Source organism: Amblyomma mixtum, chromosome 4 (assembly GCF_055824585.1).
Source record: "Amblyomma mixtum isolate Tamu chromosome 4, ASM5582458v1, whole genome shotgun sequence".
Taxonomy (NCBI): domain Eukaryota; kingdom Metazoa; phylum Arthropoda; class Arachnida; order Ixodida; family Ixodidae; genus Amblyomma; species Amblyomma mixtum.
In genome coordinates this window covers 102,733,724-102,805,564 of record NC_143015.1, presented here as the reverse complement: position 1 = coordinate 102,805,564, position 71,841 = coordinate 102,733,724, and the positions used below count along the sequence as shown (strand labels likewise).

At 47.6% G+C, this 71,841-nt stretch overlaps 1 protein-coding gene and 1 long non-coding RNA gene across 5 annotated transcripts; both read left to right on the top strand.

Annotated features, from left to right (window-relative positions):
- Window positions 1–21,674: 21,674 nt before the first annotated feature.
- Window positions 21,675–48,777, top strand: LOC149347650 (uncharacterized). Of its 4 annotated transcripts, XM_089587246.1 has the most exons (8): window positions 21,675–21,780; window positions 25,839–26,014; window positions 29,572–29,767; window positions 34,337–34,444; window positions 37,092–37,136; window positions 38,258–38,364; window positions 47,540–47,584; window positions 48,639–48,777. In XM_089587246.1, the coding sequence occupies exons 2-8, from the start codon at window positions 25,878–25,880 to the stop codon at window positions 48,760–48,762; spliced, it is 762 nt and encodes a 253-aa protein (XP_089443372.1). In that variant the 5' UTR covers window positions 21,675–21,780; window positions 25,839–25,877; the 3' UTR covers window positions 48,763–48,777. The 4 variants fall into 4 exon arrangements, with proteins under 4 accessions (XP_089443372.1, XP_089443368.1, XP_089443369.1 ...); XM_089587242.1 differs by lacking the exon at window positions 21,675–21,780 and having other exon boundaries at window positions 25,763–26,014; XM_089587243.1 differs by lacking the exon at window positions 21,675–21,780 and having other exon boundaries at window positions 25,763–26,014; window positions 38,254–38,364; window positions 48,639–48,764.
- A 7,398-nt stretch (window positions 48,778–56,175) lies between these two features.
- LOC149347649 (uncharacterized) lies at window positions 56,176–60,199 on the top strand. Its single transcript, XR_016292552.1, has 3 exons — window positions 56,176–57,382; window positions 59,063–59,366; window positions 60,050–60,199. It is a non-coding gene; the product is annotated as an uncharacterized LOC149347649 (long non-coding RNA).
- The last annotated feature ends 11,642 nt before the right edge of the window (window positions 60,200–71,841 follow it).

Sequence of the window (71,841 nt, the reverse complement as noted above, 5' to 3'; positions counted from 1 at the left end):
ACCTCTTGTTCTTTAGTCAGGCTTTTGTCCGGAGGGGGGAAAATTCTCCTCTCTAGTTTCAAATGATTGGTGAGATCATGATATGTGATCATGGAGTCCTTCGTGAAATTCAGGGAGCCAGACTCATCCACTGCCCGGTCGATGATACCTTGGGCTTTATTGTGGGCTGCCTCGTTCCCCGGATTCCCCGAATGGGCTGGGACCTATGTCAATTCGGAATAATTTGGTGAGAAGTGTCTCAGAGGGCAGTTATGCGCCTTTGCCTTCGAAGCTCCCGCTGTTCGTCTGTTTTGGCGCAGATCCGGAGCAGTCTCGCTTTCCGGGCTGGAGTTGGACCCCTCCGCCAACCCGGGAGCGTCTGCTTGCCTTCAGAGATATCATTATCCACTACTGAGATACCCGGCGCGTTTATGCACCACCGGCTCCCTCTATAACCCTAACCTAGGCCTCCCACTGGAGCCGACTCCAAACCCGTACTGCTCCCTACCCTATTCTTCTTCATGCCCGCTACCCCGATCAGTTCATAACCTCCTGTAAGCTCTGCGGGAAACCGGGAGACTTTATTCATATCCTTCTCACATGCCCTACCTTCCCACACCCTCCATCCCCAACCACGGCGGAGTCATACTGGGAGAGACTTCTGGCCAGCCCCGCTGCTGCTGACCAGCGCCGGATAATTACCGGCGCCTTGAAGCGGATAGCCCTCCAAGGACTGCCCTTTGCCCTTTATGGGCAACCTCCTTACGGTTGCCTCGTGCCACGTAAGGGGAGGCCATGTTTCCACCACCACAGGAGCGGCTGAAGGTCGCTCAAGGTAAAAGCGGCGTGGTCGGCGAAACTCGCGGAAGATGCCGTAGTTGAGCTTTCCCTTTGAAACGCTAACCCTGCTCGCTGCGCATGTGCACATAGTCGAACACCTCAGTGGCTGAGTGGTTATGGAGCTCGGCTGCTGACCCGAAAGACGCGGGTTCGAACCCGGGCCGCGGTGGTCGAACATCGATAGAGGCGAAATTCTAGAGGCCCGTCTACTGTGCGTTGTCAGTGCACGTTAAAGAACCCCAGGGGGTCGAAATTTCCGGAGTCCTGCACTACGGCGTCCCTCATAGCATGAGTTGCTTAGGGACGTTAAACGCCATAAACCATAAACAAGCACATAGCCACTCTAACCAGGCGCTAACGCTCGCGCCAAGCTTCAAAAAACACAAAAGGAGAAAAAATGCGCCGAGAAGGAGCAAGAACATTGTAGAATGTTCTCGAAAGTGTGACCACGTGGTACCTTGCGGACGCGGCATGAAGCGAAGTAAAAGAACGCCGCAACCTCCAAACCCGCTGCGCAGGCACCGAGCCGAGGCGGTAAGTAGCCGGGGACCACCACCAAGCAAAAAACACGCTTGTGCTTCTGTTTGCGCAAACAACTCGAACCATTCGACATAGCCGATGCATAGACGACAGCGCAGGACGATTGGCAATGTCGCCGACACCGCAATAGCTTGTTCAGGCTTACGAAAAGAACGTTACTAGTAATGTGTGAATGAATGCCGCCGCGGTGGCTTAGTGGTTATGGTGCTCGGCTGCTGACCCGAAAGACGCTTGTTCGATCCCGGCAGCGGCGGTTGAATTTCTTTGGAGGAGAAATTCTAGAGGCCCGTGTGCTGTGCGATGTCAGTGCACGTTAAAGAACCCCAGGTGGTCGAAATTTCCGGAGCCCTCCACTACGGCGTCTCTCATAGCCTTAGTCGCTTTGGGACGTTAAACCCCGTAAACCAACCAAACCAACCAAAATTTGTCCATTTTCTAGTCTGGGTCTATTTTTAGGGCTCCTTGGGAATTTTCGGGGGGAGGGGAAGGGAGCAGCTTCCAAATTTTGGGGGTCTTAAGATTTTCTACTCGGTAGACTCGTCAGGTTTTCTACCAGGTTGCCACCTGCAACCATGGGCATGTTTTGACGTCACATGGTCGCGTGACCTCTCAATCCAATCAGCCAGTTATGAACTGCCACAGTGGGTAGGTTGTGAGGACGTCACAGGGTCACGTGACTTCACTCGGCCAGTGAGAAAATACTGTGCCAGAGAAGCCGGAAATTTTTTGTGGAACAATCTAAATGCGTTCGCATTAAAAAACCAAATAACTTTGAAGATTTCCTACCTAGCTGTACATGCGAAGCAAAGATAGCTGTAACATATTCAGTCGGCTACGAGCCGCATGCAGTTGCGCATTTAGCCCACGATGCTCAATGTTCTGTACAACAATACTACTTCGTTACTGAAATATTTTTGCGAGAGTTAATTTTGGCCTGAGTCTGGAAACCCTGACACAGCTCCCCGAAGCTATAAGTGCTGCGTGTTACCGGTCGTGTTTCCAGCGGCAGGTTAATGTTGCCAGATTATTTTCCCAAACGCTGTAATACCATAATTTAAAAAAACCTCAGATCCAAGAAATCTTCGAGCTAGTTTTTGTAAGTTAAGCTTCCTCAAAGTTGTGAGATTTAAGAGCCTAAAACTGGCCATTTTCTGGTGTGTACTTCGAGAGATGAACTACTTGCGCGTCAGACTTGTGTGTTACATTTCGCTTTGCATCTGTTGATACCTGTGTGCCTGTTAGTGGGCTGTAGCTGTTCCTCCTAGGGAAGCTGGAGTTTCGATCTACAAAACCGTCGCAATCGAAACCTGTATTGAGAGGCTTCTACTATGCAGCACTCACTGCACAATATGGCTCGAATTTTTTCCCGTATGCATGTGCACTCAGGCAAGCTTTTCTTCTGACAGCAATACTTTTTCTATGTATGTGTTTGAAACCCTCTAGTTATATTGGACTAAGTGAATGTTCGGTGGTAAAGATAAATATATGCAAACCAAAAGCGTGAACGCCACTTATCAGAACTTTAGTGCATTTTCTAAGTGAAAATGTTGTGTTACTCGCGAAATACAGCTTGTAGCCCACTGAGAGTTTTCGATGTCGGCGGTAGCAATGATACAACGCTTTTATCCAAAATTTATTTCTTTTAATTTTTCACCCTGCTTAAATTGGTTCAGGCAAACCTCAAGTCTAGCCGACCAGGAGTGGCGGAGGGCAAAAATAGGAGAGAACAAATTCTTGTATCTTCCCTGGACTGCATTGCACGCCATCGTCCATTCTAGCACATTCACAAATAATAAGCGAAGTGCACTGTGGGTATAAAATATGCAGAACAGTAGAGGCTTGTTCCTCTCGGTACTCACCTACGCCGACGATTGGAGACGTCCAATTCTTGTTACGGATCAGTTTGGTTTATGACATTTAGGCCGGCGGCTAAGCACAGCAGGGGATCAAGAAACTTAAAATTCTATCGTTGGGTTTATAATACATCCTGCGCAATGTTGTCACTTGCTAGATTCTCCAGAGGACATCTTTATCGATATTTCAGGAGGATGATGAAACAGGGAAAGGAGCACGAGGCAGCAGTGATTCAGATACGGGTCTTTTACTTCCACACACCATGGTAAGTCCGCCTCAGTGCTGTTTTAAGACAATTCACCAAATTTTTTAAGCGCAGGTAAAGCCAAAAATGACAAAAACGGAACAGACCAATGCTTTGTGGGTTTCGGCTAAACAAAAAATTCAATTCAACTGCTGTACCTTCGACGTCAGACCTTCCTGATCTTGTCTTGAAATGCCGCTTTTTTCCAGAAGCGCCAAAGCTGTCCTGTCCACCTTGAAGTTTTCCTTCTCAGCGAAGAGTTCCTTCGGAACGGTGGCGAGCCCAACGTGCTTTTCAAGATTTGCTTTCTAGAAACTTTTTTGAATGAGTATGTTACAAAGTTGTGTTTGTTTATTCATGCTGAAAGCAGCCGGCATGCATGTCCCCCTCTAATGCGGAGCTTTTCGTTGAGCTGCTTTTCTTGACCGCTCCGAAATAAATTTTTGGCACTTTGAATAACCTTTAGACCAGCTCTTCGAAACTCTCCGAGACCTTTCGAAACACGGACCAGGCTTTTTGATTATTTGATTAGTTTTTGCAGAGAATCCGCAGGATCCAAGACACATCGTTTTTTTCTGTTGCCTTGGCCTGTGTGCCACTTCAGACGTACTTTGTCTGACGTATCTGCGTATATATGATTCGGTACGCTATACCGCTAGTCTCAATGAAATGTTTATGCAAATTAAACCTTCTCGCTCGGCCGTTTACTGAGTCCATTTATAGGCAAGCAATGATATTTTATAACTGATGTATCCTACGGCCCTCTTGGAAAAAGTAGTGGCACTTACAGGAGTGGTAGATGAAGGACGAGGCACGACAGCTGCAGTGCTGGCCATGTATATCGGACGTTGAGTGCTTCTATGGCATACAGGGTCTCCTAAGTTGCACAGGTGCCCTTTGTACATGTGCACCAGCGCAGAACAGGAGCACGTTCGTATTCAGTACTTCCCTCGTTCACGTGATCAGCCGCGCTTTGTATAATATCCGCAGTTCAGCAGATCGATGCTCCCCGGTCGCTATCACGGTGGCCTTTATTTGATATCACTCCCCACAGTGCCAGATATGTTAGTTGGTGGTTATACCGACGGTGTGCCTCACAAATTAACTCTCGTATCCGGTTCCGCCAAACGCAAAGTGACTCCGGACTCTAAATCCGAAAAGGGCTTCAAGGCTGCAGCACACGGTTCACCGTGTCTCCTAGATTAGCATCAGGTGCTACCCAGATTATGCACTGTGGCGTTGTCATACCTCTCTGTGTCACTATACGCGGTTCCGGACCAGCTGATCAGCGTGATTGTGGACGTGATTTAACTATGTCTTCTAGCATGTGCTAGGATGATTCAACACACTGGAGTGGTCTAGGAATGCGCTTTCATGGAGGTGGTGTGTACTGAAATGTTAGTGCAAGTAAAAGAATCCCGGGAGGTAGAGATTATTCAGTTACGTGGTAACCAACGCTTTTCCATTCAAGAATCAGTGGCGCACAATTTCGGCGTTGTGTCGCATGTTTTGGCGAATGAGTTTTATAACCTTTTTTTTCGCTCAGCAACGGGTCGCAGTCCAAACTATGAGCTCGACAAAAATGACAAATAGTGTATCGCCATCGGCTTTCCTTCCTGTTGTGAGAGAATCTGACCTTTTTAGCATTTTGTCTAGTCTGAAGCGTAACAAATCTGCCGGACTTCACAACATTTTCATAGGTGATCTGATAAGAAACATCACAGCTGTGAAAAATGTTTTGCTGCTTATCTTAAACGGCAGTTGCACATGGCCAGAATCACTTAAGAGCACTCGCGTTGTTCCTCTGTACAAAAGTGGGAATGAGAATGATATTGCAAACTACCGCCCTATATCTATTCTTCCCTGCGTATCCCAGTTATTGGAGAACATGTACTTTCTGTGCAGAATGCATTTATTACTAAACATGACGTAGTGAATGGGAATCAGTACGATTTTGTCAGTAGGTCACGAACACAGGTGCTACTGGAAAATCTCTCCAATTTACTGCCCCAAAGCCTGGAGAACAATGAGGTGGAATTTGCACTTTTATTTGTACGTAAAAAATGCTTTCAACACAGTTAACGATCAAATTTTGTAGTCTAAACTGTACTCGTATGGATTTAGGGGTCCTTTTTTGTCTTTAATTAAAAACTACCTTAATAATTGTTCTCAAGCAGTCATGTTTGAGCCTATCTGCGGTGACCCTGTAAGTCTCTTGTGTGGTGTCCCGCAAGGGTCATTTTGTCTCCTTTGTTATTTAACTTATATGTGAATGATATATGCGACCATGTGAAAGCATCCACCATATTCCTTTACGCCGATCACACTTTTCTAGTTTCAAGCAACCCTGATTTTTCATATTCACTGGCTAACATTCTGGAGGACGCTATTAATGTTAGTGATTGGTTTGCCTCAAATTTAATACAAATAAATAGCACCAAATCCAGACTTGTCTGTTTTCGAAACCCGAATAACGATGTACCAAGTGTACGTTCCATATATTTACACACCTCATATTGCTCTTTGTGTTCTTATCAACCTCTAATTGGCATCCCGTCGGTTAAGTCTCTCGGTATATACATAGAGAGTGATTTGCCATGGAATACTCATATGACTCCTATTTGCAAGAAACTCAAAAGTGTTGCATGCTTGTTGTTTAATTTGCGAACTATGATGCCATTTTCCATTAGAAAGTTAGTCGCCCAGGCTCTGGGGTGTAGTGTCTTAAAATACGGTATGTGATGTTTCTTTAACTGCTCTTTCACATGGAAATGTCGGGTTAATAGGATTTTGAAAAACATGGCTACAAGCGTTCTCTACTTGCCGGAGGAAAATTTGCCAAACAGCGTCTTTGCCGCAGCCGGTTTGCCTTCTTTTGACAATATCTTTAAACAAACTGTAGTACTGAAAAATGTTTAGAACAGCGCATACAGGCACATAAATACGAAACCGGTACCGTTGAGGCATATTCCTCGTTATCATAAACCCAGAGTGCGCAGCCACTACGCCAAAGCAACTAGACAATATTACGTGCCAGCCATCTTTAACGAATTATCGGACGATTTCTTTTCTTTCAACACCCGCAAAAAAGCTGCGTATTGCTGTTCAAGCCTTACAGAACCTTTAACATGTACTAAAATCTTATCAGTGCTTTTTGGTACTGTTCTGGCTGTGCTAAAGCATTTTAAGATCTGTTGTACAGATCTGTTGTACATGTACTAAAATCTTATCAGTGCTTTTTGGTACTGTTCTGCGCCAAATTTTTCGTTCTTCATTTTTACGTCTGTTAATTTCTTTTGCCTCTGAGCTCCGATATAGCGCGAAGATTGTCGCGGCTGCCGGTTCTCGCCGCACAAGCCCACTAGTAGCTTCGGCGTTTCCGTTATGTGGGTTCGGATTATACTGAATGAAGATTATTATTATTATTATTATCGACCAGTCAAATGAATCGCCCGCAAGATTCCGTAATGTTCTAACGCTCTTGATTGGCATTCACAGAAGTCTTTATCATGCTGATTACTGCGCAGCTTCGTTGGAGTTTATTTGACGAAATAAACGAGTGCCACTTGTCTCCGGCCCCTTAGGCTTAGTTCGCGCAATTGGTTTTGCTGCATTTCTTTATATGCCTTGTAGGCCTAAAAAGCAATAATATCTTATTTTGTTTTTAATGCAGTTGTGCCACCAACAAATGAAGGCCATACCGTCACCACTACCGGAGGTAAATACATGTTGTGTCCGAGAATATGAATTATCGGAGTGAAGAAGCATTACTAGAATAAAGAGCGTTTTCTCTCCCATGTGGCGAGAAAAATTATATAACCGCACAAGATAAGTAATGGTGTTCAGGAAAGTAAAAACAGCGCTAAATTGTGCACAAACCACACAGAAAGACGGACAGGACGTGGTTTGTGTACAATTTAGCGCTGTTTTTACTTTCCTGAACACAATGTCACACCAACTAGCCCAGCAAAAGGTACTGTTTGGTTCAGGTTAATGTTGTAAAAGCTCTTTTTCTTGTAATGCGGGATTTAAGACGCACGTATCAGTGTACATACCAGTGTATTATTCCACATGGTGATGTCGTCCGCATACGAGGGGGTACCCAAAAGAAACCGGACTTATTTTTGTTTGAACTTACTTGTTCACATTTTAGGCACAGACCTTCAATCTCCTTCAAAGTATTCCCCACTTGCAATGATACGCTTGTCGAATCTTTCATTACATTTTTCAAAACATTGTTTTTATTATTATTCCCCACGTTTGATGTTCTTACATTGAACAAAATCTTCTTACGATTGATGTAGTCGTTTAGCGGTTTTCAGTTGAATTTTCTAATGGGCCAGACAAGTTCTTTTCTGCCATTGAATTTCATCGATATGAGCGTCGTAAACCCTTTCGCGTAAATAGAAACATAACGTCGCTCACTGGTTGTACGCTTACTCTGATTGTTGGGTGTGACATTTCTTTGTTATTAAGTTTGGCTGCAAAAGATCCAGTGTTTTGATTACCATTTCAAAACGATGCCCAGGCTTAGCTTAGTTAAGCCAAGAATGCGTTTCATATTGCGCGGTCTTTTTGCGCGAGGTATTGCTTGGCGGCACTCGATTTTCTCAGCAGCTTTTCCTCCGTGACGTATGGATGGATGGATGGATTGGATTGGATTGGATGGGATGGAATGGATGGGATTGGATTGGATGGGATGGGATGGGATTAGATTGGATGGGATTGGATTGGATGGGATTGGATGGGATTGGATTGGATTGGATTGGATTGGATTGTATGGATGGGTGGATGGATTTGGATTTGGATTGGATTGGATTGGATGGGATTGGATGGGATTGGATGGGATTGGATGGGATGGGATTGGATGGGATTGGATTGGATGGATGGATGGATGGATGGATTGGATTGGATTGGGATGGATGGATGGATTGGATTGGATGGATGGATGGATGGATGGATGGATTGGATTGGATTGGATTGGATTGGATGGATGGATGGATGTTGGGATTGGGTTGGGTTGGGATTGGATTTGATTGGGATTGGATTGGGATTGGATAGATTGGATTGGGATTGGATGGATTAGATTGGTGGCAACCGGCACCATCCTCAGCCGTTCTTCTTTTCTTTTGTCTCTTTTTATGTATTTTTATTTCTTATTTTTTCCTTGTTTACTGTGCTTGCAATTCTCACCACGAATCGCCACAATCTTTACCTACGGTTTTTCCTCCGGCTGTCGTGGCGTCACGTCACGTGGTTTGGTGGCTGCCCGGCCGCGCCCAAGGGCTGAACTGAGTGATTGCAATATGCTACGCATAAAAGCTCCCCTCTTTCAAAGCCACCAAGGAGCCCAGCGTGTACTCCACATCAGAATCGGTAGAGTAGAAGCTTGGGCGAGTTGGTGATGATTCACTTGTCACATAACACTTAAAAGACACGGACACAAGGGAGACACAGGACGCGCGCTAACTTACACTTTACATTACCACCTCTCTCGTCTCACTTTGCCCCGTGCGCACAAATCCCTTTCCCAGCAGCACCAACGCTTGTGGCGCCACCTTCAGGCCCACCCTTTCTCACCCCCGCACGTCAGGAGAGTACTCGCCGGCCTGCCTCTTATGTGAGAGCCCAAGAGCCCACTACGCTCATATCTTATTCTCCTGCCCACCACACTTGCCCCCTGCCTCTTGGCACCTAAACAGTCCGCAGCAGTGGGAGGCTGCTTTGTCCAGCACCGAGCCGTATATCCAACTTCGGCTGGTGACCTGGGCAGAGGACGTCGCGACTAGGCATGGCCTGGACGCCACAACCGGCAGCCTGAAGGCCGCCCGCAATGCTGCTGCATAATTATTTGTTTTGTTTTAGGTCTTTTAATAAAATGTTTTTCACCACCAGAACCTAACTTACAACCGAAGTTTACTGCATGAAACCAGGCAATATAACAGAGAAGATTAGATAAAGCATTTGAAATAAGGAAGCACTCAAACAGCGTTATCCTCGAACAAGATTTACAGATTAGGAGACTAGAAAATCGTTTCCTTGTCGGAAAGAAACACTGAGGCAGCACTGACGCACGTATCATCGTTTTGCGAATGTATATTGAACGCCTCTATAATTTCCCTAGTAAGCTGATATTTGTGGCAATCAATGACAAGAGAGCTTTTGAAATCCGGATCACAGCCAGGACACTTATTTTTTTCCTTCTTTTTTTTTAGCGTTGATGTGGCCAGCAAGATGCCCCTTGACACCACTCCTGACATTATTGTTGTGTTCTGGCAGCCTATCGTTGAGGCATCTGCTTATCTTGCCTATGTACTTCCGGCCGCTTTTCAGCGGAATAGAATAGATTGCATTTTTTTCGCATTTGCATACTGGTTGTTATGGTTCTTTTTCCATTTTGTGGTTTTTTTTAGGACGAGGGTTAACGCGATTAGACAGGTTTGACAAATTGTGGGGAGCGGAGAACACCAACTATACTTTTGCACGGCTCGTTATCCTCTTGAGGTTGTGGGAAAGGGTGTGGCAGTATGGAATAACCGTCACTTGTTTGTTTCTGTTTTCATTGTTTGGAATAGGCTCGCTAGGTTCAGCCTATCCAAACTGAGAAATTGTATGCTTCAGCAACTTCTGAGCGACAGAAACCAAAAGATGAGGAGGATAACTTGCTTCCCTTAGCCTGTGGCACTGATTAAGAAAACTAGACTCTGTACAATGTGTACAGGACTTTTTGAGCGCGTTGGAGAGGTATAAGTTAGCAATGGCCCGCTTTACTATCTTAGAATGAGCCGAATGGAACGGAAGGACAAGTTTTTTGCACCATGGTTGATAGGACCAGCAGGTGTGACGTGCCCGGTAGGTGGAGTTTTTTGCCCAGAAATTGAATAGACCGGTCTTCTGGCACCTCATGCGGGATGGTTAAGGGATATAAGGCAGTGCTAAAGCATTTTAAGATCTGTTGTACAGTGGCCAGAAAATTCTGTCCGTTTACACTTGACAGAACGAAATAGTCATATACATATCGAAAAATTTTGACCGCAGAAAAACGTCCAAGAATCTGAGCTAACTCTTTGTGCACTGGTGCCAAAAAGATGTCGCTTAGAATTTGAGCGAGGCAAGAGCCTATGCGAACTCCTGTTTTTTGAAGGTAAGCGTACCCATCCCAAAATTAAAACGTCGAGGAGAGGTACATCGTTAATAGTTCAAGGAACCCTTCCACAGACACCTCTGAGGCATTTTGGAAAGCTACGGAGCCGTGATTGTCTATGCATTGTTCTACGTACAAAAGTAACTTGTTTTGGGGGTTAAAATAATATAAATCTTTTACGTCAATAGAAAAGGCCACTAACCCACCACTCCGAGTTTTCAGAAATTTAACTACGTCAAGGGAACTTTTTGTCTGATACGGGTCTTCTACTTCTAGCATCATCAATTGGTTCTTGAGAAAGTTCGATAGCGATTTTTGCCATGATCCCTTTTCGAATATAATTACACGAAAGGGACAATCTACCTTATGAGTTTTTGCGGCGAAGAATATATTGAGGGTATCAATGTAAATTTTTTCGATATTATTTTGAAAAACACTAAGGTTCGACTTGGAGCATAACTGCATCGATTTCTTTTTGACAGACGCTATAGAGACAGTTGTTCTGTCAAAGACACAAAGATCAGCTTACTGTGCCATCTACCTCCTCCCCCCGTATGCTAATGCTGAGTGGGAGGGGGGAAAGGGGAAGGTCGGAACCTAGTAGGTGCAGAGAAGGAAATCCCTTTAAACACTTCCTGGCAAGATTGGCAGTCGGAGGCATCAGCCAGATGCCACTGCCCGAAAGGTTCTGCCTTGACATTCCGAGTGGTATCGCATTAAAGTTGGCTTTAGGGGGGTTGGACGTGCCAAAGCGACTTTGGCTATGGGGGACGTCGTAGTAAAGGGCTTCGAAAATATCGCCCCCATGGAGTTCTTTAACGTTCCCACCACGAGGCCGCATGCCGGCGAAGAGCGGAGAGTTGAGCGTGAACGTCAGCGCGTGCCCAACTTCCCGAGCCGATGAGGGCCGTCTCCCCTGCGCGCAGCAAACACGCCATCCGTGTCGCTCGTGTCGCTGCGACGCTGGCGCCCTCCCTTGTTATTTAAAATAACTAACACGGCTAAGGAGGGTGCATTGCGAGGAAGCGAGCAACAGGGAACGAACTGAGGGTGCATTGCGGGGAAGCTAACAACAGGGGATAAGTAAAGGGCATCCCCACAAGAGAGAAATCCCTCTAAACAGTGCTTGCCAGAGTTAGCAGGTGGAGGCTCCACGCAGACACCACTTTTCCCCTCAATGGCCCTCCGAGTGCTATACATCAAAATATTGAAGCCCCACACGTAGCGTCACATGTTTAGTTCTTTTACCTGAATAACATTTTCTTTACATAATATCAGCATATCCTTTCTTAAAGGGCGTCACTAAAAATTGAAAAACATAGAAAACAAGACGAGATGCATTTTCATATCTAGAACCTAAGTATTCACTTTCCTTTGTCATCTCGGTGACCGCTAATCTCCATGCCATTGTCCACTGCAGGAAGCTGCCATTGTCTCCGTCAGCCTCATTACGCTCCAGAAGGGGTAAGTGGATGAGAGTCCAAAATCGTTCACCACAATCCACTTCCAGATACCACAGTGTATATAATGCCTTTTTCAAAAAAGTTACCAGCACTTTCTTTGGTCTCGAAAGGGTGTCGTTCTGGCCTAATGATCCGCTCATTGGTAGCATGTTCACTGTCAGCGTATTATCTATTTTTTGCACTTGTAATGAGTACTACGCTATACGGGGTGTTTTACGTATCTTGAACTAAGGATTTACAAAAAATGGCGCACCAGATCTAGTTAAAACCAAGTACACACTGTTTCCTGCAGTGTGGCACTCCTGAGAGTCTTTCTTAAATTCTGCTGTTCATTACTTTATATTGGTTATGCAAAAATTTAATTCTCACTTAAGGGTCAGTTGCGTTTTGTTAAATGGCAGAGGGGATTACGAAACAAGCGATATAGTTTTTTCTAACAAGATATTTTTGGATATTCTATTTTTCAAGCAATTAAACATATGAAAAACACACATTGTAGCGTTGCCCAGCGGGTCCTGAGTGAACGAAGCTTCTGTGCTTGCCCTGTTCCAGTTAGTGGCCGACGCCGCTGTCAGCATTGTCCTGAGAGTGCGTCTTCACATTCTTCCTGATCATAAAAAACCGCCGTGATGTGCGGTAAGTGATCAGCAGGCCATCATCAACCAATTCAAATGAAGCTCCTATTGAACATTCGCATACGCAAAGCAGAAAATGAAGGGAAAGCAGTGAAGTCACGCATTTCAAGGTAGCCTCTATTTTTTTATCATTTTGCAGCCCATCGAAACTTAGCTGCGGCCGTTCATTCGCACGCGCTGACGCACTTTCAGAGCGCACGTTTCGTTCGTTAAATATACAGTTGGGAGTCCTGTAATATGGTAGCGCATGAGCGTCGTCACATGGTTTTTTTTTCCACTTTTCGCGGGCTTTATTTAAACGCCGGAAAAAGGAACCACGTAGGAGACACGCTGCTGTAAAAAAACTAGATCTGTTCTTTGTCCACCTCTTCAAATTAAGGGCCCCGCCGCGGTGGCTCAGTGGTTACGGTGCTCGGCTGGTGACCCGAAAGACGCGGGTTCGATCCCGGCCGCGGCGTCCGAATTTCGATGGAGGCGAAATTCTAGAGGCCCATGTAATGTGCGATGTCAGTGCACGTTAAAGAACCCCAAGTGGTCGAAATTTCCGGAGCCGTTCACTACGGCGTCCCTCATAGCCTGAGTTCCTTCGGGACGTTCAACTCCAATAAAGCAATCTACAATTTAATGAAACGCACGTGACATTAAAGTGAATAATCGAAAATTTAAACAATTGAAAAAAGACTGAGGCGCACCACACAATGTCAAGTAATATGTAGGTTTCGTCCAGCTCCGGTGAGCCACTTTGTTTAAACCCTTGGTTCATGTTAGTCGAAACGACCTGTATATGCAATATTCGACAGATTCGTGGTATTGAAACACTGTTGCATTTTTTCGGATGCGGGTTATCTTCTCAGTGTAGAGTAGGCTTTGTGCTGGCAGGTCACACTCATTCAGCCTTCGTTCTCGAAACGCAGATGCTTCCGGCCACCGCTGTGCACTCGTCACGTGGGTGCACCTGCCCTTCCGAGAGCCAGACCACCACGGATGCCAGAGGGAGCAGTTGGAGGTGAGACGGAGAGCCAGTTGCGCTATCCTCTCACCCTGTGAACCACGCTTCCAGGGTAGTTAAGTGCAGTGAGGAAAGTGTCCCCCCGCTGCGGTGCCTCAGTGGTTACGGCGCTCGGCTGCTGACGCGAAATACACGGGTTCGATCCCGGCTGCGGCGGCTGAATTTCGATGAAGGCGAAATTCTAAAGGCCCGTGTGCTGTGCCATGTCAGTGCACGTTAAAGAACCCCAGGTGGTCGAAATTTCCGGAGCCTTTCACTACGGCGTCTCTCATAGCCTGAGTTCCTTCGGGAAGTTAAACCCCAACAAACCAAACCAAACCGAAACTGTCCAGATTTTTTGAGATGCATCACTTTACACTCTAAACACGAATATGGAGGCGAAATTCTAGAGGCCCATGGACTGTGCGATGTCAGCGCACGTTAAAGAACCCCTGGTGGTCGAAATTTCCGGAGCCCTCCCCTACGGCGTCCCTCATAACCTGAGTCGCTATGGGACGTTATACCCTAAGAAAGCAAGTTTTCTCCTAATCAGATGTTATTAAATCCGGGGTAATTTTTGATGCATAATCATAAAGTGTGTGGAAGGGCTGCAGTAAAGAGCGGCCCGTGGGCAACATCATGTACAAACTAGCGCCCAACCCACACAATAAATAAAAATTTTAAATGGGGAAAAGTGCAAATTATTAATTTTTTCATGAGTATGTTCCGCACAAATTTCGAAACTCGCAGCGGGCTCCCTTTAGGCGTCCATGAATGACAGCGCCTGTTCCAAATAAATTCAGTGAAAACTAGTCTTGTCTCTTAACAGTGTTGCTATCGCCCAGAATTATCTTGTCGTGGGTGCTTTTAACTTCTGTACTAAAATGAAAATGCTAACTGAGAGAGCAGCGTGCGCCCTCCAGTCATTCCTGAAAGACGAATTCTTTTGCATGAGAAAAGTCGATTGTCAAGGCCGTTTATTAATCGGCCCCAAAAGATTTAATTTATTCCAAAGAAAAACCTCAACTTCATATGAAGCTTTTTTCCCGAACCTTGATAAAAAATTGGCAGTGGCTTAGCTCTGGTTACACCTGGAGGATTGGCAAAGCAGCCAGGAGAAAGAGAGGTGATGGAGAGCGCGCGGCAGCGGCGGCGGCCCTGGCATGCTAGCTATGCGGCGCTACTGCGCATGCGCAACTGGCGAGTGCAGCGGTGGCACTTCTGACTCACCCGTGCAGCGACGGTGGCGGCACGCTAGCTGCGCGCCGTGTGACTTCACTGCTCCTCGCGCATGCGCAGTATGGCCTTTCTTGAGCTCCGAGAAATGGCTCGGCGACTAGCATAGTGTTTCTTACGCAACAAAAACAAAACCAGAAAGAATTCTGCGACCACCTGTCCGATGTGTATGACTATATAAGCTAAACTAAGGGATCTGCACAAAAAACCATCATTGGGTCTGCGCAGTTTCCTACAGAAGGCGCATAACATTTATCCTCCATTTTTTAGCTTATAAAAGGTGTTTCCAGTAAAGCTGGCTCTTAATGCTTGCTTTACGAGATCTTACTTTCTTCGCTTTTGTGTTTTGCTGTTTTCAGTTTCTGCGAGCGCGGAAAGTGCTGATTACCTCAAAACACGTGTATTTTCTGAGACCATAGCATAAAGTAAATGAGAAATCCGTGTCTGAATATTTTGCCACTACACAATTCTGGAACGATGCTCTGCATTTACGTATGCAGAGGAAGCGCGAAAAAGTTGCTCATTCCCCAGTTTATTTGCTGTGGATGTTGAACAGAAGTGCAATTCTTTAGAAACCAGAATGGATATCTTTAGTTCATGTCGTTTTTGGCTCCTGACATCGCTCAGCGCATGAGCCCCTAGAATTTCGCCTCCATTGAATTTTAATGGAGGCGAAATGTGAGGCCCGTGTACTGTGCAATGGATATCAACGTTAGAGAGTCCCAGGTGGTCGAAGCTTCTGGAGCCCTCCACTACGGCGTCCCTCATAGCCTGATGCGATTTTGGACGTTAAAAACGCGTAAACCAAATCATCCATACCATAACCATGGTGTTTTTGTTGACGAGGAGTCTCTCTATTCTTGGTGAACCACTGTCTCCTTTTTTTTCAGCCTAAGAAGGTAAAAATGCCTCATGTGGATTGGCTTTCGTTTAGCAAAGAATACATCTTTTTATCAAAAGGCAAAAGGGAAATTTTCCTTAACCTATCTTTTCACGGAGTTTTATAGTGGGATTATGGGGTCCATAAGATTAGGAAATCATATGGAGATCCTTATCTTGTCTGTATGGTGTTCATAACATTGCACGTGATGACTAAATGAGAGTGTATGTGCCTTCATAAAAAGAACGTAAGATTACATACGAGCCTCCGTATAGTCTATACCTGCTGCATATGCTCCATACTGCCTCGATAAGATTTTTTATGGAGACGTATGGAATTATGGAACTCGTCATATAGGACCTTTCAGTAGGGCGGTGATGTTTTCGATAATTTCTGAATAAGGCAGTGTTTTTGTCTTTTCGTAGTTATTGAGCAACGGAAGGCAAAGCAGAGGAATTTTCAAATTCCTCTGCTGAAGCGGAACAGTGAAGAAGTGAATATTGGAACGAAAAATTAAACTACAGCCCGTTTTATCGCACTGGAATGCGGCGAATCAATTAGAACGAAATACTTAACCTCTGGCAGCTTAGCGCATGCGTGATTACGAAAGCTCTACCCTAAAATCAAGACACCGTTGGACACCCGTGTTCTAGAAAATGTGAGGCTGCCCTGAAAGTAGGGAATGGTAAGCGAGTAGCATTTTGGAAGAAGAATTTAATAGAACAGTTAGTCTATAAACCGAATCGAATATAGAAGAGTGCAGTGAATGAAATCCAAATCGATCGTCTACTAGGTTGTTCGCTATAATTATACGAACATTCGCAAAAAGTGAATATCGATGCCAGACAACGAACAGCTAGCGCTTGCACTCTAACTGTAGAGAGATGGACGATAGATTTGACAATCTGAGGTGCGCAGCACCTAACGAGTATGTTGGCTGTGTGGTGGTTGTTTTATGCGCCCCAAAAAATTGCCAATAGAGCCAAATCTCATTTGGTGAGAGGGATGAGAAGAGTTATGACCATAGGCTTGTGATATCTGGCATTAATCAAGAGTTTACTGAACCTGGCTGAACCCTGCCGCATCTCTCGTGTCTCGGAGGCCGCATGTTTCTGCGTTGTGAGCGCTGCAATAATGGTCCGCGTAGCAGCACACAAAACCAAGATTATTCGCAGCAGCGTAGTATACGATGTCGATGTGGGGCCTGTTTTTGAAGCAGGCGTCAAAGAAAAGTCACTCGAAAACTATTCAAACACTTGGAGTCGTATTAGATTCGTTTCGAACAACATTGAGCATGAACTATTATCTTAGTTCAGCTAAACGAAAAGGAGCGTATGGAATTCTAAATTTGAAAATATCAGATAGTCGCACACCCCTACTAGAAACTGGGTACTTACTCTGTTTTACTCTCCTTTACATTGGCCACACCGCAATCACGTTTTCCAAAAATTGTTTTTAGATTTGTTTCGTTTAGTGAGACTTTACGTCCCGAAGCGACTCAATGTGTGAAACCTACCTAAGTGACTCGCACACCACACGGGCCTCTAGCCTTTCGCCTCCATCAAAACGCAAGTCCCTCGTCCGGGATCGAACAACCGCGTCTTCCATGTCAGCAGCCAAGCACCATAACCAGCAAGCTACCGTGGCAGACATTGTTCGTAGGCTTTCTAGGTTATGGTGCAATTGACGTCACCTATAAGCGAGAAGCACCGTCGCTAATCTCTGCATCCTTTGTACGACATTAGCATCAATATGAAGCGTTCTTCGCAGGTGGCACTCGGCGTTTTGGATGTGGACTGGGGCTAGAATCCCGGGATCAGGGATTCAGCAGCCGGCTCGTACGTTCTGACTTCAGGAGCTGTCCCGTTTCTTCGGGTTGCCGGCGAGTCGGTAAGTGAATGGGGCGACTTTCTGACTGCAACTGAACTGCCCCGCTGCAACACAGGGGGTGAAACGTGAAGCTACCATACCTACACCATGAGGTTTGTCTCCATCATTCAAACGAGTGCCTAACAAGGCGGCTATTTTCGATAGCAGCGTTGCCCGTTATAGGAAGATTCAAAGCAACAATGTTTCACCAAAAGTATGCGGTTCGAAAGTGCCTTTCGATGTGCCTTGATGAGCAGTTAACCTCGGATGCACGCAGCAGAACTAAGAGCGCATATTTTGTATGTGAAGAAACGAGTCTTATTCTAAAAATTTCGATGTCAGTGCACGTTAAAGAACCCCAGGTGGTCGAAATTTCCGGAGCCCTCGACTACGGCGTCTCTCATAGCCTTAGTCGCTTTGGGACGTTAAACTCCATAAACCAAACCAAACCTTCTAAAATAACCTCTTATACCAAAATAACGAGCTTGGCAGGTACATATAGTTCATAGCTGGAGCTGGCAGTTTGTTTTAACTATCAGTCGCGTCTACTCCTTTTCTTTTGTTGTTTCTTTCTCGAGTGAAACGGTGATAATGCTCAGAGACATTCTATTTTATATCCCTTTCCCGAGTAGCCGCTGCGGTGGCTTAGTGGCTATGGTGCTCGGCTGCTGGCCCGAAAGACGCGGGTTCGATCCCGGCCGCGGCGGCTGGATTTCTTTGGAGGAGAAATTCGAGGCCCGTGTACTGTGCGATGTCAGTGCACGTTAAAGAACCCCAGGTGGTCGAAATTTCCGGAGCCCTCCACTACGGCGTCTCTCATAGCCTTAGTCGCTTTGGGACGTTAAACCCCATAAACCAAACCTTTCCCGAGTACATAAAAATTAAGTTGGAACTATACGTCCGACTAATCAGAAAGGGTGCGGCCAATTTGGTTGCCACCTCATATCCACTGCCGAAAATCGCTTCAATATTTCATCACAGTTGAGTTTCCCTCTCAGTCTTGTGGAGGGAAATTGCGTTTGACTATTACTGAAGGGTGCTTGACGTCTAGCGAATTCGATATTGCTCAATCACGTGGCTAGAGGACATTTATGGAGAGGTTTTTTATTAACAATCAATAAAACAAAGGAAGATACAAGCAAGGAGAAAACTTATTTACATTTGACTGACTAGTTGTTTTACGTGAAGAAACCAGTCCTCGGTCCAGCCGAAATGGCTGGTTTGAAACCCTATGACCCCGCCCTCGGTGGAGACAGCAACCAATCAGGTAACTCTACAAGCCTCCACCCAATAAATCACTGGGGAAAGGGAAACGCCACCAATCACCAATTGGGAAAGAACAACACAGCCTATCAATGGTTTTGGAAAGAAAACAACTCACCTCCATGAACACTGTATACATATGTACATTTTCCACCATCAAGATTTCAAAGTTTTCTCTCTTCCTCCCACGAGCTTTGCAAACATTCTCGATTTCCCACGGTGCAGGTTGTTTCTGCCTCTGGTAAACCCAGGTTCGAGGAAATTACCTCAAGGCCCATCTGCTCAGTACCCTCGCTTACAAACTGTCTTTCATGCCTGCAGATAGCGTGGCAATGTCCTGTTGACCGCGCCTCAAGTGTCAACGCGCGTTGCCGTAGACATGGGACAAAAGCCACGTGACGTGGATCCGTCTTTGCTCAAGAACGTGGACAGTGGGATGCGACCTTACTTATATGTTCCAGGAAGGGGTTTAACCTTTCCGTTATTCTAGGAATCCTCCGCTATCCAGCTCCCCTTATCCGGCTGGGTAGCCAGTGTGACTCAGTTGCAGTTCTCTCTCAGTTGCTTCTCTGCAGTTGTGCGGAGGGCAGAAAAAAAAACTCTACATTCCTTTATCGCGAACCCAGACGCGGCAAACAACGCACAGGACCGCGAACTTAATTACCACCATTGGCATGAAACAATAATTTCTGGCTCAAAGTAAAACATAAAATATGGCCAGTTTGCATATCTCCCTGGACGTCAAAAGCATTACCATGCCTGATTCTATGCATACAAGAAATAAATAATAAAAACCCATTGCTTGATTTGCGACGCTGGGCTCATTCAAGTACATGATAGAGACAAGAATCCTCTGGAGTTACCGAAAAGCGCACTTGGTTTTCGCGTCGTTTCCGGGCTTGAGTCGGACTTGTGCAGTTCAAGAGGTGGGCCACGTAGGTCAGGTTACTGCGTGGGTCCGGGACTATGAACAAATTACAGCCAGAGGAGAGCTCTGCAATGCGCACACCTGGGCATAGAAAAAAAACCCAAGTCCACTGCAGCACTCTAGATCCCATCTTACGTCATACGCAGAAACAGTTTGTGCTCAGTTTGCTCTCCATCTCTTTGTGACTGATATTTACCAACCATTTAGCTTATCTCACGCGGTTTCCAAGCCGCGGCCAAACCAAATGTAATCATAAAACACATCATTTATCAGTTTCTAAAACCCAGTCATCTGGAGTAGTTGCCGTCCATCACGAGACACGAATTTCATCTTTCCGCAGAAGGAGAGAGGCAAGCCAGAGAGAGCGAAGAAAGCGAGAACTGGGAAAATGGTAAGTGTGCGATGTCTTGTTTTTCTTGGCCTTTGGAGAGCAACGCGACGATCGATTGTGGAACATGTATCGAGCTGCGGAGTGAGAAATAGCATCTTCTAAAGACGTTAGCATCGTTATTTGCAGATCTCCAGCGCATATTGCATAAATTGTTTATGTAAGTTGGTTTTTGAGGAAACGTAATGGAGCAGTATCTATCTCACGTAACTCGGTATATACCGGAACCGCGCCATAAGGGAACAAAGGAAGGCAGAAGTGAAAGAAGAAAGAGAGAAAGAGGTGCTGTAGTGGAGATCTCCGGAATAATTTCGACCACCTGGAGATCCACAGAATAATTTCAACCACCTGGAGTAGTGGCTCAGTGATTGCGGCGCTTGGCTGGTGACCCAAAAGACGCTGGTTCGATCCCGACCGCGGCGGCTGAATTTCGATGAAGGCGAAATTCTAGAGGCCCGTTTGCTGTGCGATGTCAGTGCACGTTAAAGAACCCCAGGTGGTCGAAATTTCCGGAGCCCTTCACTACGGCGTCTCTCATAGCCTCAGTCGCTTTGGGACGTTAAACCCCAATAAACCAAACCAAACCAAACCAAACCAATGATTATATATCAGAATATCGGAATTGGAAGGTATTTAGACGTGAGATATACAAGTATCTAGGCGTACGCACAAATCATGGGGCAACTGAATGTGACGCCGGCCAGAAAAAGCAATGAAAATATTATGAGAAATGCCCTCTCATGAATGAAAGGGTGCTCCCGGATACAATAAACTGTAATTGATTCGAGCATTCTTATAACATGCAGTGGTTCTGGGCACGTCGTTGGCAGATGTTAGTAGCTCAGATCCGGCAGATATCCTGTGCTTGTTATTTAGCAGAGGGAAGTGTAAGGCTGCTCCAGGTGCCAGTTGCAGTACGAGTAGTGAAAGGAATAAGGGTTGGATAAGAATGCGGGATGAGAGGGGGTGGATTTTCGAAAGGTTGCAAAGTGACCAGGATCACTCGGTGTGGAAAGCATCTGAACCAGATTGGGGACAATAATGAGGTACAATTCATTTCAGGTGCCTAACCTCTGTTGTAGCTTGACTACTTGGAGGAGAAGAATCTAGCCCCTCGCTAAATTTTAAAAAGAAAAAAGTTAGGAAATGCAGGGAGAGTGGACTTGGGAGAGTATAGAGCACACTTCAGAAATATTCACTGCCGCGAAAAAAAAGGCAGCCAAAATGAAGTCGGAACTCCATATGTTAATCCAAATGAAATTTGAAGTTCCAGCACTTTGCAGATAAGCACTTCATTTGGGGCGCAAAAAATTGCCGCTTAAAGTCAGAATGACACCTTTTAAATGTGCTTATGGTTTCGCTTTTTGGCGCTGCAATAAGCACTTTTTATGGTTTCTATGCAGACATCACCCCTGGATGCCCTGGTTATGTACCTTCCGTGATGCCATTCGAAGTCTGGTCGGGACGACGAAACAAGAAAGGCAGCGTTATTACAGACAGCTCCTCGAGCGCGAAAGGCTGAAAAAGCAGTAAGTAAAGTATAAAATATGGAATTTTTTGTGCATGTCAAGTAGCCCCTGTAGTCCACGTGGCTATTGGAAAAAGCCAAACTTTGTCAAGCCAGAGCGCCAAGGGTAGCTTTCGAAATGCTAGCGACCGGGTACAAATCTCTATTTGCAGCTAGCCGCCGCGGTGGCTCAGTGGCTATGGTGCTCGGTTGCTGGCCCGAAAGAAGCGGGTTCGATCCCGGCCGCGGCGGTTGAATTTCTTTGGAGGAGAAATTCGAGGCCCGTGTACTGTACGATGTCAGTGCACGTTAAAGAACCCCAGGTGGTCGAAATTTCCGGAGCCCTCCACTACGGCGTCTCTCATAGCCTCAGTTGCTTTGGGACGTTAAACCCCATAAACCAACCAACCTATTTGCAGCTAGGTGCCTAACTCTACAAGTAAAAAGTTAAAAATGAGTTAACCAGCTTACTACTTAGACAGTTGACCAGTTTTCTTGGTTTGCCAACACTAGTAATACTGTGCCTCAAATGCCATATTTTTACTCCAAAAAGCCTTTTTAATTTTTAAGGTGTTCCCTGAAACACCGGTACATTTCGTGTGTATGGTTACAAGGCAGAGTTTGTTTATGTAGTGAATGTGTGAATTGCACATGTCCAAGTGGCAGGAGCAAGTGCCTTCATAGAGTAGCAGGACAATATGAACCGTTACGAGGGGGACAATTTTTAATATTATTTTTATCCATATGGCACATACGAAAAAGTTATGTCATGATATGCATTGCCCTTAGAATGTGTAAAGAACAGTGTCTCTATGTTTTACAGAAATACGTAAAAGCTATCCCCCCCCCCCCCGCAATGTTTCTCTTCTGGCTGTTCAAGGCTTTTTGTTTCGTCATTTTCTCTCAGAATTCTTCCAAGAAAATAAAGTCACTCAGTAATATCTGCCTAAGTCAATGAATTGTGTGCATTCCTGTCAAGAAACTAAAACCTTGAGCGTTAAAGGTTTGCACCCGGGAGTCTTTCTCGGGAGTCTGACACTTTGTTATAGTTCACGACAGCCTAATGGGACATTTCTACAGTCGAGAGATATTTTAAGCTCCACATTCTTATCGAAAAACGGGTAATACAAAACCGCACCAAACAAAAAGAAACAGTTTTTCGGCTTAGCGGATTCGCTCACATCTTATGGCTTCCCCTTTGAAGTCTTATTCAAAACTTCTTGCGTTCAAGAACAGCTAGATTAACACGAAAACTGTCGTCTGATGATTAGGCTTAGTTAAGTAAGGTTACGTTGGCTCATAGGTGCACTGGGGGAAAATGCTTCATATGCTAGTTTACTGCTTTCTTTTAGCAATGTTTTTAAGGCGAAAACCTTTAATGTCTCATCGTTGTGAGCAGCAGTTGTCGACAGAAATGTCAACTTTTCAGTTGGTTCAAACGGTCATGATGTCACAGTGCGCCAATTTCAAACGGGGCCAATTGTACTTTGGCTAGTAACCATGCAACCAATTGAAGGGATCACATAGTGATGCTCCAAGTAAGTGGAACTGAGCTTAGTTAATTGCCTAATTACCCAACTAGCCTAATTAACTTTTCTAGTCAGGCCATATAAATAAATAAAACCGAGTAGGAAATTGGTCGAGCTCGGTAATCGAACCCCGGTCTTCGGAGTGCGAGACCAGCATGCTATCCACTCTGCCATGCCAGCTCGATGGTTTGGAATGAACAAAGGTGCGTCTAGTGAATACGGTGTCTTCGCTCACTGCCATCCTCCTCCCTTTCCTTCCGGCGAGGTTTAGGTGTCCGCCCATATATGCGAGACAGATACATTTCCTTTCCTCAAAAACCAATTTACTGACGAGCGAGGCATAGAACCGAATGGGCGATGGCGTTCTATGGACTCCCTGGCAGCATTGCACGACACTGTCGCGTTCCGCTCTTAGAGGCGAAGCTTTCCATCTGAACCACACATTAGTGACCGCACTTTAGGTAAAAAAAATGCACCCCCCCCCCCCCCCCTGAATTTTGCCGGGGTTCCACCGAGATATGGGAGACAGTTACTGCGTAATTTTCTTTCCTGAAATACAATTTTTATTTTCTTCATTACGGGCCATCTTTGTCTTTCTGCTTTCACTCCCACTTCCTCCCTTCCTCTACGGTGCGGTTCAGGTGTCCACCGAGATGACAGAGAATTACTGCGCCATTTCCTTTCCTCAAAAAGCGTTGCGTTCAAACGGCAAGGCATCGCGCCGAACGGGTGGTGGCGTTCCGTGGACTCCCTGGCAGCGCTACAAAACGCTGTCGCGTTCCACTCCTAAAGGCGAAGCTTAAGCGTCATTGATTAGCCGTTAATTAGTATTCAGGCACTAATCAGTAATTAATCATTAATTAGTGATTTGTCATCACTTAGTAATTAGTACTCAATTACATGTGACGCCACCAGTTCCACAGAAGCAGGCAAAGTGGTGCGGAAAACGCTTTCGCATCTACGCACTTTAGACAGTCAAAGTGCCCCCTGAAATTTTTTATTCCGGTGGAACAAGGAAAATGAGTGATGGATTCTTGATTCCGAGCCCCCGAAATTGAATTTTCTGCTACAAAAATGTCTACCAGTGATGCCAGGTTTTTTAAACAAGGCTGGAATGTCTTAGTGCCTTGCATCTTGCTATTTGTTAGCATGCCAAGGCTACTCATAGGCAATCTAATTCAACTGCCCCACTCCGCCAGCTTTCTCATATCTACGGGCGTACCTCTACGTCAATTCTGCAATACTTTGTTTCTGGTACTCTTCCATTATTTTTTTTGCGTCTTTTAGTTTGCATTCTTAGCAACTTGTTCAGCCGCACTGCCCCTGAGCCCAATTTTAGGCTTCGAAAGGTTATACGTTTCCTTTGATGAACTAGCCCAAAATCGAGAACACCAGCCTTCGAAACACGCCCCGAAGGAAGCTTTCGATAGAACGATTTTTCTTAATTTCGTAGCTTCCGTGGCTTGCAGTGAATCCACATTTGAGTTAAACAAAGCACAGAAACCATACAGGAGGACTGGGCTTGTATACACACAGTGAGCGATGATTTCAACAGTGCTGACACGTAGGCTTCTTATCCCATAGAGGGCACGTAAATCATGGACATTCGACAGTATTCGAGAACACATCAATAAATACATTTGACTGAGTCCTTTTTTTCTTAGCGATACGGAGGGTGCTCTACTGAACTAGCCGCGTGACCTGGCTATTTCGGCAGCCTTCTTAATTTCCTTAAAAAAACAGCTCGTTATTTCTATCAAGCATTTCGCACCATATAAATCTTGATGCACAGTTCTTGAAGAGGCCATCTCAGCATTGAACTCCTAAATGTCTGGAAACAGCTCTGTGACATTTATAAAGGTGATTAAATTTAGTCTTTCATTGCTCCTTCGACCAGGCTTACGCTAAAAAAAGCTCCTGCGAACACTGCTAACAATTTGTACTTGCAATATCTGCAGCAACACTTTTGTTTTGTAAATAATTCGCGAACGCGTGTACAGCTCATTCGGTTGAAAAGCCACCGGCGTCGTAGCTGTCGGCACCACGCGTGGGAAAAAAAAATTATGTGGCGTTCAACTACTCTTAAACCTTTTTAGAGAGCAAAAGCTATGGTGTATGGGGCAACTACACGCGGGTTGGCATCGGTAACATTAAGTGCGTTCTGTTCTGGACGGTGGACAGGCAACGCGCCCACCCTGCCACCTTGGCATTTGGTAGTTATAGTTGATCGCGAGATAGTGTGGTTGCTCAACCAATGAACGCTGTCGCCAATTGCTGAAATGAAATTTTATGAAATTTCAGGAAAAAGACAAATGAATTTTTTTCCAGATGTCATCGGCAAATAAGAGACATAGTGACGGTTCAACAGCGCTAACACACACAGGCCAAGAAGAAGACAAGACACACACAGCGCTGTGTGTGTCTTGTCTCCTTCTTGGTCTGTGTGTGTTTGCGCTGTTGAACCGTCACTATGAATCTACACCAACTAGCCCAATCTGCAGTTCTTCTACAAATGAGAGACGAAGTGGATACAATCATTCTCTTCTTGCAGTCATCACTGCTATGCATTCGGTGCAACGATGCCCGAACTATGTCCATAGAGCCCAGCAAGAGTAACGTGTCCGGCATCGGCGCCTACCGGGAAAGTGCAACCGAGGAGACAGGCAAGAAAGCGCTGCCGAGCCAACTCGGCGTCCGCGATTCTCGTGCAGGCACCGAGCCGAGGCGGTAAGTAGCCGGTGGCGGACTCCAAGCAAAAAATACGCTTGTGCTTCTTTTCTGGCAAACAACTTGAACCATTCGACATAGCCGATGTATAGAGGACCGCCCAGGATGATTTGCGCTGTCGCCGACACTGCAAGTGCTTGTTCATGTGCACGACAAGAACGTTACTAGTAATCGGTGAATGACGAATCAAGAGATATGGGAGAGGCATTTGCCCTGCAGTGGGCGTAGTCAGGCTGTAGATGACGACAAGCTCGCATTCATTCCCTGAGGCAATCTGCCCTCTTTCTGTTCCTTAACTCTACATTTATTGCTTTCTGCTCCATGCCTCATTGCGTTTTCTTAATTTTTGGCGGAGTGCCTTTCGTTAGCCTTCATGTTTCTGCCCCACAGGTAGTAATGGTGAGAAACAGCTGCTGCATACTTTTTTCGTGACGTCCCGAGTAGGCCACGAGAGATGGGCTGGTATCCTTTCATGACATTACTAACCATTTCAGACATGAGCGGAGGATTTACCCACCCCCGGACAAGCAATTGGTGAAGGAGCAGGAATGCGTCTGGCGACGATTGCAGACTAGATGTTTCTTCAACCCATACGTGTTGAGCAAAATCTACCCGGACATTCAGCAGGAGTGCAAATGGTGTCAGGAATTGGCATCCTATGACCACATATTATGGGGCTGCAGCATAGCACCGCCACCGGCGCATATTATGCGTGATCCTTCCCTCGAGCAGTGGGAGGCCGTGTTGGACAGCTCAGACTCGGTCGTACAGACCAGGGCCGTGGAGTTTCATTGTAGTTGGACGGTTTGATGCCTGTGTATGTGTGATGTATCGATGTGCAAAGTGATTCACGCATCGCTCATCGGTGGGAGAGAGAGGGATATAAAGCCGCTGCTGGGCTGCCCAATATGCCAACATGTGGTGACCTAATGCTACTTTTACATTCGGTCTCGTCTCTCTGGCGGAAAGTTTCCATCCGTCACGAGGTCCGCCAAAGGGCGCTGCGATCCCGTTCGTCTTTTAGTTCGTCTGCGGAGAAAGCGGAGCCATCCCCCCACGCAAGTGCGGGTAGCGGTTGCCGATTAGGGGCGGTGGTCCGATAACGCTATCGAGTTCTACTCTTAAAAGCGAAGCTTAAGCGTCGTCCAAGTTGAACTCCGGTCCTCTTGCACGCGAGGCGGATGCTCTACCTCTACGCCATCGCTGGCGAACGTAGTAAAGGATTTTGCTTAGTGCCAAGGCTTGAACAAGGAGGCAGGTCTGAGCCTAGTGGAGGCCAAAGTGTCATTTGACTACATGACGGACAAGATATGCGAGAGTGTGACATGTAGAAGAAGATTGGTTGAGAGTGTGTATGTATTCGAACGAACCGAGTGGCATGTGAGGCTTCGGGGACGGGTTGCGAGCAAAAGGATGGTTAGGGGTTAAGAGTGGCCGAGCACGAGAAGTTCAGACTTCTGCGGTCCAGGGCTGAGGCAGGCCTAGGCGAGAAAGGTGGAAATAATGTCGAAATTCTGCTAAAAAGTGGTCTCCACATAACCTCGGCGAGCTTGAGGAAAACCAGGGAGATCTGCCACCGGTTTAGACGTTGAGCAGCCCGCAAGTTGCCGTGCCAGGGCGCACATGTAGAGACTGAATAGAGAGACAGCTCTCTGCGTAGCGCCCCGATCAGATTTGAAGGAGGAGGAGGGATAGGAGTAAACCTAAGACGAAAACAACTCATAGACATGCAAAGCAAAACGGGAGGCCTTAAAATTAACATGCAGAAAACCAAAGTAACGTTCAACAGCCTCGCGAGGCAAAAGCAGTTCACACTTGATAGCGAGGTGCTGGAAGTGGTAAGGGAATGCATAGGGCAGGTAGTGACCGCTGATCCGGATCGTGAGGTAAGTAACCGGAAGGATAAGAATGGGGTGCAGCGCATATGGCAGGTTCTCTCAGATCATGAATGGCAGTTTACCAATATCCCACGAGAGAAAAGTATACAACAGCTGTATCTTATCGGTACTCTCCTATGGGGCAGAAACGTGGAGGCTAACGAACAGGGTTCAGTTAACTTAAGGCCAACTCAGCGAGCTACGGAAAAAACATAGTAGGTGCAACGTTCAAGAGATCGGAAGCTGGCAAAATGGGTGAGGGAACAAACGCGAGTTAATGACATCCTAGTCGAAACAAGAGGAAAAAATGGGCTTGGGCAGGGCATGTAATGCGAAGGCAAGATAACCGCTGGTCTTTAAGGGTAACGGAGTGAAAGGCAACGGAAGGCAAGCATAGCAGGGGCGGCGGAAAGTTAGGTGAGGTGGCCGCAGGTGGCAAAGGGCAGGGTTAATTGGAGAGATATGGGAGAGGCCTTTGCATGCAGTGGGCGTAGTCAGGTTGATGATGATTCAACATTTTTGTGCAACCCCTGTTATTTCACACTAGCAGGTCCAAGATGATTAACCATGATTTTATTCCTCACGTGCCAGTCTACTTTTTGAGCTGTACCTTTAACCAGCTAAACAAGATCACCAGTAAGGGCCTTGACTCATTCCCTCGGATCGACCATGTGCTTACCTGGCAGAGCGATCTTTGGTGAAAGGAAGTCGTGCCAACACAAAGAACGTTTTAATCAAGTTATCTTATGCCGCCTTCGCACTGGACGTATGTGCAGTCTTTGTCAAAAGTTTTGAGCCCAGGCGGTTTTCTTCTTAGCCTTGTAGTGGGACTACCGAAGCATTCTGGGAAGCCCTACCCATTGGAGAAGGCAGAGCCAGAAATCTTCTTACCCAGATGAAATTTGGAGCACTGGAGATGCATCACGAACCACACAGTGAGGCTCAGAAGCAAACCCCTTGGGCTCCAAACTTTTGACAAAGGCTGTACCTTACACGATTTCATACTCATGAGCAACTAACAATAAGGCATTTTACAGTCTTGTACGATGAACACATTCATTTCCACCCCGACTTTCAAGAGAGAATGCAATAGTAGACTTTTCGCGTAACGACACTGTAAGGCTTTGAAAACTAGTACTCCGTTAGCAGAACAGTGGCCGCCGCGGTGGCTCAGCGGTTATGGTGCTCGGCTGCTGACCCGAAAGACGTGGGTTCGATCCCGGCGGCGGCGGCTAGAATTTCTTTGGAGGAGAAATTCTAGAGGCCCGTGTACTGTGCGATGTCAGTGCACGTTAAAGAACCCCAGGAGGTCGAAATTTCCGGAGCCCTCCACTACGGCGTCTCTCATAGCCTTAGTCGCTTTGGGACGTTAAACCCCATAAAACCAAACCAAACCAAGCAGAAGAGTGAAAAATTGCCAACCCTCTGTTTGGTGCATGATAGCTTTTGCTTGGCGGGTTATAAAAGTTTTTCTTTTGCTCATCTTCCTCTTCTGCATCCTCTTCACTGCTATTCCAGCCAAAGTCATGGCAGACTAGCCGGTCGCCAATAATGCAACGGCATATGCTGAGAGGTGAGTGTTCACTGAGGGTTTCAACGCTGTCGCTAGCTCAGCGGTGTATCGGCTCTGCGTTTTCGGCCGATTTGATGAAAATTGACGTGCCTCTAAAATTTCTGCAGGGACAAGCTTGTCGAGCTTGGAGCGCACCGCTGCTCCGGTTGTGGGATAGCCGGCAACCACGTCCACATTGCAACATGGGCTGCTGGCCACTGCCGGTACACTTGCTTTCCCATCTCGAAGCGGTGGCAGCTGCAGTGTCCACGCCGCACCTTGGGCTCCTGGCCGGCGCTCCATCCATGCTGCGGAAATGACGAGGTGTCGCACTTTTTTTGATACACTTGCTTTCCCATCTCGAAGCGGTGCCAGCTGCAATGTCCACGCCGCACCTTGGGCTCCTGGCCGGCGCTCCATCCATGCTGCGGAACTGACGAGGTGTCGCACTTTTTTTCCCTCATGCCTGTCTACGGCTCAACCCGGAGGCGTCATAGACCAGTTCATAGGCGTCATAGACCTCCGGGTTGAGCCGTAGATTTAGGCGTCATAGACCACCTCAGTTCCGCTGCATGCGGAACTGAGGTGGTCTATGACGCCTACGTCTACGGCTCTGTGGTCTGTGAGGCCTCCGGGTTCAGCCGTAGACGTAGGCGTCATGGACCGTTCAGGTCTGCTGCATGCGGAACTGAGGTGGTCTGTGAGGCCTCCGGGTCGAGCCGTAGACGTGGGCGTCATAGACCACTTCAGTTCCGCTGCATGTGGAACTGAGGTGGTCTGTTAGGCCTCCGGGTTGAGGCGTAGACGTAGGCGTCATAGACCAGTTCCGCTGCATGCGGAACGGAGGCGGTCTGTCAGGCCTCCCGGTTGAGCCGTAGACGTAGGCGTCATAGACCACTTCAGTTGCGCTGCATACGGAACTGAGGTGGTCTGTGAGGCCTCCGGGTTGAGCCGTAGACAGGCATAAGAGAAAAAAAATGGCTGAGGCTTAGCTAATGTTAAGCCTAGTCAGATGCGAAGCATATTGATGGCTAGGCTTGGTAATACATGGCTTTCCTTGGTTGAATACTTGGTTAATTTAGTACAACCACTAGAAGCCTTCGTCGTGGGGGAAGACAACGGCATAGCTACAGCGGAACGCAGACTAACCCCGAGACGCGCGTTGGGTGAGTGCCTGGATTGCTACGGAAGCCGCGTCTGCCTGCGCGGTGGAGCGAGCGTTTCACCTACACCGAGTGTGAACGCGCGTTCGAAATGCGCGGGAGATGTACGTCACCATACCACGTGATTCACACGGCGTGCAACCGCAGCGACGGCACAAGTTGGAGCCCCGTCTCTCATCTGTCGTGACGTCATTGTGTCACGTGGTGTGACGTCATGTGTCACGTGATTTGGAGCCGCACAACCACAGCGACGGCGCGAGGTGCGCCCCCGTTTCTCCACTGCCGTGACGTCAGCGTGTGACGTGGTGTGGCATCATCGTGTCACGTGATTTGGAGGCGCATAACCACGGTGAAGGGCTGAAGTGGTAGCTAAAGTAGTATGCTTCGCATAAAAGTGCGACTCTACACGGGGGCGCAGCTCTCGCGGGGCTGCGACATACGTGGACTTGTGGCCATAAAGCATAGACTGAATCTAGAGCTTATAGACTGTAGCGGGGAACCAGGCATGTGATCCATCGATACCTCCGGGTCGAAGTTCACGGCGATACGAATAAAGGCAGCCCAGAAACCAACTGGAGCGAGTGAGGGGGCAAGTTTTCATCGCGGTGCGCTCTATAGCAACGGATGCGCATGAAAGCCGTGCACGTGACTTCACGGGCTCACAGCTCCAGTGGAGGCCGGATAGGTTGATTAGAAAAACTTTCGCCGCGCTTCAAGTCGCAAGCATGGCGGCCACTATTACAAAGGTTCAGACTCTATACTTTGGTAGATATCCTTATTAGCGTCCCAAGAGAAGCGACGCCATTTTTAGTTGGGTACAAAGTCGGCAGGGAACCTCCGCCCAAAATCAGAACCGCCGCGCAGAATTTCTACACGACAAAAATGTAGTTCGTAGTTAAACAAGAGGGTAATCACAAACTCTAAAATTTTGATACCTGGCTTGTTTAACATATAGTCAACACTTTTACTGTTGGGGTTGACCAGCGGACTAATACAGGGGACCTATTCTCGACACGTATGGCCGCCAATCGGCGGCATAGTTCCTCTGGGTCCATGTAGGAAAAAAAAAAACTGAGGAGGAAGCATCCGGCGACAGCCTTAGACGAGTCATAAAAATCGTCCACACGTCCACACAGCCTTAGACTAGTCAAAAAATGGTCCACACATGCTCTCTGACGAAAATAAAGTTTTTCCATCCATCAATTCTCGCGTGGAATAGTGTTGAACTGCCATTCGTGATATGAGCGAGACTACTAAATGTGCTCCACCCTGTTCTTGGTTTGGTCTGGTTTTTTGGGGTTTAACGTACCGAGCAACTCAGGCTATGACGGACGCCGTAGGGAAGGGCTCCGGAAATTTCGACCGCCTGGGGTTCTTTAACGTGCACTGATATCGCACAGCAAAAGGGCCTCTAGAATTTCGCCTTCATCGAAATTCGGCCGCCGCGGCCGACATCGAACCCGCGTCTTTCGGGTCAGGAGCCGAGCGCCGTAACCACTGAGCCACCGCGGCGGGCACCACCCTGTTCTTATTCTTCCAGTCGATTTCTTCCCGTGATCCGGATCTGGGGTCAGTACTGGCCCTAAGTAGGTGTATCACATCACATCGTGCACCGCACTACCAACTGTAAACTGCTATTCTCTTCCGAAACTGCTCAACTCTTTTGCACACAAATTTTCAGACCAACCGCTTTGTTCTGCCTCTCAAAGCCATTGATTATGTTTTGGAGTTCACCCCTTGAGTGACTTAGCAAGAAAATGTCATCAGGGATTCTGGCATTACTATATCATTCTTCATTAAGTCTTACCCCCAAATGTTCCCAATCCAGGCCTCTGAATACTGCCTGTAAACACTCGGTGAATAGAAATGGCGACATCGTCTCCCTGCCTGATACCATTCCTGTTTGGAATTTTTTCCTTACTTTATGGAGGAATATGGTGGTTGTCTATGCTTATGCCTAGTTCCTCTTGACCGCTTTACGGCTACCGCCGCTCTTTACAGTACGTTTGATTCTCTCCGAATTAAATTTCCTTGAGAAGTACTTTGATTTGGGCTAGTTGGTTCATGTCTTGAAAGTAGTTCGGACGGCGCGAAAACAACAAAGATAAAGAAGACACGAACGCGCCCGTCCTGTTGTGTTCGTGTCTCCTTTGTCTTTGTTGTTTTCGCGCCGTCCGAACTACTTTCAAGATAAACTTCCTTATATCGGGTACGTTCTGCTTATCGATTAGCTGTGATAGTTACGCCACTTCTCTTCTTTCTGGGAGGTTACTTTCATGCTTCGATGTCTCTTATAGAGATCTTTCGCCTCCCCAGAGAGCTTGCCATTATCCTGTCTGAGCATCCGGAGCCGCCGCGGTGGCTCAGTGGTTACGGCGCTCAGCCGCATATCCGATGGACGTGGGTTCGATCCCGGCCGCGGCGGTTGAATTTTGATGCAGGCCAAATGTCAGTGCATGTTAAGGAACCCCAGCTGGTCGAAATTTCCGCAGCCCTTCACGACTGCGTCCTTCATATAGCCTTAGTATCTTTGGGACATTACACCCGCATAACTCATAAGCCATGTATGAACATCCTTCCGCCTACTTCTACTACACGAGCCGTAATGACAGCCGTGACCTCATCTTTCACTGGTGAAATATTAATGTCCCCGGACTGAGTTAAAGCCGAATTCCTGAATTCCTCTAGATTCCTACTTACCGCTAACTCGTTGATGGGCTTCCATCTCTTTAGCTTCTTCCGTGCCCGATAGTCTAGGATAATTTAAGAGCTTGTCATCTATTTGTCGCTACAACGCACTTCTCCGAGGACCTCCACATCCTGCGCGATGCCAGAGAGAGCGGACAGGATGAAACTTATTTCATTTTTTAGTGTAGCCAGTGGGGCCCTTGCACGTCCAATTTGTACTCTGCGGTTTCCTGGATGAATGTATTCATGATACTTAAAAGCTTTTCTCTCGGCTACTCCGCTAATACCCCACCCTCTGCTATTTGTAGAGCCCATGTCATAGTCCGTCACTGCCTGGTCTCCAGCCTGCTTCTTTCTTTCTTTCGTTAGCATTCAAGTGGGCCATCTGTACAGTGCACTGTGTTTTTACACGATAGCGTATACAGCTCGTTCAGTCGAGAAACCGTCCGCGTAGTAGTAGTCGGCAGCGCTTGTCGGAAATAATCAAGCGCTGCGTAAAAATATGGTATCATGGTAATTTGTGGTTCTAGAATGTTGATGGTTAATTGGTGTGTGATAGGAAATGACGAGTTAAAGAATTCTTGGAATTGTATAATTAATGAATAAATTAAATATAAAAAAGTTGGAAAATGGGGTTTAAAGGTGTCAAAATGCTCTTAGAATGAAAAGCCAACGGTTTAGCTTGTAATTCAGGAACTTTTGTGGTTAAATAGTCAGTTATTGAACCGATAAAAATGTGTTTTGAGAGGCCTCCTAGGGACTTCGAACAATTTGTCGAACGGGCAAGGTGTAGCGCCGAACGGCCGATGGTGTTCCGTGGACTATCCGGCAGCGCTGCTACAATCTATCGCGTTCCATTCTTAAGGCGAAGGTTATGGGTGCTCAAATTTTACTCTGCTCATCGCTGATTTCAAGTCTTCATAGATGTCATCACGGCTGAATGAGAGCGTAGGCCTGCTCCACAATCAGTTTGCACCTCTTAATTAATGACCCTAATTAGTGTTACAGGGCAGACCTCACTCTGTTTTTATTCAAACTGCAGAACCAGCGACGATGTAGCTACACCTGTCTGCAGCTTCTGGTGTGCCTTCGTCACGTGGGTGCCAGCACATCGTTGACATTCGGACTACGCGGCGTCAACACATGGCAGGTGAGGGGCGTTGCCGAACTCTTTGTGGTTGCGTTGCTACGCGCATTTCCGTGTTTGTCTCTGTGTGGTCTCCGGAAATGAACCTTTAATAGCAGTCACAGCGTGCGCTATATCGACGCACTACTCGACGGCATCTGGTGGAGTGAAGTGCAATGAAGCTTGCATATGTGGTCCACACAAGCATTTCGAGGCACACTTACGGAAGAAAGCATACGCTAAAAGGTTTCTCGAAGTCAGTGCAAGTTACACCTCATGAAAAGCGCCTTAGGTACCGGCAGTCATGGTGGCGTCAAAAACTGTGCAGCTTTCGCGTTACGCACACAATGGAACGTACGGTGACGAGCCCACAGTAAACGGGATCTCTTCTTTTCGACCTCAAAATTTGCAAAGCCAAAAAAAGTGTCACCTAGTTTTACGCTGAGTACATTTTCCTACATTCTAGTTCAGTTCAGCTTGACAGCTGAGATCTCAATGCTGTGGGAGACCTGATGTTTCGTTTAGCTCTCTAGAGCGTGACAACCTCTGCTCGAGGAGACGTTTGTAGGAGGCATTCATAATTAGATCTGTCTTCCATAGACCCTAGTATGACCAGATGGTCCAGTAGGACATCCACTGCAAGACCCATCTCTCTAGCAGTCACTGGCCTCGTTGGCCTTGTCTTGGAGTCTTCATGGCGCATCGTCGTGTATTCTTTGTAGGAACTTTCTTCATTGCCCTTCCGTTTGTAGTTTTTGTACCAGCGGCTGCACGGTCGTGCACTTGCTCTGGACTCTCACCAGCGCCCGTGGTCATCTCGACCTTGCTCCTGCTCTCGCACGCTGCGCTACTTGTCTACGTGGCCAGACCCGTTGATGAGGGATTCGTTGCCCTGACAGGCGAGTTCTTGGGATGTTGCACCATCCAGTGGGTGAAGCCGGCGCGTTGACTTCCGGCATCTGAACCAGTGATGCGCAGGTAAAACCTTTAGATTAACAAAATAAACAGGATAAATTGCAACTATCAGACCACTCTGACGAGCTTCGGACCAAGGGAAATGATAATTGGCCACTTGCTGGGGGAATGATTACCTTAGCTGTTTACGCATCACTTTCAGTGTCAGTTTCGTCGTGATGTGAAATTGCACCCATAGAACCGCTGGGCTGTCTGAGAAGGTACAACTGCGCGGGCGCAGTTGGCACCTCTGGTTGGGCAAGGCTGTGGATTTACCCGCTTCATACAACACAGGGTAGTTGCTCTCGTTAGCTCTTTTGATTTGTTTTAAGCTGTTCGCTGTAGTTTCGTTGCAGCCCTCTTCACGCTGAAGCATTCGCATGTCCGCCGAGTCTTTCGATTGAGGCTTGATAGGCTTGTGCTGGCTTTCTGTAGCCGCCGTGGTTGATACGCTCTTGATTACTTAAGTCTGACTGCTTAGCCTTTGTAGTAGCAATAAACTTCATTGCCCAAATGAGCGCGCGAGAGTCTTCGCCCAAGGTGGGCCGCGTCCTTAGTCCAAGAGGCCATGTGCATCAGCCGTTTGCTGCGCCCTCTCCAACAGCATGACTGGACCTCCTGGTCACGGCTGGTCAGGCAGGTCACACAGTCCTCTTCGGAATGTTATTGCGCAGGTTGCACAATTTCGCGCTTTTTGTTTGGCACCTTGGAGTGCTTTGAGTTGAACTCGTAGCTCATGGGCTACACCCTCTTCGTTATGAGCCTGTCTCGCACAAATTTGATTGATCAACCATTTAGCTTTCTCCTGGTGTAACCTTGATTCTTGGTTTTGGTATCTATTCTACTTTAAATTTTTACGCCTTTTTTAGCTGATATAAAACTACTTTCTTTACCAGGGTTAACTGGTTAATTTTAGCCATATTTTATAGACAACCATCAGGGACGTGACTGTGTGCCCTTCACACAGTCCTTGTATCATCGTCACCACTAATGATCCCCACCTAACCACGGCTCTGGACACTTCACAACGCGAAACTAGCTCGCAATTGCAAGTCATATCGTCAAAAATACCAACTTTAAGATGAAATGTGCAAGCACTTCCCTGGAGAAACTGCCACCGTCAATCTTCTGAAGCGTGAATGCCGTTGGCTGGGCCCTTGTTTTGTGCTGAACACAGATGATCCTCAGCCTTCACGTAGGTATAGCGATATATAATGATCAATCTACGGACAATGTGTTGTTGATCTACCACGCGCGTGGTTTGAATTTATTTAGTTGACCCAGATTACAATTAAGCAGGCTGTTTTTATTTTCTCTTGGGTTTACCCTTTTCACCGGGGCAAAGAGAGAGATGGGGGCAGGTGATCTCTCTAGGAGCTGTCCCCGACCTTCGAAGTGCTTGCGAATTATAGGAACATAAGACAGAAGATCGTCTGTCTGTTATGACCGGTGCTGTCATGAATCGATCCGGGTGTCATAGCCTTGTGTCATAGAAGTGTGGACTCCCAAGTGGCGTATGTCACCTGATTGGTTACTTACTGTGCTTCTACTTTTCCTCGAACGAAGTTTGTCTAACTTGCGAAAAGAAGTGACTCAAAGAACTGTACAAAAGTAGATAGGACAGGTGGCACAACACCATTTGAATAATGAACGCAAGCATTCGCTTTTACTTTCTCACCTCTATCACCACTAAACTACATGTCATTGCTCACTGCAGCCAGCTGCTGTCTCCCGTCAGGCTCACCATCTGGCGGCCCAAAGGGTACGTACTTGATAGGGATCAATAATCACCAGTCAATGATTGTCTGGTTTTAGAATTGTTACCAGTTTCTTGCCAGTCTCAAAGCAGTGTGTGATCTCAACCTATTGAAGCTATGCAGTGAAAACTATGCTGCTGTCGTTGCCTCCTTGTATCTATGCGTATGTCAAAGGTGTTCTAAAGAGCGTTCTGGGCAATTCGTTTTCGCTTGTGTTTTGAGTTTTGGGGGTACTCGTGGATAATTAGTTTAAGCCACAACCACAAATGATGTCCATGAAAATTAAAATAGCGCTGAAACTATTTGCTTTCGAGAGACTCAAACTTTGCACTCTGCGAGAGCCATGGAAAATTCTGTAATTAAGAAACACAGTCAACGCAAGTTTTATTACTCTGTTAAGATACGACTAAACAATAAATCGATAAAACTACTACCTATTTGCGGTTCAGAGAAGATATTACCGATATAACAAGCACGAAGTACGCGGGCTATGTTCTCAACTCGTGTGGTGCGGCAGGGGTTATAAGCGCACAGTTGTGTGCTCCGCGCAAACATAGTCCGCCTAGCGACAGGCAGATTTTGAAGACAGCTCTACGTATTACTCTGCCAACGATAGAGCAGAAAGCCCCCACGCGATTGGCTGAAAGGAGCTCCTATTCCTGCTGTCCGAGGCGAGTTAAAAAAATTTAGTGGAGAGTCGTGGCGCATAATCCAATTACCGGCCCGCCGGCCGGCCGGCAAATAGTAAAATCGGGCACACAGTGTGATAATTCGAAGTTCCAGCGAATACACGGATCGTGTACAGCAGGAGCACAGCTAATGGGCCCAATATGGGGAATGTATTGGCAAAGGCTGATTTTTTACAAAGGATCACAGCGGGACCTTCCGTTTCCGATAGTGGGCCGATTACCTGTGCTGCTTGTATATATCGAGTTGCTGCGACAAAAAGACGGAACTCATTCATAATCGTCTTCAGTGCGCCTTCAAGTCTCCCGCGGTGCCTGTGAATATCTCCAGAGGGAAAGCTATTCGAGGGTCGCCATTTTCTTGAGGGCGCGATATCTTCGCAGTGTTGAGCAGGTTTTGTGACACTCGCATTAAGCGTTTTTTCTTTATTTTAAGGCAGCACAAGCTTGCAGCCGGCACGGAACATTTGTCACTTGGGTGCGGCTTGCTCTGCTGGGAGTCAGGACCGCCTGTATCTACCGGCAGGTGTCAAAGGACGCGCCGCAGGTGAGACAGAGAGCCAACACCCCTTTGAGGGCGACCGATGGTCTTGTTTCCAATAGTGTGTATATATATAATATAAAGAAAGAGTTGAAGTACACTTCTTAGAGAAACATTTATTTACCGACGGTTTCGGACGGTGGACCGTCCTTCATCAGGGTAAGGTTCATGAAGGACGGTCCACCGTACGAAACCGTCGGTAAATAAATGTTTCTCTAAGAAGTGTACTTCAACTCTTTCGTTATGTTATCAGCAGTCGAGCTTTGTTTTTTCAGCGCATATATATATATATATATATAGGATGGGGGTTTGTTAAAGGCACTGGGACCTCAGGAGCAGGACGGCAACAGTCCGTGGTCGGCGAAGGCGAGAACACAGCACGCGCAGCGATGGCAATGCCGCCGCTAAACAGAACGGTCCTCTACGTCTTTACGATATATATATATATATATATATATATATATATATATATATATATATATATATATATATATATATATATATATATATATATATATATAGTAAGAACGTAGACGACCGTTTGAAACGCTTGAAACAATTTATTGACGTTTCGACCCTGGAACGGCTACTACATAACGTGCCAAGATTTTCCCCTTTTTTTGCTGCATTCTATATATATATATATATATATATATATATATATATATTTGAGTTTCCCCGCGCTGATCCCGTAGAGGGAAAATGGGTTGATGGTAATCATTGCTGAAGGATGCCTGACGTCTTGCAGTTTCGAATTGCTCAATCACATTGCAAAAGGACACTTCTGGAGAGGTTCACTTTTTATAACAATTAAAAGCACAAAGGAAGATACAAACAAGGAGAAAACATATTTACACTTGACTGACTCGACGTGACGAAACCAGCCCTCGGTCCTGCCGAAACAGCTGGTTTTAAACCCTATGGCCCCGCCCTCGGTGAGGAGAATAACCAATCAGGTACTGTACAAACGTCCACCCAATAACTCATTGGGGAAAGGAAAACATCACCAATCAGCAATTTGGAAAGGATAACACAACCAATCAATGATTGGGGAAAGAAGGTAACTTATCGCGACACCGTACGCATATGTACTCTTTCTCCCATAACGATTTCGGATAATTATGCTTTCCTTCTGCGAGCTTCCCGAAGACTCTCACTTTCCCAACGTCCGGTTGACCCAAGTTCATGGAAAGTTATTTCAACCCATCTGTTAAGCATCGTCGCTCCTCATGCTTGCAGCTAGCGTGGCAATATCCTGTTGACCGCGCTTCAAGATGTCACCGCACGCCGCTTCAGACATGGGACAAAAGCCACGCGCTGTGACGCGCGTCCGCCTCGCCGCTAGCATGAGCACACAGGATGCGACCTAACGAAACCGTCCCTAAAGGGGGTTTGACCTTTCCCGTAATCCTCCGCTATCCGGCGCCTCCCTTATCCCGCTGGGTTGTCTCACCCCATTCTCTGCGGTTGTGCGGAGGGCCCAAGAGAAAGAAAGTAATGGGCATTCAATAGCGCGAACCGGATGCGGCAAAATAAAATACAGCACCGCGAACTTCACTCCTCCCAAGCAAGAATGTCACACGGGCACTTGTTGTCAGTGGGACATGAAAGTTCAGCCATGGCGTCCGACAACAAAAGTACATACACATGCACACGTACGCTGGCTGTCCTGTCAATCCACCAACACGCACATATACGCGCACTTAGCGGTTAGTTCAATCCGCTCACACAAGGCTGGAAACCAATCTGCACATTCCACAACCCACCATGTCAGATCCGGACACCAAGATTGGCCAGTTTGGTCCCAACCTCCTGCACCCCGAAATGGTTGTCGCAGGGTTTACTGATCAGATTATCACCTCCAAACAAGTACATACAAATCATCAAGGAATTATCTTCCATATACACTAACCACTATCGGTTAATCAATGCTGCGGTCGCTAGAAGAGCAACAAACGATTGCTCATGCCTGGAAATTACAGCTCTTCCTCGCTTTCTAGGCGAGAGAGTGCATCGGCACATTTGTTTAGGGAACCCTTGATATGCACCATCTCCAAGTCATACTTTTGCAAAGGAAGTGACCAGCGCATCAACCGCGCACTAGTGGACGCTGAGCGGATGAGATAGGTGAGTGGGTTGTGGTATGTTGCGACCCTCACTTTTACGGCGCCGCGGTGGCTCAGTGGTTATGGTGCTCTGCTGCTGACCCGAAAGACGCGGGTTCGATCCCGGCTGCGGCGGTTGAATTTCATTGGAGGAGAAATTCTAGAGGCCCGTGTACTGTGCGATGTCAGTGCACGTTAAAGAACCCCATGTGGTCGAAATTTCCGGAGCCCTCCACTACGGCGTCTCGCATAGCCTTAGTCGCTTTGGGACGTTAAACACCATAAACCAAACCACAAAACCAAACCTTTCACCCCGAATAGCCACGTATCTACTTTTCCCAGGGCCCACACGACTTCAAAAGCTTCTCTTTCAATTGCTCACAAAAAGGAAATGATAAGCACAAGTTCCCTCTGCTGTGTGTTCAGGGATTAAGATTTCAGCCGCGCCCTTCGGGGTCGCGTTCGTCTGACCTTCCCTTTAGCTGCGGAAGCGTGACGAATGCAGTCGCCCCTCGCGTTAGTCACTCCCTGACCCGTGCCTCCGCTTCTGTGCTCCGTCCAGACACTGTGAAAGCCTCGGAAGCGCGTGCAGTGCTGAATCGTACTACACAACAACGGACTGCGAGCAAGACGATTGCCCGTCCCCCCTTCACACTTTGAGCTGGCTGCACTGTCCCCCTTCTGACCCGTCTGCTGACACCGCAGACGCAGACGGGTTTCCCGTGCCCTTGCCTGCAGCCCGGCGCCACAAACTTGCCGTGGTGGCTTTCGACGTCGTCCTTTTCGGGAGATCGTCCCACACATTTTCGAAGTCTCTCGCGGTTGAGTGCATGTGCAGCCATAATTCTTTCTCCTTTTTCGAGACCTGACTGCATTTGTCTTAAGACAAGCCGACTCTGCTATTTTTTCCCGTCGTGGCCTTTTTGTGGACTTACCACCACTTTTGCCCTTAGACGACGACTTCGTAGCAATTCTGCTGGGTTTGTTCTCTGACCTACCCGCACGCGTCGCACGATCAGAATCTACGCTCTGATACGCTATGCGGTTCCTTTCTTTAGGCTCTGGAACATCCTCATCGCTCTTTAAATCAGTGCCAGTTAGCACTGCTAACTCAAGATATGAGCCTTTCCTTTCTTTTTGCTCCAGCTGTGGTGCGCTCTTTTCTGCTTGCTACGAGCCTTCCGCGTGCACCTCGGGGTCAATAACCATCTCTTTAGGTTTCTCCCGCACACTAAGGGTGGACCTTTCTCCGGCTTGACGAGCAATTATCTCGTTGGCGTCTAAGCTACGCACTGACTCCACGCAAAAGACCTGCGGACATTTCACTGCCTCTGGGTTATGCGACCCTTAACTCTGATGATTGTCCTGTTGTGTTTTCGCGTCTTTCCGACTGCCTTCGAGCTCGCCTGGCTCATCTTTGAAATCAGGAAAAGAGGATGTATCTTGCGGCATTGCCGGTTCCTGAGCTATGGCGAAGACTGCGGCTACTGTCGGCTCCGCATTCTCATCTTCCTCAAACTCTGCTACGGCCTTAGATTCGTTTCCATCTAATCTGTTTACGGTGCTCAATTCTAGCTTGAGAACGGTCCTCTCATGTGCCTTATCTGATTGATTGGCCTTATCAACAATCATCTTCGATTGGGAACAAAGCTTGTCAGGCACCAGCATTTCCACATGGGCTCCTAGTTTCTACACCTCTGTCCTCACAGCTGGAACATTTTGTTCTCGCTCAGAGTTCAGACGGTTAATCATTAAATGCCCAAAGTTCATGCAGTGAAAACATTGACTGCCACAAAAACGATATCACTATCCGCTTTCGTTCCCTGCCGAAATTTCATCTATATCTGAGCAAGCTTTGTCTTTTCTTCCTCAATTTGAAGTTTCAACTTCTCAATCTCCAAACGTCTCATCATGCCCTCCCGATCGTACCGTACGGCAGCCATCTCCATTTTCCGTGGTATCATTTCTAGTACGTAAACACTACACCGACATGGTGAATTCCGAGAAAGCAGAAAGGTCTCTTACCTCGCTGGATGCTTTCCTCTGCCACGGTAATCTCGTCGCCCTGAGTGACGACAGCGGGTTCCTCGATGCGGATGAGTTGAGCCCCGGCTCTCACGGCAGCTGGCTGATTGAACCTTCCTGATGATGTTGCCTTGCAGCTTGCTTTCTCGATGCGACAGCCCGGTTCATTCATCAGCTTGCTCACGTCTGCTTCGTTTGACTCGCTGGTCGCCTGGTTCTTGTCTTGAACCTCAACGTGGACGGCTGGTTCCTTCCGCAGCTCACAGACTTAGCACCTCCACGACACATCGGTCGCCTGGCTCCTTCAGCTCCTCGCTGAGTTGAGCCTCCTACGTCCCGTTGACATTGACCAGCAGTCTCAGAAGCTTCCAACGTCTCTCCGTGACGCTGACTCACGTTCCTCCTTTAGGACGTACCGCTCTGCAGCTTGTCCACTGACTTGATCTTCCGCCCCTCCGTCAGATACCTCGAGCAGAAGGACGTAGCAGAACTGTCGCGACTGTGCCAGTTGAGTTTCCCCTCGCTAATCTCGTAGAGGGAAATTGGGTTTATGATAATGATTGCTGAAGGATGCTTGACGTCTTGCAGATTCGAATTGCTCAATCACATTGCAAGAGGACACTTCTGGAGAGGTTAACATTTTATACTAATTAAAAGCACACAGGAAGATACAAGCAAGGAGAAAACATATTTACACTTGACTGACTCGACGTGACGAAACCAGCCCTCGGTCCTGCCGAAACAGCTGGTTTTGAGCCCTATGTGCACGCCCTCGGTGGGGAGAAACACCGATCAGGTACTGTACAAGCATCCACCCAATAACTTATTGGGGAAAGGAAAACATCACCAGTCAGCAATTTGGAAAGGATAACACAACCAATCAATGATTGGGAAACGAAGGTAACTCATCGCGACACCGTACGCATATGTACACTTTCTACCATAACGATTTTCCACCTAGAAATCGGAGTAAATGAGCGATAGATGTTAGCTTTTTTTTCAGTAGAGTGCAATGCGGGCTCCATGATAAATTGCGGTCGATCAGGATCCCTAGGAAACGATGAGTTTTGCTGTAAGAAATGACTTGACCGTCGATGCGTACCGGATATGGAGTCATACATTTACGTGTAAATGCCACTAGCGCGCACTTTTCCGGTGAAACGCTGAGACCATTCTTCTGGAGATAGGAAGAAGTGATCGATGCTCGTCGGTCCAGTCAATGCTGGAGTTGTACAGAGCTCTATTTGTCGGATGCTTGCGGTACAGTACACCTGTACTCTCAAACACGTGCAAAACTAACATGCGTGCCCTCCAGTCAGTACAGGGTCAGGCCCTTCGCACATGCCTAGGTCTCCCTCGGAGCGCATCAACACTGGGTAGCATTGCACTCGCCAAAGACCACCCGATCTCTACTCATATTGTCCTAGACTGCTTGCGAATGCACATACGTCATATCTCAAGGATTCCACAGCATCACCTTGCGCCTCTGCCACTGCAGAGACCACATTCTGCATTTGCAAAGGTGATAACGACGCAACAGTCGTCGATCCCACAACAGTTCACCCCGGCCGCACTACCTCCCTCTCCTCTGTGGTGTATGCGGCTCCCATGTGTGCGCCTTGCTATTCCGGGGATAGCGAAGAAGTCAAATTTATAGACGCCGGCCATTAAGCAACTGACACTGTCCATGCTCCACTTCGAATATTCGGACCGTACTCACGTCTATACGGATGGATCAGTAACCTCTACTAGTTCCGCTTGCGCTGTGGTCGTTCCCGCACGACAGACTCAAATTCACCAACAAATTTCGCATCAGACTACCTCTACTGGAGCAGAGTTGGCCGCACTTCTTGCGTCGGTACAGTATATCTCACAACAATCACCTCAAAAATGGGCTGTTTTCTGTGATTCAAAAGCTGCCCTACAATGTCTTCAATCTTCCTTGAGACATAGCGACCATCAGCAACTTACAGCGGAGATACGATATCTGCACCACCAGGCAATCGAACAAGATCATGAAATCATCTTCCAGTGGGTACCAGGCCATAGCAGCATTGTTGGTAACGCCTTAGCTGACGATGCTGCTCGATCGGCTCACGATATAACCAACACTGTCCGCATACCACTGACAAGAGCCGACGCAGCAAGGCACCTTCAACTGCTCGCCCGAAACCTGACTGTAACGTCGTGGTCTGCCCCTGGAGGTTGGACACCCCGCTCGCACCACTTCAACCTCTTGCTCCAACATCATATACCATTCGGCCTCCCCTGCAGTGATACTACGTTGTTGTGCCGCCTGTGGCTGGGAGTGGCGTTCACGAACGCCTATTCCCACCTCATCGCAATGGCTGACTCTCCTGCGTGTGACCAGTGCGGTTGTGACGAAACGATCAGCCACCTCCTCAGTGACTGCCCTCGTTTTGAGCGAGAGCGCGGTTTCCTAAGTGCTTCTCTGCTCCGCTTGGACTCACGTCCTTTAACAGAGTCTAACGCTCTGGGGTCTTGGACACAACCTTCCAGACAACGGAAAGCGGTGAAAGCGCTCCTGACTTTCTTAAGAGACTCGGGGTTGCATTCCCGCCTATAATCATTAAGTTTTCAGTGCGCGCCCTCTGTCTCTGTGACATAGTTGTCGCTGGACACTTAGACAACTCATTTCCTTGCCGCTCTTTTTCCTTTTTTTCCCTTTTTCCCCTCCCCAAGTGTAGGGTAGCCAACTGGGCATCGCCTGGTTAACCTCCCTGCCTTTCCGACCTTTTTTCTCTCTCTCTCTCTCTCTCTCTACCATAATGATTTCGGATAATTATGCTTTCCTGCTGCGAGCTTCGCGAATACTCTCACTTTCCCAACGTCCGATTGACCCAAGTTCACGGAAAGTTAATTCAACCCATCTGTAAAGCATCGTCGCTCCTCATGCTTGCAGCTAGCGTGGCAATATCCTGTTGACCGCGCTTCAAGCTGTCAACGCACGCCGCTGCAGACATGGGACAAAAGCCACGCACTGTGACGCGGGTCCGCCTCGCCGCAAGCATGTGCACAGAGGATGCGACCTAACGAAACCGTCCCTGAAGGGGGTCTGACCTTTCCCGTAATCCTCCGCTGTCCGGCGCCCCGCTTATCCCGCTGGGTTGACTCACCCCCTTCTGTGCGGAGGGCCCAAGAGAAAGAAAGTAATGGGCATTGCACTAACACCAACCTGATGCGGCAAAACAAAGTACAGCACCGCGAACTTCTCTTTTATATATATATATATATATATATATATATATATATATATACATATATGAAAGAAGCCAACAGCCACAGAAACCAAGGGGCAAAGGGGATTTTTAATTTATTTACTTTGTGGTGTTGATCAATTTTAGAATATTACTGAATATGTGATCGCTTAAAGCAAATTGATTAGAAAAGCAGAAGAAAAAACAACCACTGCCGCCGGTGGGATCCGAACCCACGATATATATATATATATATATATATATATATATATATATATATATATATATATATATACCATGCTTAACGTTTCGACCAGTCCCTGGTCGAAACGTTGAATAAATCTGTTAAGTTTTTCAATGTGACTTCCCCAACTTATTATATATATATATATATATATATATATATGCCATGTTTCAAGACCCCACCACTACACTTTCGTTGTTCCCCAAAACAAATTTGACGAACTCAGATTGGCATTATGATATGCTTGCACAGGAAAAGGTATTCAGAACGAAATACAATCCTACAAGTGTTGCATTCGTTTTAGGGAGTCTACTTCCGAGCACACTGATGTTAAAAGGGTACAGGAATCCTGGCTTTGAGTTTGTTCATTGGCCACTGAGTCCGCCATCCTCGGAAGTACAGCTAATAGGCCCAATATTGGGAATGTATTGGGAAAGCTCGATTCTACAAAGATCATAGTGACACCTTCCATTTAAGATATTGGGTCGATTACTTGTGCTGCTTGGGAAAGTGCTCTTTGGAAAGTCATTGCGTGGATTGCGCAATTGCGGGGTTTTTGTTTGGCACCTTGCAGTGCTTTGAAGTGAATTAGTAGCTCATGGGGTACATCCTCTTGGTTATGAGCCTCTGTCTCGGACACATTTGATGGGTCAACGATTTAGCTTTCTTCTGGTGTAACCTTGATTCTTGGTTTTAGTGTATATTCTAGTTTAAGTTTTTACGCCTTCGTTCAGCTGATACACAACTACTTTCTTTACCAGAGTTAACTGGTTATGTTTAGCCATAGGTTGTAGATAACCATCAGGGAAGTGACTGTGTGCCCTTTACACAGTCATTGTATCATCGTCACCAATAATAATCCCCACCTAACCACGGCTCTGGACACTTCAGAACACGAAACTAATTCGCATTTGCAAGTCATGTCGTCACCAATACCAACCGTAAGATGAAATGTGCAAGCACTTCCCCGGACACACTGCGACCGTCAAACTTATGAACCGTGAATGCCGTTGGCTGGCCCCTTGTTTCGTGCTGAACACAGATGATCCTGAGCGTTCAGGTAGGTATAGCAAGATATAATGATCAATCTACGAACTATGTGTGGCACATCTACCACGCGCGTGCTTTGAGTTTATTTACATGACCCAAATTACAATTAAGCAGGCTGTATTTATGATGTCTTGAGTTTACTCTTCTGACAGGTCCAAAAAGATAGAGGGGGGGAGGGCTGAGTGGGTGATCTTTCTAGGAGCTGTCTCCGACCTTCGAAGTGCTTGCGAATTATAGGAACATAAGACAGAAGATCGTCTGTCTGTTGTGACCGGGGCTGTCATGGATCGATCCGGGTGTCATAGCCTGGTATCATAGAAGTGTGGACGCCCAAGTAGCGTATGTCACATGATTGGTTACATTACTGTGCTTCTACTTTTCTTCGAAGTTTGTCTAACTTGCGAAAAGAAGTGACTCAAAGAACTGTTCGAAAGTAAACAGGACAGGTGGCACAACACCATTAGAATAATGAAAGCAAGCATTAGCTTTTACTTTGTCATCTCTATCACCCCTAACCTCCATGTCATTGCTCACTGCAGCCAGCTGCTGTCTGCCGTCAGGCTCGCCATCTGTCGGCCACAAGGGTACGTACATGATAGTGATCAATAATCACCAATCAATGATTATCCGGTTTCAGAATTGTTACCAGTATAATGCCCTTCTCGACGTAGTGTGCATCTGAACCTAATGATGCTATGCAGTGATAACCACGTTGCTGTGGTTGCCTTCTTGCATCCGTGTGTGTCAAAGGTGTGCTAATGAGCGTTCTGGGCAATTCGTTTTCGCTTGTATTTTGAGTTTGGTGGGTCCTGTGAATAACTAATTTCAAAGACAACCACAAATTATGTCAATAAAAATTCAAATAACGCTTAAACTATTTGCTTTCAAGAGTCTCAAACTCAACCCTCTGCGGTGGCCATTGAAAATTCTGTAATAAAAAAAACACAGTCAACGTAATTTTTGTTACTCTGTTAAGACACGACTAAAGCAATAAATTGATAAAACTGTTACCTATTTGCGGTTCAGAAAACATATTACCGATATAACAAGCACGAAATACGCGGGCTAAGTTCGCAACTCGTGTGCTGCGGCAGGGGTGATCCGCACAGTTGTGTGCTCCGGTCAAACATTAGTCTGACTAGAACGAGCAGATTTTTGAAGACAGCTCTACGTATTACTCCACCAACGACAAAGCAGAAAGCCCCCACGTGATTTGCTGAAAGGCACTCCTATTCCTGCTCTCCGAGGCGAGTTAATAAATTTAGTTGGGAAGTTGTGGCACTTAATCCAATACGACGTGTAATAATTCGAAGTTTCAGCGAATGCACGGATCGTGGACCCCAGCAGCACGGTTTAGTGAGCCCAATATTGGCAATGTATTGGCAAGGGCCGGTCGTACAAAGGATCATACAGACGCTTTGCAATTCCAGTATTGGGCTTATTACCTGTGCTGCTTGTATATATCGAGTTGCTGCGATAAAAAGAGAGAACTCAAAATCGTCTTTAGTGTACCTTCAAGTCTCAGGCGGTTCCTGTGAATATCTCCAGATGGAAAGCTATTCGAGGGGTCTTCATTTTCTTTAGGGCTGAGCAGGTTTTGTCGCACTCATATTAAACGTCTTTTTTATTTTAACGCAGCACAAGTTTGCAGCCGGCACGGAACATTGGTCACGTGGGTGTGGCCTGCACTGCTGGTCGTCAGAATCGTCTGTATCTACCCACAGCCATCAAAGGACGTGCCGCAGGTGAGACAGAGAGCTAACAGCGGTTTGAGGGCGACCGATGGTCTTGTTTCCAGGAATATTAACGACAAAAAAAGAATATAGCATTTTAAGACACCACCACTACACTTTCCTTGTTACCCAAACGAGTTTGGCGAACACAGACTGGTATTTTGATATGCTTGCGCAGGAAAGGGTATTCGGAACGAAATACAATTCTACAACGAGCGCTTCATTCGTTTTAGCGGGTCCGTTTCCGAGCACACAGATGTTAACAGGCTGCAGGAATCCTGGCTTTGAGTTTGTTCAATGGCCCCTTCGGCCGCCATCCGCAGAAGTACAGCTAATTGGACCAATATTGGGAATATATCGGCAAAGGCCGATTACACAAAGGATCATACTAAACCTGCGATTTCCGATATCTAGGCGATTACTTGTGCTGCTTGGGTATACCGAGTTGCTACGATAAAAAGAGGAACTCAAAATCGCCTTCAGTGCACCTTCATCCCACGCGGTACCTGCCATTAGGGGAAAAGCTTTTGGAGGGGTCTCCGTTTTCATGAGGGCGCGATATCTTTGCAGTGTGGAGCAAGTTTCGTGTCAGGCGGATTACATGTTTTGTCTTTTGTTTTAACACAGTGCAAGCTGGCAGTCAGCATGGTTCATTTGTCACGTGGGTGCGACCTGCTGTGCTGGGAATCGACAGCCATCCAAAGACGCGCCGCAGGTGAGAGGGAGAGCCAACAGCATTTAACTTCCGGTGATCGCGTTTGGAGGAGTATAAAGGACAAAAAAACTGTATATAGCTATTTTAGGCGCCACCACAACTCCTTTATTGTTCTCCAAACGTGTTGTGCGATCTCAGATTGGTATTAAGATATGCTTGCGGAAGAAAAGTTATTCAGAACGAATGACTTAATACCACAACAAGCGTTGCATTCCATTTAGGGAGTCCACTTCTGAGCATACTGGTGTTAAAAGGCTGCAGGAATCCTTCCTTTGAGTTTGTTCACGGGACACTGCGACCGCTATCGCCAGCTGCACAGCTAATCGACCCAGTATCGGAAATGCATTGGCAAATGCCGACCCTGCAGAGGACCTGAGTCAAATTATCCATTTCCAATCTTGGGTCGATTACCCGTGGAGCTTTGGGATAGACCCGGTTAAAAGCAAGCAGTCTGGATAGATCACGTGCACAGCACTGTACCAAGAGTGTGGGTCGTATAAAAGGCTTAGGTGCCGAAAGACTAACGTTAAACTATCCCGGCTAGCACTAACACGAGCAGACTGCGCATCAAAAGATGACCGATGGCATGCGCCGTGTGGAGCGATATTCTGACATTGGTTGGTTGGTTTATGGGGTTTAACATACGGAATTGACTCCGGATACGAGAGGCGCCGTAGTGAAGGGCTCCGGAAATTTCAACCACCTGAGGTTCTCTAACGTGCACTGACATTGTCCGGTACATTGGCCGCTATAATTTTGCCTCCATAGAAATTTGACCGCCGCGGCCGGTACAGAACCCGCCTCTTTCGGGTCAGCAGCCGAACGCTATAACCAGAGAGCCACCGCGGCGGCCAACTTAAAAATGGCTGCTCCGAGTAAACAGAGCATGGAAAAGTACAAGCACATTCCTGGGCATGTTTAAATAATTTCTTATTTTTAATAAGGGTAAGGAATGACCTGGTTAACATCAAATCATTTGCATGTCAGAACATTTTCGAGCATAGGTTTTTACCGCTGAAAAAGTTTGCAATGCGCTTGTTCTGAATGCGAGCGCCAAGCCAGCCTCTGAACGGTTTGTAAGATTTCTACATAGAAGAACTTGTCACTCAGTTTTCTCATTTTCTTGCTGTACTAATACCTTTATCGTCAAAGGCATTTTTCTCTTACTGTTGAACTGTTGCTGGCTCCGATCGTTACCTCGATTCAAAAGGAACACTTTCCCTAATAATTCAATATATCCAGGCTGTAAGGAAACTATTTTTATATTTTGACAGCGCAACATAGGAGTGGTTTATTTTTTGCTAACGTTTGGAGAATCGTACGGAGATATTTTGGACGAAACCAATTTTTAATGAGAAAAAGCTTTTGCAGTTTCTTCATATATTGTAATATTTCACTGTCACAATCAATATCTTTGCTTATCTCCCGTGTGCAGGCTCGAACATTTTTGTTATTAATGTTTTTGCTTTCGTCAGAAGCTTTCTGCTTTTGTTTACTATGGGAGTTTCAACTGCTTCATGCCGGCGAAAAAAACGCTATAAAAAGAATGATTTTGCATCATATTGGAAGAATGGACCATTACCTTCAATATTTATGCACCAGTACGTTACAATTTCCTAATATTCAAAGTTTTTCTCGAAGAATGTTTGAGATGCTACTGTAAATTTAAACTACTGCTAGAAATTGCATCTCAAGATCCTAGCAAACTAATACTCCAGGGATAATAGAATATTTTCATGCTTCGAAGATGCGCATGGCACGCTAATAATTCAGAAGAAAAGATTTTTCGTTCGTTGCTAAAAAAAAAACAGAAATAATGCAAGTGCGTCTACTAAGATCACTTTTTTTGGAAGTATCATCGGCGTTCCCCAGCAAGCTTAAAAACAGAGCGCCGAATTTACAATATTAAGGCAGCTATATTAACCAAATACAAGAAAATTTCACTGCCGCGCGCAGAACATTTTCAGAAGGCGCCGCTAGTGCTCTATGTACTGTCGAGCTCAATACGGATGTCTTGCAACGCATCCGGAGTGAACCTGGCGAGGATTCCGCTGTACAGTGTGTTAATGAGCCCGAATACAGAGCACCCAAGTTGAACGAACCTTGAGTTTACATTCTTCTTTGCATCAACGAGGGAGCGCAGAAATTTTCAGTGGCCCAAAGAAGCTCAGACAGCTACTGTGTTGCAGCTATCTGATCTTTAGCGGGATAGCACATTATTGTTTACATAGCATCCTACGTTGCGAATATTGAAAAATACACATCCATCATGTTCCTCAGCGAAATTGTGGGACCAGCAGCCACCCATTTTTAGGGCGAAATCCTTTAATGGCTCATACTCGCTGTGCACGTCCGTGCGCTGGAATCTTGCCAACTGGGGCCTCTCCTCCGCGCAGCGGCGCAACCTTCTCACCCCCTTAGCAACCGGCGTGCCGGTGGGAGGCGCAGCTGTGCATAGCAACCGTGACGTCACACAGTAGCAGTAGAACGAGCGCGCGTGCGTCTTGTTCGCCAGACGTCTCGTTGCAGTCGAGTGAGATGGTGGTGGTGGTGAAAAACTTTAATAAAAGAGAGCTTGAGGGTAAAAAAACCCTGCTGCATAGTCGGTATCCTTAGTCCGGGACACCGCATGACGAGGCCCCGTCTCGCGCCCGCTTGACCAGAGCCCTTTGGGACTCCAGTGTGGAGCAGTTGAGGAGGGCAGTCTCCCATGCCTCTCGGGTGGGGATGGGGGAGGGGGGAAGGTGAGGATTCTGAGTACATGCCCACACCATGTGAAAGATATCGCAGATCTCTCCACAGTGCGGGCAGCGCCCATCTGTGTTCGGATCGAAGTGTTTTGCTATTGCAGGACAGAGAAGGATTCCTGTCTGCAGGCGCCGCAAAGTTCGCTCCTCCGCCTTACTCAGCCCCTTGGCGGGTGCCGGGTAGAGACGGTGGCTCTCGCAATAATAAATTAGGATTTCGCGGAACCGCAGAAGCGGTTTATGAGCTTCTGAGCCATGAGAGCTAGGATGAGGAGCCCGGTATGTGAGCGCTCGGGCGGCCGCATCAGCGGCCTCATTGCCTCGTAGACCCTGGTGGCCAGGAGCCCAGATCACTTTTGTGCGAGTTGGATCGGCGAGAGCGCCTCTTAGAATTTGCGAGGCAAGAGGTGATATTTCGCCTGCAAGATAATGTTCACAGGCCCGGCGAGAGTCTGTGATTACCGTTTTCGATTTTGGATCGGCGGCAGCGAGAGCTATTGCGACTTCCTCCGCTCGTGTTGAATTTGGGGCCCGAAAAGATAGCCCATCGACATTCATTCCCTGGTGGACTACGGCAGCCGTGAAGAATCCCGCGGGCGACGGCCCTGTGATGTCCACGTAATAGACGCCCTCTTTATAACCATATTGCCTCTCAAGCGTGCGAACCCGCGCTTGTCGTCTGCCTTCATGTGAAGCCATGTCCATGTTACGCGGGAGCGGAGCGACCAAGAGCATGTGGCGCCACAGCACCGGGATGTTCTCCGTCCCCTCTGATATGCATGTGTGTTGGATGTGTAAGCGGTTTAGCAGGCGGCGCCCAGGCACCGTATGCGATAGCTGCGTATATTGGTTCACGAGGTGGGCCTCCCGCAACTCCTGATAGGACTTTACCACTCCCAACGCCTTCAGTTTGGCGTTGGAGGTAGCCACCGGGAGGTCCAGTGCTCGCTTTGTTGCCTTCCTGATGATGGCGTCAATGCCCTCGTCTTGTTGTTTGGTGGTGCGTAGGTACGGCACGGCGTAGAGGATCCGGCTGGTCATGAACGCATAGGCGAGCCGTAGCGCGTCCCTGCCCCGCAGACCACCCCGCTTGTTGGAAACACGGCGGATCATGCGCCCTACGTGTTCACCTATGCTCTTGAGTTTGGCTATAGTAGAGTCCGGCCTAAGTTTGTTATTGATGAACAGACCCAGGATCCGGAGCTCCGCCACTTCTCTGATGGGACCGCCCGACAGAGATATGTGTAGAGACGTGTTGTCCTTGTGGTTTGTCCTGACGTGTAGAAACTGATTTGGCGGGAGCACATTGGAGACCACAGTCGGCAGCATATGCTTCGACTATGGAGGCGGCCTGCTGAAGGCGGTCCTCCACCTCCCCAAGGCTCCCCTCGGTGGTCCAGATTGTAATGTCGTCTGCGTAGATGCGTGTTTTATGCCATCCACCTGAGCCAGTCGGCCGGGCAGGTGCATCATGGCGATGTTGAAAAGGAGCGGTGATAACACCGCCCCCTGTGGTGTACCTCGTGTACCCATAGAGTACGGGCCGTATTCCTCGTCCTCGATCCGTAGGAGTGCCTGACGCGCAGAGAGGAAGTCTCTGACATAGGCGAAGACCTTCGCCCCGCAGTTAGTGGTGTTCAAGTTAGAGAGTATGGTGCCATGTTTAACATTGTCAAACGCCCCCTTAAGATCGAGGGCGAGAGTGGCCTTGTCGTTTTGTTGCATGGCTGTGGGTCGTATTATGTCCCTGTGTAGTTGGAGTAGGACATCCCGTGCAGACATGTGTGGGCGGAACCCGAACATAGTGTCTCCAAAGAGGCCCTTACCCTCCATGTATGGAGAGAGGCGATCCCGAACCATTGTCTCCATGAGCTTTCCCACACACGAGGTTAATGAGATGGGTCTCAAGCTGTCCGTAGTCACGGCTTTACCTGCTTTGGGGATGAACGTTACAAGCGATGTTTTCCATTCGAGTGGGAGCGGACACCCATCCCAGATCTGATTTATGTATTGTAGCAAATGGAGGTATCCAGAGTCGGAGAGGTTCGCCAACAGTTTCACTGTTATGCGATCCCGACCCGGTGCCCCACCTCGGCGCATTATAGCCAGGGCCGCCTTAAGGTCATGCAACTCAACAGGGGCGTCTAAATCCTGATTTGGCTTGCCGGAGTACGTGTACTCGGGCCCAACCGGGTCATTTGTGCGGCAGAGATACCTGTCGCACTAAGTGTCCGCAAGTTGCGCCGTCGTACCTTGGTACCCGTGCAGAGCCCGCCGGAGCTGTTTTTGCGTCTCCCCTTTCGTTTGAGAAGGGTCGATGAGGCTGCGCAGGAGACGCCAATTCCCCTTCGAGCTCATCTGACGCGCTGCCGAGTTGCAGCGTTCTATCCAATTGGTGTCTGTGAGCTGGGCGGCATATGCCGCAGCCTGCTCCGTAAGTTGTGCAATGCGAGCTCTAAGCTTGCGATTCGTCTTGTGTTTCTTCCATCGTTTTGTTAAGCTCCGGCGCGCCTCCCACAGATGCAGGAGGTGATTGTCTACTGCGGGGATCTCGTCGGTGGTGTGAAGTGTTTGCGTGTGTTGTTTCTGTATGTTGGTGACCTGTGTTGCTCACTCCGCAAAGCCATCGGAGAATAGTACCGGAGGGACGTCCTCAGTTCGAAATTGGTGCCAATTGATTATTTTCGCCTGGCCCCATTTTTTACGGGCTGCTTTCGCCAAAAGCGTGATGCGGAGAAGGCAGTGGTCGCTGCCCAGGGTATCCCCCAGGTTCTCCCATGTGGCGTTTGTAGTGTTCCTAACCAGATATAAGTCAGGACACGTACGTGTCACGGGTGACCCAGTTGCCCACACGTGTGGGGCAAGACAGATCCGTGAGCAACGTAAGACGAAGGGTGGAGATGAGCTCCGCCAGCTTGCGTCCCCTGGATTTCTCGAAGTGATAGCCCCAGTGTAGACTGGGTGCGTTGATATCCCCAATGATCACCAGGGGTTCATTGTCAGCCGATTTTAGAGCACGATAGAAAATTTCGCTGAAAGTAACACGCGGCTTATGCGGGGGGCAATACACATTAAGCACATGTATTGACGGGTCGCGGCGCCTGAGAGGCAGAACCCTCACCATGGTGTATTCCTGCTCAGTCTCCAGATCAAGATCGACCTGAATCGCGGTGTATGCTTTATGCACCAGGATGCAGGTCGAGGCGCCCCCCTGAAACGAGCTATACCCAGAGAATTTAGCATCATTGCCGGGCTCTTGCAAAGCAAGAAGCGCCGGCATGTCACCAAGGGACTGCAGGTAGAGCTGGAGATGTGACCGTTTTTTGCAGGCTCTGAAACCCCTGCAGTTCCATTGAATGATTTCGAATTGGTCTAATTTTTTAGCTTTCTGAGAAGGTTTGCCAGCCATATTGATGTTTTTTTTATTTTACGGTGCTGGGTAGCCACTCGGTTCGGGGGCCGGCACAGCCCCAGGTAGGGGTTGCATCAACGCCGCGGCTATCGGGCCGGAACCGCTTTCTTCCGCTGCCTGTCGAGGAGCTATTTTACGTTTTAGCTGCGGGGAGTCGCAGGAGAGAGAATTTTTTATCTGGGAGCTGACCCAGGGCTGCACCGCCTTAAGGACAGAGTCACCTGGGCCGCAATGTCGGGAAGCATTGCAGCTAATGCGGCACTGAACATGTCCTGAAAGGACTCGCGGACCGCAATCATAATTTGGTTCGGGAGCGCTGCCACCCGCTCCTCCAACTGCTCGGCTTTACGCTCCAGGGCCTCGAAGCGGCCGGCGTCCGCGGGGGCCGAATCGACCACCGTGTCCGCGGTTTGCCGCGAGACGCTACTTAGGCAAGATGATACTGAGGATCCGTCATCACTACCCTCGGGCTCAGCGTTCTGCATGGGCTCGGACTGCCCGGCCTGCTTAGCTTCTAATTCTTGAATTTTACGGGCGAGAATTTGATTTTGGCGCCTGAGCTCCTCTACCTGCCGCTGTAGGGCGGATTCGGTGGGGGAGGGAGGGGGGGTAGGCCCAGAGACTAACCCACTCCAACTGCTCACCTGATTTTGGCGCGGTACCAGAGGTGGGAAATCCTCGGCTTTCAGGACCGGTGGCCTCGTCGGGATCCCGGACTTCACAAATTTTGGCGGCCCGGACTGGGCTTTCTTGGGTTCGGGCTTGGGCCCCGGAGCCTGCTTGGGTCCGGCCGTGGGCGTCTGGGCTTTTTTGGGTCCCGGCGTCTGCTTCTGCTTTGGGGTGGGTGGGGGTCCCGGCTTGATGAGAGGGACGCATGGCTCCGAAGCGGCCCAGAAAGTCCCTTATTTACTAAAAGCACCTTTGGGTATTTAATGGGATATCGGCGAACACTGTGGCCATTCCACTGGAGCGCCATGTACAACATGGTGGTATATGCATCTGAGTTGACCAAAAGGCTTTCGCTAAGCGCACTTTAGAACCAGTGTCTTCGGGAATTTTGTTTCCTGTTTTAACACTTTTGGCCTATTACGGTCTCATTCGAATTGATGGAACATCTGAAGAAAAACATTCCTCATGCTTTGTAGGGTGGGCACGGAAGCAAGCATTTTAAAACTCCATCCATGTTTGTGGCGGTAGCCCCTCTTAATCATACCTAACGATGCTGGGGAAGAGAATGCGTTTGGCAGGGTGAGTCCTCCTCTCCAAGTCTTCTGGTAGACTTCTCCCCAAGCATCACCGAAACCACCCCTCTTCTGCCTCCTTCCCACAATCGCTTTTGACACTGTTTTGATGGCAGAAAGCCACAGTGATAACCTATTAACGCTTTCGCATTAAAAGAAGAGTGCGCAGTAGTAATCTGTGACCTTTCTGTCATTGTTCAGATACTTGGCTGCCGGCTGTAATTGGTCAGTGTAATCAAGAACGCTTCAGATGGAGTAATTGTAATTGTAACCTGCTCAGGCGTTTCCAAACGGAAAAGTTGCAAGACATGAAATCACTGGCGCTAAATAATATCGGTCTACATTTTTAACTCAAACGCACGAAATTACCCAGGGTTGAAGGAGGTGTTTTATGCGCCGTTTAGTGCGATACACACTTCCCTGTTGTGTTCGCAGGCAGCCAATGGAGCCTTGGATGTGTGGGAGGTACCTTACGTCGCCTTGCCTGACCTGAACTGCTCGAGCTGACTGGCACCACCTCTTCGTAGTGCTGCTGTAAGTGCAAAGGGCTTTCTTGGCTTTAGTCAAACTTAGTCCTTAAAAAAAAAAGAGCCGACGCTGAGGCAGCAATCGAATGTCCATCGCTAACACATCAATCATAGGTCGCTATTTCGAATCTCCGGGGTGCCCAAGGCTACAACTCAATTAGTAAGTTCATGCTGTCCGAAACGAGAAATCGTAAATCGTGTGCGACTACCCCGAACAAACTGCGACAAACGATTGAGCCGCAGTGTTGATATGAATATTCATAAAGACGTAGAATTGGGGGTATAGAGGTCGCCGGTTCGTATCTCTGCTGTGAGCTAGGATCTAACTTATCCATTAAGGTAGTGCTGCCCGAAAAGCTGACTCCTATGACTCCATTCGGAATATTCTGCAGCAAGCGATTGGCCCACGCATTCTACACGAATGTGAGGGCTAAGTGGCCCGACTTTGACGCCTGTCAGGTGAGACACACATACAGGATTGACATTGTTGCGTTTCGAATTGAGGTGCCCATTTTATACCCTACTGTGACCATCTCGGTAAGCATGGCTGCCACTGGGTAACGATCTGCGTTATAACGCATAAGGCTGGGACCCGAAACGCAACTAGTCAAGCTTAACGCTGTAACAAAATGTCGTTGCTATGGCTGCCCGTTCAATCAGCATAACTCGGAGGCTTTTAAAGAGACAAGGAGGGCTAACGCTCTAAAGTTCAGCAGATAAATGTGAAAGGACACACACACACACACACACACCAACCGGAACGCTGTACGGCAAACGGTTGCATCGTTATTTTGGACACAGCCGTGCCTTAAAGGGCCACTGACCACGCTGCGGTTGAAAATATTTTCTACCTCTCTGGTAGCAAAGGATTGTCCGCGCAAGGCGCGGCCGCAAATATTTCTGAAAAGACTCATTGTAGCGCAGATACAGCTATCGCAATCAAGCTACTTCGCCGTGCTCCTTCTCCTTCGGTCCCCTCCCCGAGATTTTTCCATCTCGTGCCTCGCCGAGTAGGCTCCACAAAAGAAATCGCCCTCCCTTTACTGATGTTAGCCTAGGCATAGTGTCTGATGGAGTACCTCACATGTCTGTCATGGTCCCGCTTTGAAAAGAATTGTTTTCTTGCTTTTGCTACCCGGGTTATTTAACAAAGTATAGGAGGGAGGGGGGCAAAATGCCCTCTCATTTTTAGCACGTTTTGGGCAACACGCCCAAAACGCGATCGTCTCGTTCTTCGCCACGTGGGGCTTCTTTCCTTCTTTACTTTTGCTGAAGTGTGCGGTTTTTGTGTTCTGTGGTTGCTTGGCTGTGCTACAAATGTGATGTGAAACCATCACACACGAAAAGACCTTCTTTTGCACATGAAGTTCTTGCGAAAAAGCTCTGGTGTTATACGTATTAGTGCCTAAATTTTGACACATCATGGAAAACGCAGGTAGGTTGAGAATGTAATGTAAAATTTGTGTCTGCTTCGACAGCTGCACAACTTGTTCATTAGGATTGCCGAACGGAAGTCTCGAACCATGTACTGCACAGTACTTTGCACTATGTAGTAGCATTGTTTAGGAAAACTTGTGTTGTGCTAGATTTGCAAACTTCAAACATTTTTCACTTATCTCCCAATCACTGACTGCAATGAGGTCATGCATTGCGTTGGTATAGCTTTGTCAAACATGTTTATGCACAGTGGGCCTAATTCTGAGCCAGAACGCTGGACCATATATGGCACCCCTAGAGCTACATGTTCCTGGATTGTGAACAGACCTCTCTTCCTTACTCCTGTGAAGCTGTGGATCATCAAATATGCGTGTGTGATTCATCAATGAACCCTGTGGGCAATGTAGTTTGAAAGGAGGCAGTGTTGCTGCATTGTTGACAAAGTGCATTATAAGGTTCTCTCTCATACTTTATTTTCTTGCCCATGCAGCGTGGATGTGGCCGACCTGAGCTAGCAGCTATATAGTACCTCAGCGTACAGCAGCAGCCTTCAGGTATGTTTGAACTCTGTGCAAGTTTCCCTCTACACATAATGCATATATGGTTTTCTTTGCTCTGTGCACGCAGTGTACTTGTACAGTGATGGATAGAAATTTGCCGGATGAGGGTCCGTCGGAAAAACTTATCTGTGTGCAATTAGCTAAAGCGATTTAATCAAAAGCCTAAAATCATGAGGGGACATGAATACTCGCTCTTAATGAACAATTTTCAGCTGACTGCCTTGCGAGGCAATGTAAAAATAAATTTTTTTTCTGGAAATCCACATCCTGCAAACTTTTATCCGAGTCTACCTTGTGTAGCTTGAAGCTGTCTGGTAAGGATCCCTACTCTCACTGCAATCGTCTGGGCCTTCAGTATGGTTGCGACTGCCTGAGGGAGTAGTTGTGGTGTCTTGCTCTGTAAACGCATTTCTCGTGAACTGGTATAAAGCTCTTTGCAGTAGGGCGCTTGTTTTTGCACTGTATTTTGTAGAAGCAAAATAGTGTACATTTTAAAATATATTCTCGTCTTCGTTCCTTACGACTTACCAGTTATTAAAGATGTAAACTTGCTCTCGCAGCTAAAGATAACTAGCTTGGCACAGTGGAGTCACTGCATGGAAGTGAATGTGGTCTGTCAAATTCGCTTGCTTTGTTGACATATTCTGAGCTTACTTAGTGTGGACTGTCTTCTGCAGATAACGTCCCCAGTTGGGCTACAAATTCATCCATGGTCTGTACGGTACCCTTCCCACTGCGTGAACCAACTGTATGGCCAGCTTGAAGAATTTCTCGTGAAGTCTGAAGACGGCCTTTATGTCATAATAAAATCGGTCTGTATTTGATAAGCTTTGCCATTTTTGTCATTGATTGCTATACATAAATGCATATGAAATACGGCAAGGCGTATGCCTGATTTCAGACACTCTGCGGGCTGTTACTAAGCTCATGGGCCCTGCGAGATGTACTAATTCGTGGTTGTAGTTCTGGCTTGCCTCAGGACTGTGGAGAAGGCATCACCCGCAAATATCCTCAAAAGAAATGCCGGCGGATATCCGGGAAAGATCTATCGGCGGTCTGAATAATTATATTTCTATCTCCATCGGAGGTCCGTATGAGAGCCTTTGGGCGTCGGTGGATCTCCGAGGGGTATCCATGTATCCAGTGAAGCACATACTTCGGACGTCCGATGAATGTACACCGGTTGATTGGGAACTGCCACCTGTGAGGATGGCAGGGTGGGTGCGCTGCCTATCCCGTGTCTGGCAAGCTCTGAACGTTACAGACGCCAAGCCGCTTATATTTGACCGATTCCCGATAGCTTTTCCTCTCTAACCAAGTTCAGCAGTAGTTGAACCGCAGCTAATTTTTGGTTTTGGGGAGAGGAAATTCTGTAAATGTCACGCTTATCTCGGTGGACAACCGAACCGTGCTGTAAGAGAAGGAAGAAAGGAGGGAGTGAAAGAAAGAAGAAAGAGGTGCCGTAGTGGAGGTCTCCGGAATAATTTTGACCACTTGGGGATCTTTAAAGGGGTCGAGACACCAATTTTGTGGTTGGCGCGTTATTTGTTTCAAATGTTTCTTATTGCTGCAAAAAGCATGATACGCACTCGAAAATTCATATATCCACAGTGAATAATTATCTCCTTTTTGGGTGAACGAGTTTTGGTTTCGGTTTTTGAGCGCCGGGATGAACAGTGACGTCACAGTCTAGGATGCTAAACTACTATGCGTGGTCACCTGGGCCCACAAAGTAACGCACCTACTGTTGCATCATCTACTGTGTCACACACATGCTGGGATTTTGGCGAATCTCATTCCAATGAGGACGTCGACTTTTTTTTGATCGCACGCTAATATCGCCTTCGCTGGTTAGAGTGAGGATGCGAGGCACTTTGCAAAATGCCAGTAAGCATGGCTAGCTCAGTACTGCGTTGTCAAAAACTAACCAAGCTATTGGCGGTTCGCAGCAAATGCGGCTCGCTGGTGGGTCAACTGCGTTCGCTGGCTCGTCACTCGCGCTTCATGTCTGCGGCTGGGGCTGTGCCCCGCTCATCAAGCGTCACTTTATTTTGGTATGATGACACTAAAACGTTGGTTACTCTACCAGCGTAGTGACGTCAGCGTTGATCTTGCTAGCAATGAGTCTAGAACGTGAGAGCGAGCATTTAGGTAATCTTTGGACCGCATTAAAATATTTTGTAAACGTTTGTTGTGTCCAACACCCGACTGTGATTGCCCTTGCGTACAAAGGAATCCCATAGCAGGCTTTTTATAGAGTCGAAATTTGGTGTCTCCACCCCTTTAACATGCACTGACATCGCACAGCACACGGGCTCCTTTTGCAGCTAAAGCTGCATTAGCCACAAAGTTGTGATTTCGCTGTGGCGGTGCTGCGAGGAGGCGCAGAGACCGATTGGGAGCAACCGCCGCAGCTGGCGGACACCGCTAGTTCGGCGCGCCATCTGGCATGAAGTGACAGCGCGCGCCCTGCCGCAATAGGTATTGCCTGCCGCCGTTTGGTATGACGTCACAACGTTTGCATCATCTCTGCGCTCGTCTCCGCTCGCTTCGCCAGCTGTGTCGCATGCGTGATAACACGTCGGAAGATTGAAAAGGAGAGCTCCTGTCTTTCACTAAGTATATCCTCGCATAGCCGAGCTAAGCCACTGCCAATTTTGCGTTTCGCCTCCATCGAAACGCGGTCGCTTTCCAACCCAGGCACTCCGGCTCAGGAGACGAGCCTCTTAACCCCTGAGCCACCGCGGTAGGTGAACGAGGCAACGGCGATTGTTTTTCTCGGCAAGGATGATATTAGGCTTGTCTCACGAGCTCCTTAACGCTGTCAGTTTAAAACCGGTAATGGCAGCCTCTCTGCATGGCCAGTTAGCGATCAACTTCGATGCTATTTTAGTGCGAAAGCTCTTTTAACATCCTCCTCTGCAGTTTTACTGTTCGCGTGAAACCTCTGACAGAGTAACCAAATAAAAAGCGCATAACTTGCTCCTTGGTTCAGTGTATGAATACATCTAAGTAGTGCTTTGAGCTAAGTGACGATAGTGACAGATGTATGCTGCATGTGTTCGCGTTGACAATGTTCCAGCAGAAACACAGCCAACGCAGCACTGGAGCATTAGGCACACGCCGCGGTGGCTCAGGTTAAGGGGCTCATCTACAGAGCCGGAGACCCGGGTACGACCCCGACCACGGCGGCCGCGTTTCGATGAAGGCGGAACGCAAAATTCGCCTGTATGCTGAGCGATGCCAGTGCACGTTAAAAATGGCAGGTGGCCGAGTGTGATTGAGTTAAAGATCGGTAGGTGGCCGAAAGTATTCCGGAGACCTCCACTACGGCGCCTCTTTCTCTATTCTTTGATTCGCACCTTCCTCCCTTCCCTTGCGGCGCTGTTCAGGTGTCCACCTAGATATGTGTGGCAGGCTCAACGATAAGCAGCAAGGTTCATATTGAATAAATATGGTCGTGTTTCTATCACTGACTTGGTTCGACAATGTCGCTTCCCGTCATTAGGTGAGAGATATCACATATTTAGGTTAAAGTTCTTTTTTCAGTTACTAGCAGGATATTACAATATTAACACCTTGGCATGTTTACTTCTTCGACAAGTTACAAAACAAGACAAGGACAGGAGAGAACTTACATTGCCCCAAAACTCAAGAATTAATTCTTTCATGTACTCTTACTTTCCACGAAGTATAATTGATTGAAATAACCTCGCTAACGACGCATCACGCAGAAATCATCAAGATCTTTTGAAGAGCACCTGAAATTATGTACTGATATTGTTTTCCCTTTGTATATGTGAAATTATGCACATTTACCCAGCCTGCTCAGCTCTTCAACAAAGACCGCAGTATGTATGAATAAATAAATAAAAAATGCTGCACCATTTCTTTTCTTAAAAAAAACAATTTATCAATTTACCTGTAGCCCACTGGCGTTCATTGTGTTATTGGCCTTGTTGTTGACTACATTGCAGACTTTGATTGTGAGCAAAGGAAAGCCGCATAACAGGCTATCTGGGTCAGTGAACTCCTCAATCCCGCTGTGAGGTTCGTGGCGCTGGTGTCCACGTGCAGAAGACCGTGCTTTCGCACATTTCTTTCTTTTGGGGGGAGGGGGGGGTAGCAATGCTAAACCACCTGCCTCTTTTTTTTCCTAAGTATGAATGATTCTTATTCATATTTCGAGGTTGCACGGAGCAAATAGTAACGGAGTTAAATTAAAACTGTTGGTTTGATGAAAGGAAATAGCGCAGTTACTGTCTCGCATATCGGAGGACACCAGAACCACGACATGAGGAAAAGGAAGAAAATTGGTTGGCTGGTCTCAAACGAAATGGCACATACCCACTACGGTGTGGAGTGGCCAGGACACAGGGCGTGAACTGCAGGAAAGAGGAGCGTTTATAGAGGAGGAAAAGGACCAGTAATAGCTGACAGATTTGGACAACACAGAAGAGAAGAAGAGGTGCCACATGCTACGGAATATTTTTGACCATCTGGGGACCTTTTCTCTCTTTCACTCTCTCTCCAATCCAAACTCCTTTACACACACACACACACACACACATACATACATACATATATATATATATATATATATATATATATATATGGCCTTGTGGCGTGGCCAGGGGAAATCTTGTACCCATTAAAGAAACCGGTGGGTACCCGGCGGCACTGGGTATCGAACCCAGTACCTCCCGAATGCGAGGCGGATGCTCTACCACAAGGCCACGCTATATATATATATATATATATATATATTACGATGAAAAAACTTGCTAGACTGCTGATAACATAAGGAAAGAGTTGAAGTACACTTCTTAGAGAAACATTTATTTACCGACGGTTTCGGACGGTGGACCGTCCTTCATCAGGGTTCCTTCATCAGGGTCCTTCATCAACCTTACCCTGATGAAGGACGGTCCACCGTCCGAAACCGTCGGTAAATAAATGTTTCTCTAAGAAGTGTACTTCAACTCTTTCCTTATATATATATATATATATATATATATATATATGATTATTATTATTATTTATAATTATTATTATTATTTGTTTTTTGTTTTCTTTGTTTTAATTTTTATTTTTTCATCCTCTCCGTGCCCTTCTTGTGGTAGACTCCCCGGTGTTCCTCTCCCGTGCGCTTTCCTTTTGCCTTTACTACGTACAGGTGAATACCAGCCTTTACCTCCCGATTGTTGGCCGATCCCCCAGAGTGGGTATGTGCCATTCTGTCATAGGCTACAACAACAACAACAACATCTGGGGACCTTTAATGTGCACTGATATCGCGCAGCACGCAGGCACCTTTGTGTTTCGCCTCCAAAGAAACACGGCCCCGATGGCCGGCTTTGAACTCCGGTGTTGGTGGTGTTGAAAAGCGTTTATTGAATAAGAGAGGCGAGACTCTTTTAAGAGTCCCGCATTGGGCGGACTCCTTATTCCGGGACCCCATTGGTCGAAGCTGCTAGCTTAGCCCTCTTGACCAAAGCTCTTTGGGACTGAAGGTTTGAGCAGCCAAGCAGGGCGCCTCCCATTCCTCTCTGGTAGGGTTGGGAGGGGGAGACAGCTGAGTTGCGCAGGCAAATTCAAAACATGTGGCAGGTGTCAGCCACCTCATCACAGTGTTTGCACCTGTCAATGAACACAGGATCGAAGTGTTTTAGTACTGGTTTATTGGGGTTTAACGTCCCAAAGCGACTCAGGCTATGAGAGACGCCGTAGTGAACGGCTCCGGAAATTTCGACCACCTGGGGTAGTTTAACATGCACTGACATCGCACTGCCAGGCATAGCATTGTATTCGTGAATAATCGGAGCAGAGCACGTTCATTTGCTTTCCCCAGTCCCCTTGCAAGGGCTGGGTACACGCGATGCCTATCCTTATAACGGAATGTGATATCTTCGGAGGAGAGTAAGCAACCACCTTCAGGTTCCAAGTGCTTAGGAGCGAATGGGAACAACCGGTGAGTGAGTGCTCGGGCCGCCGCGTCTACAGCTTCGTTTCCTGCTGGGCCCTGATGGCCCGGAGCTCAAGCTATGCAGCGGGGAGTGGGATCGGTACCACGGCTCCAGTTCCTTAGTATTCGTTCAGCGAGAGGAGTTATCCGGCAAGCCTCATAATTCTCCAGCTCAGTTCCTATGCTAATTGGCATTCTAAACCCTCTTTTGATTTCGAGAAAAGGAAAGTACATGGTTTACTGTAGACGGACGCCTCAAGCGAGCTATGAATGCCAATATTGAAAAATGAAAATTGGTTTGGAGGAAAGGTAAAGACGCAGTAACTGTCTCGCATGTCTCGGTGGACACCCGAACCGGGCCATAAGCGCTGTGAGACAGGAATGAGTGAAGGAAGAAAGAGGTGCCCTTGTTGAGGTATCTGGAATTATTTCGACCCTCTGTTTCGACCACCTGGGGATCTTTCTTTAACGTGCACTGATGTCACTCAGAACACGGGCGCCTTTCGCGTTTCGCCTCCATCGAAACGCAGCCGCCGAGGTCGGATTAGAACCCGGGTATTCCGGCTGAGTAGGCGGACGCCTTAACCACTGAGCCACCGCGGCGGGTGTCTAAAGGATCCCGGCTCAGTAGACGACGCATTAACTTCTGAGCCACCGTGGCTGGTGTCCAAAACACTTTCATGTCAAGCTTTTAGTCGTTGTTAGTAGTGCGTTTGAAGCATCCACCGACAAAGTAAACCACTTATGTGCCTTTCCTTTTCTCGAAGCCAAGAAATGGTTTAGACCGCGAATAAAATCAGACGGAACTGTTCTTTCTTTTTTTTTCGATGTGGTACCAGGTTTGATGCAGTCCGAGGCAAGAATCACTCGCTGCGGTGGCTCACTGGTTAGAACACTTGGCTGGTGAGCGGGAGTACCCGGGTTCAAACCCGGCTGCGGCAGCCGCGGTTCGTTGGAGATGAAACGCAAAAGGCGCCCGTGTGCTATACGATATCAGTTCACGTAAAAGATACTCAGGTGGAAGAAATTATACCACATCCCTCCACTACGGCTCCTCTCACTACCTTTCTTGTTTCATATTCGCCTTCCTTCTCTTATGGCGCGGTTTGGGTGTCCACCGAGACGTCAGAAGATTACTGCACTATTTCAAACACTTGCGACACTCCAATGAGCCCAGAGAGTGCCCTGCACACCGACCTTTTCCCCCGGAAACTAGTCTTATGTGTGAAGGGTTCCAACCGTGGCGGTGCGCACAGCAGACCAGCGCTAAATGCATTGAAACTTAGCGGCAAGAGGTCGCAGATGCGAATAAATTGCAAGTTACATGCTCACACGAGATATGAACGAGAACTCTGAGAAGGTTTGTTACAGCTTTAAAAGAATGAGGAAAGAATAATGAAATATATATGGACCGAGAACCCCGCCCACCCGGACTATCGTCCATTCACTTCTTTTCACCACTACCACCTGAGAGCCGCTGTTACAGATTAGCAGCGTTCGAAATGCAAGTCTTAGGAACAATTTTGTTGTGGTAAAATTACGAGGGCGGTGACGATGTAAACTGTACGCGGCGTCGGCGTCGGTGGTTAGCCTCCGCCATATCCGAGTTCACCACCCGATCGATGCTGAAGAAACAGCTAGAGCTCTGGCCGTTTCTCAGACGAGTGCACAATACATATTCTCGGATTCTAAATCAGCCATGCAACATTTTGCCAAGCAATGGGTTCACACACCAGCGCATAGAGTCCTGAACAGTGCTGTAGCACCTAATCGGCTCATGGGTTCCTGCGTATTGTGGACATGCGGGGAATGAGGCCGCATGCAACTGCGCCCGGCCATTCGTTGATCGGGCGGTGGACGGCCTCCCCTCGTTCCACAGTGCCAGAGAACACTTAAAGACATACAATGAAATCGCACTCCACTACCGGGCTTCCCGGCTACCTTACTAGCCCTCCTCATAAATCACTCAGTAAGGCTGGGCAAGTAAGTCCTTTAGCGAAGGATTCAGACCGACACTTTTTCGAACCCCTTCCTGCTCCCTCGTGCACCCAGGGGGACTAGCATCCAATCAGCAAATTATGTAAGAGGCCTATCGCATACTCCACCTTTTCTGAGACTGGACGACTAGAAGACACGGGGGGTGGTGCTGCACAGTCGTAGCCGGAGGTTATGCTCTGGATGGTGACCTGAGCGTTCCAACCGACACCTGTGAAAAGTCACCCTCTCCCCCTTTTTATTTGCAACGGAGAGAAAGGAGCGGCCGGCCGAAGAATGACTCAGCAACATCTAAAATGACTCAGACGTCAACAGGCCTCAGACCAAAATGCTGAACCTCCCCAAAAATTGTGTGCTAAAATGAAATGCTGAAGCTATCCTTTCTCGCTTTGGTATGGTTGAGCAGTCTGAGCCTCATAATTGAGTCACTGTAAGCTTCCTAAACTTTTTCAGGGACCATACTTCCCCTGCCAGTGAAATGGCGGATCACTCAACCGCTGTACCCGTAAGTGAAGATTCGCCGCGGTCTAACAATGCGACAGATTTTGCGTGGTTGCGAAATCGCAATTGGAATAGAAACAGAACAAGAAGAGACTGCCGAATGAAAGTTGAATACTACCGCATTTCTCCGCATCAATCTATTTACCCGCCACAATTTTTTTATTTTCGTTCGTTGTAAGAATTTGTTTGCATCTTTTACTGGAGCTGGTTGCAAGTTTAGCCGTGAGATTAATTTTCAGTGGAAACTGAACATAGATAGAAGCAGCAACCTTTTCCGGCGATCAGCGCTCAGCCACAATCAGCAGAAGGGCACTGTGCTGCGAAGAGATAATAAAGAAAACAAAAAGGCGATCTTCTCTCGCTACCACAGCTCTCGTTAACTGTAGAGTCATGCTTTATTAAACGTTCATGCTTTGGTCGCTGTTCGCTTGAGACAACAATTTTTCCCCCGAGGACTGTACGCAAAAAATATATTAAATGTGGCGCTAGAGAACACTGCGACGACGCCGGGTGGAGCACGTGACAAGGGGACGCGGAAGGATGTGATTGGCTGGCGCGTGGCCTAACGTGGCCTGCTGTCACTCCGGAAAGAGCTCGCCACTATGCAAGGAGCAGGCCCTAACTTCAGAAGGTGTTGCACGAGGCTCCTGGAAGGCACCGCTAGGGCTGTGCCTCGGATTGGACACAATCGGCAACTATCGTTTTACAATAACGGCCCCCCGAGGCAAGGCATCACTAAAGGTGAGAGCAATTAGTAGTTGTAAGCGGTAAATCACCCGTGAGGACTTGTGTTTTAGATATGCCCATAACGATGACCGGAAGGTCTAAAGAAACTCCCTCGTTACTGCGCCGCTGGTAAAGTGGCTTTGGGTGACCGTTCGAAGCGTTTTTTTTTTTTTTTCACTTGAATCGCTTCGGAGAGCGAAGCGTTCTGACGCATCGACAGTGTTCGACGGGCGTCTCTGGCGCTCTACCGTGACGTCCCAAGAATACGTGGGTCATGGGGCCATCATTTTATCACTTCCTTAGGCAGCGCTGGGGCACCTTTGAGCCTAGCGGCAGGCAACAAGCTAAGATATATGTGTTACTTTACGCGGAAATGCATGGCCAGCCGTCGCACTTAGCATAGCTCGGGGATGAAGATTCGGACGACCATCAGTTAGGCCTGTGTGCTCAATCGTGGATGACGATTTCACACTTTATTGAAAGCATAGCTCTATTCGCCGCTGTGGTTCAGTGATTACGAGCTCGGCTACTGAGCTGGAGGACCACGGTTCGATTCTGGCAATGGCGGCCGCGTTCTGATGGAGGCAGAACGCATAAATGAGCCGTCTGCTGTGCATACCACCAAATTTCAGAATGAGTGGAATGTTCGAGTATCTTTTTATGAATCATCGTAGCGATTCTAGTAACCCTACCCACTCGTCTACTTGAATCACGGTAGTCCAGCAGTTCCCACAGTCATCTCCGCACACCCACTAATCCCAATTAATCCGGCTTAATCATTTGCCAGTAGGTGGCCTACTTCCAACATTTAGGGATTCCTTTGGATATTTGCGACTGGGCCGAATTTTAGATGCTGCCGCATTTTCTGGTTAAGGCGGCCCGATGTTTTTTCACGTCGCCGCTCTTTTAGAAAACGCTTTTCTACCTTGGTGGAGTTTTCTTGGAGGTCACGGCACCTTCGATCTTACCCTCGAAGCACCCGTCATACTTTCGCGTAGCGTGCGCGGCGTTCCTCTTTGTCTCAGGCGTCGTCGGCACTCTGGCACGGCAAGCGTCTTTCATCTTTCAAGCCTGTACGAGGGGGTACCCAAAAGAAACCGGACTTATTTTTGTTTGAACTTATTTGTTCACATTTTAAGCACAGACCTTCAATCTCCTTCAAAGTATTCCCCACTTGCAATGATACGCTTGTCAAATCTTTCATTCCATTTTTCAAAACATTGTTTAAATTCATCTTTTCTGATTCTTGACAGTGCCTCCGTCGTTTTTTTTCTTCACCTCAGCAACATCAGCGAAACGCTTTCCATTCACCTATTTTTTCATTCTAGGAAACAAAGAAAGTAGCACGGGGCAAGGTCGGGATAGTATGAGGGTTGAGGAATAGGGGTCATGCCATTTTTGGTCCTAAATTGTCGTAGAGACAGGGCTTTGTGAGCAGGGGCATTGCCATGATGGAAAAACCAGTCACCCGACCGCCACAAATCTGGCCGCTTCCACCGCACTCTGTTGCCCAATCTTTTCAAAACATCCAAGTAGAAAGCCTGGCTAACTGTCTGACCCTGCGGAACAAATTCTCAATGAACGACTCCTCTCACGTTGAAAAAACAAATCAGCATTGTTTTGAGGTTTGGTTTCACCTGACGAGCTTTCTTGAGGCGAGGTGAATTTCAGGTTTGCCATTGGCACGATTGTTGCTTTGATTCAGGATTCGATTCAGGAACACTTGAGTTGTCCCCATAGCATCGTCCTTGTACGTCTTTCTTAATATTTCAAGAGTTTCCATTCAACTTTTTCCGAGCAAAAATCAGAATTTCACCGGCGCACGCTGTTCACGCAAATCAGCCATTGCAAAAACGACATTCAAACAAAACAGTCGTCACTCTAAATCTCTGCCTAAACTAGTGTGACCTCCTTCAACTACGGCACTCGGCTTACTGACTCTGGAATGTTCGTTCTATGCGCTCCTAGTGGCAAAACGCGGCGCCACAGAAGCTTTGCCGAGCAAAAAATTTTGTCGGGTTTCTTTTGGGTACCCCCTCGTATATATACCTAGAAATGGTGGCCTATTTGATGGTCGTCTACAGGCATCTGCACTTTCCTCTTCTTCCCTCGGGCTGCCACGTGCTACTAAACTTTCTCGGCGGCTATTGCGCGTTGCGCGCTGCGAGTTTGTTTCCTTCGTGCGTGTCATCTATGGTCGGAAATCGTAGAACGAGAAGAAACGAACCCGCCGCGGTGGCTCAGTGGTTAGGGCTCTCAGCTGCTCAGCTGGAGTACCCGGGTTGGAATCCGACCGCAGCGGCAGCGTTTCGATGGAGCCCGAACGCAAAGGGCACCCGTGTGCTGTCTGATGTTGGTGCACGTTAAAGATCTCCAGGTGGTCGAAATTATTCTGAAGCCCACCTATACGCCACCTCTTCCTTTCTTTCAGTCCCTTCTTTATCTTTTCAGTTGCGGCGTGGTTTAGGTGGCTACCGAGATATGTGATACAAATACTGCTCCATTTCGTTTCCCAAAAACAATTAATTTCAGGAAGGAACGCTCACTGAAAACTGCGCTCTTAGAGTGCGTTCTTGTTTTTCGGCTTTATATTCCGCGCTCGGCTGCTGTGTTCTTGATGCTTACTGCAGCTAACAGCTAACCCACATTTCAACTTCTAGCTGTGACGAGATTCTTCAGTGAGAAATCACAATTTAACCTCCTCCTCGTGCGTGAAGTCTCTAAGTCACGAAAGGAAAGGCGCATAGCTTGCCCTCTGGGGTCAGCGAACACCTCAGTCGCGCTTTGAGGTGCGTGACGGTGGTGAGGTGTTCGTTGCATGCTTTGACGTTGGCAATGTTCTGGTTTATGGGGGTTCAACGTCCCAAACCGACTCAGGCTATGAGGGACGCCGTAGTGAAGGGCTCCAGAAATGCTGACCACCTGGGGTCCTTTAATGTGCACTGAAATCGCACAGAACACAGGCCTCTAGAATTTCGCCTCCATCGAAATTCGACCTTCACGCTGATACCGAGCCCGCGTCTAAGCAGAGACGCGGCAGTCGAGTAATAGGCCGCCGTCAATCATCGAGTTCATTGGGGTTGGCGTTCACAGTTGATTTTGAGGACAGTAAAGGCACATAACTGGCTCCCTGGGTCAGTGGACACCTGAATCGTGCTTCGAGTTAAGTGAGGCGGTGCGCTGCATGCATTGGCGCGTTGGCGTTGGCAACGTTCTAACTGAAGCAAGCCAGTCTAGTAATTGACCGCCGGCCTTTCATTGGCGTTGACTATGTTGTAGACC

Excerpts from the sequence above, each read along its gene's own strand:
- LOC149347650 (XM_089587242.1), top strand. The coding sequence starts at position 25,800 with ATGAGAGACGAAGTGGATACAATCATTCTCTTCTTGCAGTCATCACTG. Across the intron at positions 26,015-29,571 it reads GCAGGCACCGAGCCGAGGCG|GGACAAGCTTGTCGAGCTTG; the intron begins GTAAGTAGCCGG and ends AAATTTCTGCAG. Across the intron at positions 38,365-47,539 it reads TGTCAAAGGACGCGCCGCAG|CCAGCTGCTGTCTGCCGTCA; the intron begins GTGAGACAGAGA and ends TGCTCACTGCAG.